Below are 72,089 nucleotides of genomic sequence, written 5' to 3'. Positions count from 1 at the left end.
CAGGTGCGCCGCTCGACTCTGGGGCACCTGGGAGTTGGAGTTCCTCACTACGAGGGGGAGAGCTGCGCTGTCCCTGCCGTTGCCCTCACGGCGTGTGTGCCTCGAGAAGATGTGGCCCCCAGTGAGTGCTCGCCGCTCCGTTGTTTATGAGCGCCTCCGGGCGCAGCCAGTGCCGTCCCAGGTGCGCCGCTCGACTCTGGGGCACCTGGGAGTTGGAGTTCCTCACTACGAGGGGGAGAGCTGCGCTGTCCCTGCCGTTGCCCTCACGGCGCTCTGTGGTCTGCTGGTGGTCTCTGCTACCGCTGTGCACTGCCATTGCCCTCACGGCGTGTGTGCTTAGAGAAGATTGAATTTACAAAGAATGGACTACCCTCATTTATTCCATTACAGGGACCTAGTGGCAAGGAGAGTTAGGAGACTGCAATGGAGGCTACCAGCTCAACAACATCTTCTTCAGAGGTCTACATCACCAAGTAGTCCTTAGTGGTGGCAGACCCTACAGGAACTGTACCAACTGCATCCTTGTCCACCACCCAGAGAACCATTTCCACCAGTGGCGTAACGCAAAATGGTGGGGCCCCCTGAGTCTCCCATATTGCACAGACATTAATTGGCCTCGGAGTGGAAGAGGGGTCTCCTGAAGGATATGCTTGCGGCACACCCTTGCCTTTGCTTCCACGTTCTGCATAATGTACATTTGCGGGATGTCTGTCTTCCCTATGTGTTTGTACTTCTAGCTGTGCTCTGTCTCTGGACAGTCCTCAGAAGTTTAGACTCTGATAGATAATAACACACACGACCTTTACTATTTTCTTCTACTTCGGGGTCTATTTCCAGGTCTTGTCCTGAATGAGGCTGGCAGTAGACTTCATCGTGAGAAGTATGCCAGTGTAAACCCACAGTTTCCACCTCAAACATGCTCAGATATAGCAAACCTTGCAGGATGATGGAGATGTTCATACTCTGATCCTCCACACGAGTCACTCCCAGTTTACTACAGGGTTCTCACTTATAGCTAAAGCTCTGTAAAGTGAGCGTTCAGTTCGAAGCTTTTAAAATGTTGCAAATGTTAACAGAGAAAATGTGATAATCCTTGTGAAGCTAATTTATATTCTACCCCCCCAATAGAAACAATGCTGGTCGCACCCAAAATGGTTTGGTGGCCCATTATCCTAAGTCCAGAAAGAAAGAAAAAAGGCCTGAACCATATTTCTCGTCTTGGTCTTTAAAGCTTCACTGTGTGTAGCCCACCACACATATTTAATTAGGAAAGTGATGTTGACCTCTTCCTTGAACTTCAGGCTACAGGCCTCTGAGGGTTCCTCCAGAGAGAATCAGACCTGGATTTTCTGCAGCTCCATAATACAGAGCAATGGGGGTGGGGTCGCACACTACTCACACACCAGCGGGATCGCCCCTAAGGACTGTGGTAAGTGTTGTTCGTGTTCCGCGATGCATCTTCTTTCGATTCTCTGCTATCTTCGCTATCTTCGCCATCCCTGGACATGTGTTTCGGGGTATTTACCCCTCATCAGCAGGGATTAGGCCATGTTCTGGGGTTGCCGGTGGCTGCCAAATATTGCCAGGTTTAGTACCACTCAGGCGCGCAGGTGCGGGGTCCCAGGCTCGTCAGCCAACTGCTCGAGGGAGCTTTAACATTACAATGGGGGTGGGGTCGCACACTACTCACACACCAGCGGGATCGCCCCTAAGGACTGTGGTAAGTGTAGGTCGTGTTCCGCGTTGCATCTTCTTTCGATTCTCTGCTATCTTCGCTATCTTCGCCATCCCTGGACACGTGTTTCGGGGTATTTACCCCATATCAGCAGGGATTAGGCCATGTTCTGGGGTTGCCGGTGGCTGCCAAATATTGCCAGGTTTAGTACCACTCAGGCACGCAGGTGCGGGGTCCCAGGCTCGTCAGCCAACTGCTTGAGGGAGCTTTAACATTACAATGGGGGCGGGGTCGCACACTACTCACACACCAGCGGGATCGCCCCTAAGGACTGTGGTAAGTGTAGTTCGTGTTCCGCGATCCATCTTCTTTCGATTCTCTGCTATCTTCGCTATCTTCGATATCCCTGGACACGTGTTTTGGGGTATTTACCCCTCATCAGCAGGGATTAAGCCATGTTCTGGGGTTGCCGGTGGCTGCCAAATATTGCCAGGTTTAGTACCACTCAGGCGTGCAGGTGCGGGGTCCCAGGCTCGTCAGCCAACTGCTCGAGGGAGCTTTAACATTACAATGGGGGTGGGGTCGCACACTACTCACACACCAGCGGGATCGCCACTAAGGACTGTGGTAAGTGTAGTTTGTGTTCCGCGATGCATCTTCTTTCGATTCTCTGCTATCTTTGCTCTCTTCGCCATCCCTGGACACGTGTTTCGGGGTATTTACCCCTCATCAGCAGGGATTAGGCCATGTTCTGGGGTTGCCGGTGGCTGCCAAATATTGCCAGGTTTAGTACCACTCAGGCGCGCAGGTGCGGGGTCCCAGGCTCGTCAGCCAACTGTTGGAGGGAGCTTTAACATTACAATGGGGGTGGGGTCGCACACTACTCACACACCAGCGGGATCACCCCTAAGGACTGTGGTAAGTGTAGTTCGTGTTCCGCGATGCATCTTCTTTCAATTCTCTGCTATCTTCGCTATCTTCGCCATCCCTGGACACGTGTTTCGGGGTATTTACCCCTCATCAGCAGGGATTAGGCCATGTTTGGGGTTGCCGGTGGCTGCCAAATATTGCCAGGTTTAGTACCACTCAGGCACACAGGTGCGGGGTCCCAGGGTCGTCAACCAACTGCTCGAGGGAGCTTTAACATTACAATGGGGGTGGGGTCGCATACTACTCACACACCAGCGGGATCGCCCCTAAGGACTGTGGTAAGTGTAGTTCGTGTTCCGCGATGCATCTTCTTTTGATTCTCTGCTATCTTCGCCATCCCTGGACACGTGTTTCGGGGTATTTACCCCTTATCGGCCTATCCCTGCTGACGAGGGGTGATACCCCGAAAAACGTGTCCAGGGATGGCGAAGACAGCGAAGATAGCAGAAGATCGAAAGATGATGCATCGCGAACACTTTACTACATTGACCAGAGTCCTTAGGGGCGACACCGCCGGTGTGTGAGTAGTGTGCGACCCCACCCCCATTTGTAACTTTAAAGCTCCCGTGAGCAGTAGGCTGACGATCCTGGGATCCCGCACCTACGCGCCTGAGTGGTACTATACCTGGCAGATGTTGGCAGCCATCGGCAACCCCAGTACATGGCCTATCCCTGCTGACGAGGGGTGATACCCCGAAACACGTGTCCAGGGATGGCGAAGACAGAGAAGATAGCAGAAGATCGAAAGATGATGCATCGCGAACACTTTACTACATTGACCAGAGTCCTTAGGGGGGACACCGCCGGTGTGTGAGTAGTGTGCGACCCCACCCCCATTTGCATCCATAATACAGAGAACAGACAAAATGCATGCCTGTGGGTGCTAAACTCAATACAGTGATTTACATGCAATTACACACACAAACAAATGCACTGAGCAACCACTTGTGACTTTTCAGTGTGTAGAGTCACAGTACGAGCAGTCCAGTCTGAAGAGACAAGCAGGATAGAACTCCAAAAAGGGGTGTGAATTCGCCCACCAGGATTTGCAAGAGTTTGGAAGGTGGCCATCTTCCAGTCAGGTCATCATGCCCAGTTAGTGCCATTAAGTCATTATCCTATTGCATCTCTCCTGTCTACGGTGTGGTGCCAGCAGCTCCTCTGAACTGCTGCTGGGGAGCTGCTCACACAGTGAATGCACCCAGCAGCTCCCCTCCAAGGCTGTAGCTCTCCCCTTCTGCTGCACAAAGTGAGCATGCTCAGTGGCTGCTGTCCCTGGTCTCCTTGGTGCTGCTTGCACAGTGAGTATACTTTGTAGTTCCTCACCAAGTAGCCTGGGGCGTAGCTACCATTTGTGTAGCAGGTGCGGTGGCACCAGGCGCAGTGCCTTTAGGGGGTCATTGAACCCTGATAATTGCTGTATTTACTACCAAAACAGCAGCCAAAGGTGACATTTTCCTTACTTGCAACAGGTCCCCAGGCATCCTTGCTATGCTAATGCAAGTAGTTGTTTACCTGGATGACAGTAGACATTTTCAGTACTATTTTACGTCATATTTTCCGAGTACAGAGGCCAAAGTCTGGTGCATTAGCCAAAGAAAACTTCCAATAGAGTAGCAACCTAGTAGGTGATCAGGGTACTATCCCACTAGTGACACTGGCATGACCTACAAACTATGAATTCAAACCCCAGCAGGGCCAACTCTGCCCTTCATTCTTCTGAAGTCAATACACTGGTTAACATTACATTTAGTAACTATAGCTAACATTCCCAGTTTTCCTCTTTTACTAATGTTTACATAGAAATACAAATGGGAAACAACGTGTTTCCTTGCCTAGATTTTCTTTTATGGACTAAAAATAGCCCAAAACGTTGACTTCTTTTGAGTGACCTTTTCATTTGTGAAAAAAGACTATCAGAGAAATATCTAGGCAGACTGGAAGCAATGGTAACTTAAAAAGGGATGAGATTTCTTTAAATAAATGTTTATTTATGCATGTGTCTATGCAATAATCTGAATGTTTTTATTTTAGAGTATTGCAACAGCCCAATAGTCACCCACATGCACACATGTGTGTGCAAGTTTACAAGCATGTGGTAATATGGAAGTTGCAACTTTAACTTTGTCAGAGCACAAAATAAATGGATCACTGACTTAATATCGACGGCCAAAATATAGACTACCAAAAATATAGTTGGTACAAACATCGAAAAATTAAAAATATCGACTTTATAAAAATGTTTCAAAATATATATTGTTTATATATATATATATATATAAAAATATACACTACACAATAAATATCTCACTTATAAAACCAACTACATGACTAACAAACAATTAAAAGTACACTGTAAAACCAATGAATCCAAAATACACATACATTAAATAAATAACACCTAATATTATTACAACAAACAATTTTAACATAAATAAAAACACTCTAAGTATATTTTGACAATATTTAGTAACTTACTAACTCTTACTCGACCAAAAATATCCCAATTAACGAAAAAAAATTCAAACCTGCCAATGAAAAGCTCCCATTCTTCATTAAACCAATCAAACACTACAACTAATCAAGAACACAATATAAAAAGAAACACCTTCAACCGTTACTTCCTACTTCTAATTTTTAAGAAGAAGGTGACACGCTGGCCAACTTTCGCCCGAAAAAAGCTACTCTTCCTATGAAAAATATTACAGACATACACAAAGTAAGTTTACCTATTTTTAATTTTTACCAAGCTAAAAAGCTAAAAACTAATTTATTTAATCAAACACTGTATTCTACATGTGTTTTACACCACTTAGATCTCCTATACAGACAGCTCCAATATACAGCACTAAAACTATCATATCTGATTAATAAAAGTAAACATTTTGTTGATTTTGCAAAGGAAAAAACGACAATTATATTAAAACAAATTGATAATGCTAATGTTATTTATATTCTACCTCCTTGACAGAACATTTATACACACCCAAAAACGAGAGCTTCCTAATAAAGAACAACACAACTTAACAATGTAAGTATATATTTTACTGATTAGTAAAACATGCCAAGTACCTTTTTTATATGCTAAATTGTAATGCCTATTTTATATCTTTTCAATCTCCTTAACAGAAAATTATTACAAAGCTAAAACATAATACTTTAGCTTACAGAACTCTACAAATTGCTAAAGTAAGTATAGCTGCTGATTATTAGCAAACACACCAAATGCATTTTAATAACTAAATTATAATGCACATTTTATTTTTGTTCTATCTCCTTAACAGAAAATCTATACACAGCCAAAACCTACTCGTTAAAAGTAAAGCAATCTACAAATTACCCACGTAAGTATATATTTAAAATATTACTAAACAACACAAACTCCTTTCTTAATGCTAAATTGTAATATATATTTTATTTCTCCACTTTTTCCTGAACAGAAAATTTATAAATACCATATACCTACTGCCTTCTAATAATTTACTCAACTAATTTAGTAAGTATAATTTTAGAATAATAAACAAGAAACCTACTACATTTTTTAACACAAATTGTTAATCACATTTTATTGTTCTTCTATATCCTAAACAGAAATTGGATACACACCCCAAAACATACTCCTTTGAATTAAAGACCTCTACAAAATATCTAAGTAAGTATATATTTAAATTAATGTAAAAACCAGAACTAATGTATTTTTTATAACAAATGTTCATTCTTATATATTTTTTTAATATCTCCTTAACAGATAATTTATACATACTCATAACCAGCTCCTTAAAAATAAAGACATTCACAAATTGTCAAAGTAAGTATATATTTTCAGCAATGTAACTAATTTAAATGGTAACTGCAAATGATTTTGTCTTCTAAAACGATCTAAAAATTACAAAAAAGAATACAAAAAGTTAAAATAATTTTTCTCCCACCAACAGAAAATACATCATCAAAATACAAGTCAAAGCTGTTGAAAATATATAGAACCTTTCACATTGCACCAAACAGAAATAGTAAGTATAATAATTGAAAAATAAATACTATTACAAATTTATTAACAACATTTATACTTAAAATATGTTTTATTCTACTCTCTCATAGCACATCCAATACAAACATGACTGAAGGTGCAGAGTTTGTCATGTCTCAAAAAAACAAACTTTTACTATGTTATATGGGTATGTCTATAATCAAGAAAGACAATCAGGATTAAAAGTATTTTGGAAATGCACTAAATACTATTCCAATAAATGCTATGGCAGAGCTATAACAGATGAAGCCAGAGTACTAAGTACAAGAGAACATAATCACCCCCCCCAATATAACAGAAATCGAAATAATAGATGCCCTAGAAAGCATAAAAGAGGCAAGTACAAGCACTGAAAAACCTACAACACAAATATTAAAAGAGAAACTCTTAAAAGTTCCTCAGCACGCCTCAAGCCAACAACCCTCTATTGACTCCCTTAAAAAAGTAATTCAAAGACAAAAAAGAGTAACTCGTACAACTGTACCTAATCCTAAAACCCTACAAGAAGTTGTCATACCCCCTGAATTGAGTATAACTCACAATAAAGACCAATTCTTGCTTTATGACAAGAAAGACCCTACAAACAGAATTATAATGTTTGCTACTAGGAACAATATTAGAAAATTACAAGACTGCCACCACTGGATGATGGATGGGACTTTTAAAACAAGCCCAAAACCATTTTACCAACTATACACCATACATGGATTATACTGATAGAGCGCGCGAGGTCACCCAACCAATAATATCGCCGCTTCCGGCTTCGGGCCCATATATTTCAATTCACCATATACATTGACCGGGTGACTTCACGGGCTGCTACCAATTTGTGTGAATTCCCTACTGTTATTCCTCAGCGTACCCGACTTACCATCCACCGACACGGGTACCTATGACCACAATGGATCAGGGAGCTAGCTGTAAAAGGAAAGGCAGCAAAATACAACTCAAAATGACATTCAATACCTTTGTAAAATGACCACGGGCAACTGGAAGTTTTTAAAGTCTTTATCTAAAGTTCGTTCTCAGTAAGCATTAGATTTACAAGGATAAGACAATCGATAATCAAGATAATGAAAAGTACATAACTATAGAGAAATAAAGTCAGGGTAATCATGGAAATGCTAATATGGGATGCAACAGGAAACGCTATGCATTTAGGGCAAAAGTTCTTTGGACAGTTTAAGAAAGGCCGTTCTAGACCATATCAGAAAATGACAAACTGCAATGCAAAATATGATTTCTAACAGGTAGGGTAACATGGGAAACGTTATGGAAATATGCAATGACTTTACGTTTCAATAATTTGCGGCAAAAGCATGGAAAAATCAACATATGCAAAGGTGTGTCTTTATTCAAGCAGAAGACAGAAAATAGAAAGGTGCAAGTTTAAAAGATTTCAGAGCAATATTTACCTAGACTGGTGTGAAAACCAAACCCTGGCCACGGGTCAGTTTAAGGACAGGAAACCCTCAAGGAAGGGTACCCCTCAATGGACAGCAGGTGCAGAATGGACACCTCAGGACAGGACAGGAAACCCTCAGATTAGGAATCAGGACAGGACCTCAGGACAGGACAGGAAACCCTCAGGACAGGACCAGCACCCGCAGTTCGGAAGCAACGCCTGCGCTCCACCCTCTCTGCAGCTATCGATCAAGACCCCGATTGGGTCAGCGAACTCCCAGCAAAGTGCTTCGCCAGCACTTTAAGGTTCAGTAGAACCTTAGTCTATGGTCAATTTTGGACAGAGTACTCCGCAGTGCTCTGTATCTTCAGTCACCTATTGAGTGCGTTGGGTCAGTGACAGGTCAGCTAAACAAGACAAGTCGGAAAATTTCCCTAGGTGAACCCAGGATAGATATACAGTTTGGGGACGGTGTACCACCCCCCAATGTTGCAAAGTGTCAGAATCCCTCAATTTGGATTGGTCTTAAGATAGGATTTGGGTAACACACCAATCAGAACACACTATTTCGATGCCTACTTTGCATCTCTGGGTACCGCCTAGCGAGATTGGGGTTCTCATGAGAAAGTCCAGGGAAATACAATGACAAATTAACATTGTTTCAGAATAGGGACACATGACTCCGTCCTGCTGAGTTCGCAGGTCAGTTTCTCAGGAGCATCTTGCCCATCCCTGCCAGCTGGCTGAGTTCCACCAGCCAAGGTTGACTTCTCCCCAGGCGGACGGTCCTGCGCAGAAAGGACCTCCAAGATGGCTTTCGGCTCAGTCAGACCCCCATTTCCCGCGGTACATAAAAGTAAGCGAGAACAAATTAATACATAGAAATAACGTTATGAAAACACATCATTGGTTTTGTACTTTCAACTTATCACCAAAAATTATACTTATGCAGTCTAAATGTTAGCTACATATACACAGGCACAAGAGCAATGGCACGAGCAGTACCACGTTATTGCCAAAACTATGTATTACGCATGCGCAACTATTTCCCTCCAAACCTGCAAACACGTCAGGACACGTGAGTGTGACTGACGCATGCGCAGAAGCTATTTCAAAGCAGCGGCCATTTTATTGACTCGAATTAATCGTATTAGAAATACACATGTGCAAGCTTCATTTACCTCGTTTAAACATGAAATAAAGGTTAGTAAGACGTACAAATTATTACTTGGTTACACATGAGCGAGGATCATGACTACAGCAAGTCGCAAATGCGAAGCTTTGCTTCATCAATCCCCTCTTTGATGATATTTACTATCATCACAAAATAAATGGAACCAGATGCCAACCTCTCACACCTTATACAGCTCTATCTCTTCCAGCAAGCTATTCAGCTTTTCTCTCTCATTTTTGGTAGGGTGAGAATTCTTCACCCTTTTGTATATCTGATTATTAATTTCCTCTAATTCAAGTTCATCCACACTTCGTTTCACTCCTCTCGCATTCACTTGATGCTTTCGGGTGTGCTTACGACATTTGCAACAGACAAATATGAAGAATAGGATAAGACCTATAATTCCAATTGGCATCAGTACCTTAAACAATAAGCTTTTACCTAAGCTAGCAAACCAATGACCTACATTTGAGAGACCATCTACCAGTCTCTTCCAGGCACTGTCAACCTCGAGTGGTTTGAGTTCCCTTTCCAAATTAGTAATGTTTTTCACGTATCTTTTGAGCTGCACACTTTTGTCCGGAATATAAGTGCAACAATGTTGCGCCTTCAACATCCGGCAGACTCCGCCCTCTTTTGCTAATAAGGTGTCAAGAGCAAGTCTGTTCTGCAAAACCATTGATCTGATCGCAACCATTTCAGTATTGACCAGCAGGAATCCATGAGCTGTGTCAGTAGACAGCACATCCACTATAGTGGACAATTTGCAAATTCTGTGAGTGTTCAGAACCACTCCCACTCCAGGTATCAGTGCACTGAAAATACTACTCATTATTTCACCTATGCTTTCTCTTTTACTACGCACTAAGCCATTAGTATTTTCACTGCTTCCAGCAACTTTGTTCACATGGTATATTTTCGGGAAGACAATGCCAAAGTAGCAGCTTCCATACCAGTGATCCGGCAATTTGAAATAAGCCTTGTCCCCACAAATATAATAAATTCCAGGAAACACAGGCTCTGACCCATTTTTGAAACCCCAACCTCCAATTACCTTGTAATTATGTTCACATTCACTGGAACCAATGAAAATGTTATTATAATAGCTAGTCTTCTCGCGGTGAAGACATAGCTTTCCTTTCTTTTCAAAATCCAGCAACAGAGCAGGACCCGCTCCACCATTTGAGGTGCCTTCCATGTTCTCAGCCCATTTTGGCCTTTTCTGTGTTTCGTCATCTGCCTTTCTTTTTATTTTTATTCTCCTTTTCTCTGCCATGTTCAGGAACATCTTTTCCTGCTCACGCAGAGAACAGGTCAAGTTATCTCTGTGTGCGTCACCTATGTCTATATTACCTATAGTCAGAAAGTATTCGCCCATATAGCGAGTAACGTCACTTTTAGTATGTACAGGATTCAAGTTCCCACGTATAGGGAGTTCAGAAAAGATCACGTCATTGTTTGAGTAATAGTACTGTAACGGTCCTCTTTTGTAAAATAAGCTAGCTAAAATGCTACAGGAGATTCCATATGTCAGGGGCAGGTGATGGTATGTCACGCCTTCAGCTACAGAGGTAGGTAGCTTCATGCAGACATAGCAATCTTCAATTTCCATAGTCTCTACATAGTGTATTAACAAGTTTGCGAAAACATTTAAATGCGTTTTATTCTTAACTCCATGATAATGTAGTCCTCCCTCATCTGATGCTTCTAGGTCTCGTTTTGTTTGTCTGAGTGTTCTTTCATGTATTGCTATACTTTGTGTTGTTAGTTCTTCAGTCTCAGTATTTACAATCTCAGTAGGGCCAATATTAGTATTTTTGCTCACCGCAAAAGGAATGAAAACTGTTAGTCCTATCCAGAGTAATATCAGTATAACTATACTACATACACATACCTTGCAGCATGTTTTGCAACGACTGCAACTAGGTCTACCATTCACGTTTGAATCAGACATTTTGGCTCAGAAGAAGTTTCTCGACCCCTCTTTGTGTCTTTACACCAGTAGCTTACTTTGTGCAAATTCACGGTGGCTCGTCTTCTTCTTCGGCAGAGTACTCAGCGACTTGTTCTCCGTCGCTCTCGTCAGTTATATCAAGATCTTCAAATTCTTCTAAAACAAGCGTCCATTCAGGAGACTTGTACTTTTTGTTTTGTCTTTTTATTCGATCACTCCTTCTCTTGGAAGTATCTTCTGGTTGTTCTGCTATGCGAGCACTTCTTCTTTCTTCTGCACGTTTTTCTTCTACTGTTTTTATTCTCAGTCTCAGTTTCTTTATGTATCCCGGCTCAATGTGCTTTCTTTTCTTAAGTCTTTTAGTTGGTACCGAGACTTCGTTTTCTTCTCTTGCCCTGTTGTTTTCATTAGTTTGTGGCAATTCTGTTTCAGTTTCTTCCCCTTCTATCTGACTAGTTCCAGGGCTAGCATCTATTTCTTCTGCCTGGTTACTAATCTGGCCTTGTTCAGGAGAATTTTGTTTTTGCTTTTCAAATGTCTCTGTTTCTGTTTCCTGAACACGTTCTTCTAATCCTATCTGATCCTGTTCAAGCACTTCGATCTCTTGATTTTCTTCTGCTCGAACTATTACGCTATGTCTAGTCTGTCCCTTCTCGACATCAGGAGTCAGTGGAGGAGTATCAATCACTTGTTCTGTCCCTGTCTGACCTTCTCCTTCCTCAGTTTTGATGTGAATCTCAAGATCCTGAGGTTCTTCGCCTGTGCCTTGCTTTTCCTCTCTAGTCCACTCTCTACCTTCACAAAGTGGCTCTCTTGTTCGAATGGGGTCTTCGGTGAGATCAATCAATGGTATCCACTCCTCTGGCCATATGCTCGGCAGCTCGTCTTCAGCTACTTCTCGCTCAGTTTCTTGGACCCCTTCAGCAGGCTGGACTCTGGGTAGTTCGTCATCAACTATTCCTGGGCCAACGTCTGCTGATCCTGCAGCTTGACTGGTACTGGGCTGTACGTCGTCAGCTACTTCTGGTCTGGCTCCTGCAGAGTCCTCTGCTGGACGCCCTTCTTCTTCAGGCTCTTCGTCTGGTAATACCTTCTGGGTGTGGCTGGCGTGTATCCAATATGGAACCCCTGCACACTTTACTGCTGTGGTTGTTACCAGGATCACCTGACGCTTCTCTCCCCACCTTGGCTCCAGGCAGCTCTTCCGAGTATGCTTCTTTATCTTGACCCAGTCCCCCGGGACCAGTTTGTGGAGAGGAGTCGTTGGATTGAGGATGGCGTCTTCTCCGATCTGGCGAGAGATAGAACGCACTTGGTCACCTAATCTCTTGCAGTATTCAAGCACCAAATCATCAGTAATACTCAACAGTTTGCTTCCTGGTACCCATGCTTGTCTCATCACTCTTCCCATCAGGATTTCATGGGGACTTAGGCCTGTCTTGCGGTCAGGAACACTTCGGAGTCCCATCAGGACCAGGGGCAGGGCCTTCACCCAGGTCATGCCAGATGCATCACACAGTTTTGCTAGTCTGTTTTTGATAGTTCCATTTATTTGTTCCACTATTCCAGAAGCCTCTGGACGGTACGCACAGTGAAGCTTTTGTGTGATTCCAAAGGCCTTACAGAGTTCGTCGATTACATCTGAAAATGTCGGCCTCTATCTGATTCAATAGTGACTGGAACCCCGAACCTAGGTATCAGTTCTTTCAGTAAACACTTAGCTACTGTCAGTGCGTCATTTTGGGGAATAGGGAAAGCTTCCACCCACTTCGAAAATAGGCAGACCATGACAAGGACATATCGCTTCCCTTCACAACGTGGCATGGTGATGAAATCAACTTGTATTTTCACAAAGGGACCCCCTGACCTCCCAATTTTTCCCAGTTCCACCGCAGTTCTTTTGCCTACATTCATCCTTTGACATGGCAGGCACCTCTGGCAGAGGCTACTTTCCTGAACTTTTTACTGTACCAAGTCTGTTGGAACACTAGAATCATGGCGTCCCTACCAATGTGTGATCCTTCATGTATCAATCTCGCCATTGTGCCAAGTAAGTGTCTAGGTAACACAGGCATACCAGTTTGGCCCAAGATGACACCATCCACACGTCTTGGTCTACACCCGTCTTCCTTCCACTTATCTCTCTCTTGCCAAGGTGCCGCCTGCTGCCACTCTTTCACTTCATCCCATGTAGGCACTTCTTCAAACACTTGAAGTTGGCAGCTGGTTCCGGGCCCCCCTCGTTTTGGATTTATGATATATCGATCTCTGGCGCACCATTGGGCCACTCGATCAGCAAAATCATTTCCCAGTGATACAGTGTCCATGCCCTTCTTATGAGCAACACATTTTACCACTGCCAGTTCCTTTGGTAACTGGATTGCCTCTAAAAGGTCCTGGACAACTTTTCCATTTCGAATAGGGGTACCTGATGAAGTCAGGAACTCCCTCTGTAGCCACAACTGGCCAAAGTCATGCACAACTCCATAACAGTACTGACTGTCAGTATACACTGTTATGCATAGGTTTTTCCCAATTTTGCAAGCTTTTATCATAGCAATCAATTCGGCTACTTGTGCAGACTTTACGTCAAATAGATAACCTGCTTCTTCAATTTTGGTTAAGGAGACTACCGCATAGGCGGCACTCAGGCCTCCATGCTCATGTCTCAGACATGAACCATCCACAAATAATTCCAAGTCATGTTTAGGCAAAGGTGTTTCTTTAATGTCTGGGCGTGGTTTGGTGCTGAATTCTGTTAAATCAATACAATTATGCTCATCATCCACCCCATCTTTCATATCCATTGGATCGGGGAGCAAAGTGGCGGGGTTCAGAATACTGCACCTGACAATGTTTACATTTGCAGCACCCACAAGAATCCTCTCGTATTTAGTCAGCCGACTAGGGGTGAGGTACTGAGTTTTCGTTCTGGTCAGTACAATTACCACTCCATGTGGAACATACACAGTTACAGGATGTCCCATGACAATGGACTCACTCTGCTCTAAACTTGCGCAGGTAGCAGCTACTGCTTTCAGACATCCTGGTAATCCAGCAGCCACTGGATCCAGGGTGGCAGAGAAATATGCCACAGGCCTTCTGGTTGTGCCATGTTCTTGTGTTAGGACTGACAATGCGCAATTATCGCGAGTGTCACAGAATAGGGCAAATTCCTTAGAATAGTCTGGCATTCCCAACGCAGGGGCTGTACACAGACAATCCCGTAGTTTTGTGAAGGCTGTTAAGCTTTCATCATCCCATTGTACTACATCCGGTGTTCCTCTCTTGGTCATTTTTATCAAGGGCCTAGCTAGGACTGCAAATCCCAGATTCCATTGCCTGCAGTATCCTATCACTCCCAGGAACATTCTGATCTCTTTCTGAGTACGGGGTAACTGCATCTTTTGAATTATTCTCACTCTTTCTGACGTTACCTTTCTGACGCCTTTCTCTATCTGGTGCCCCAGATATTTCACTGAATTTGTACAGAACTGTAATTTCTCAGGGGCCACTTTATGTCCCTTCTCACTCAGGTGATTCAGTAGGGCAATGGTGTCAATCACACAATCCCTATGACTTTTAGACGCCACAAGAGGTCGTCAATGTATTGCACTAGGACAGAGTTTCCAGGTAAGACCAAAGTTTCCAAACATTTTTTCAAGATCTGATTAAAGATAGAGGGGCTCTCTGTGTACCCATGGGGGACCCTGTTCCAGACATACACGTGACCATTGAAGGCAAATGAGAAAATAAATTTGCTATCTGGATGCAAGGGAATGGAAAAGAATGCATGACACAGGTCTATCACAGTGAACCACTCAGCATCCCAGGGAATCTGATATAGAATCACTGCTGGGTTCGGGACAATAGGGCAGCAGGGGACCACTATCTTGTTTACTTTTCGTAGGTCCTGCACTACTCTGTACTTGCCACTAGGCTTCTTGATGCCCATAATCGGTGAGTTACATGGGCTACTCAATACTTCCTGTATGATGTTTCCTTCTAGCAATTTTTGTATTTCCAGGGTAACACCTGCTCTCACTTCTGCATTCATTCTGTAGGGTTTAGTATTGGGGTATACTGCATTGTCCTTGATTGCTATCTGTATGGGGTCCACGTTTTTCATTAACCCTACATCCTTCCCAGTAAAGTCCCATACTTCTGGCTTCACTGCTTCTTGGAGTTCTTTGGGCAAATCCTGCATAGTCATTCGTTTAATTTCTGAGTCAGGTCTGATTAACATTAATTTATAGATGCCATCTTCATCTGGGGTCTGAATTTCAACTCCCTTTGGTGTGCAAAAGATGGTACAGTTCATTTTGCACAGCAAATCACGTCCCAGTAAGTTCACTGGACTGGTGTCACAAACGACAAATCTATGCATTTCCTTAAAGTTTCCAATTGATATCTCCATTGGTTTGGTAACAGGAGTACTAATCAATTGATTAGATACACCCACTACTTGGATGGCTTCTCCCGAGAGGGGTAGGTTTGGAACGTCCACTGTTCTCACAGTAGAACGGGTAGCACCAGTGTCCAACAGAAAAGTGACATCATTTCCGTCAACCTTTCCTTCAATGTATGGTCCGGACTGGTCTACCGGCAAGGAGGCGCCAAGTACGCACTCCTCATCCTCCCCTCTCAGGCCCCGTCAGTACTGGTCATCACAAAGGAAGGTATCATTTAACAAATACTGCGAAGTTGCTGCATTTCTGTTCTCATTGCTTTCCCAGACTTCTACCTCATCCCCCTCTGTGGATTTTCCCTTATATACTTGCTTTGGAGCTCCGGGCACCTGAATCGTTTTTACCTGTGGTTGAGTCTTTCTTGGTCTTTCTTTCTGCGTCTGTGGAGTTAAATCAGGGGTTTTGGGGTTATCGTCAGGCAAATAAGGACACTCGTTTCGCCAGTGTCCAATTTCTCCGCACTGGTGACAGGGACATTTCTTCATAGCCTCTTCTCTGCTCATTTTGGGCCGGGGCTTACCTCCTCCCCCACCCCCAGGACCTTGGTTCTGAGTGTTTTTGGCCATGTTACTCAATTGTTTTTCCTGCTGTTCTGCGAGCTTCACTTGAGCCCACATAACCTTCTCCTTGAGAGCCTTTTTCTTTTCTGCCATCTCGTCCTCACAGTATTTTGCATACCGTAGGACCTCGTCTACCTTTTTGGTATGCCAACAGATTTTATTATCCTTTATCCACTGACAAATTTCGGGTCTTAAACCGTTTACAAACCTGTAAATGAAATGCGTCATATCCTTCATCTCGATGTTATCTATACCACTGTAGGTTTTAAACACCTGCAACAGCCTTTCATAATAGGAGTGTACTGTCTCGTCTCTTTCCTGCGTCGTTCTATCTATCCTGGTCCAATCAGTTTCCTTTGCGGGCACCTTATTTTTCAAATGCTGAATTACTTGTTCATATATTTTCATCACTTCAATCAACGGCTCCCCTGTGTTAGAGTCCCTCGGGTACTCCTCACTAGGCCAGGCTATGGCTATTTTACACTCGGTCCATAGATCTACCGGGACCACAATATCGAAAAATCCATCCAGGTCTTTCCACAGGCATTTTTGCACCTTTACGAACCTTTCCACCTGCCGGTACCAGTCAACTGGCTTTTCGCGCAATTTCGGGAAATCGTTAGTAAAGGACACAATATCCTGTCTGGACCATGGAACGTGCACATACCTCCCACCTGGTACTTCACGCATGGGGCATAACTGTTCGGGCTTGTCTACTTCTCTCAAAGCGAACTCAGGGGTCGCTTGTCTGGATCGAGCCTCATCTTTCTTTCGTGCCCACCTGCTTTTCCATTTTTCCACGTCTCCCCATTTTTGCAAAATTGCTAGCAACTCTTTAATCTGCAACTTTTTCCCTGACACATTCAAGTTCTCTATATCTTTGTCTGAGAATTCAGCTCTGTAGGGTTTTTGCAAGGGCTTGGACCTTGAAATATCTACCCCCATACTAGCTGCAGTGTCTGTCAGCTTTTCGTGGAGCACTCTGGTACTTCTGGTAAGGCTTTTACACATAAACAGCAACTCTTCTTCAGAGTAGGTATTTAATCTGTCTAATCCCACATTTCCTGCCATTAATTCCTCTATTTCTACCCTCAGTTTGTAGAGGTCTAAAGGTTTCGTTTGCGGAGTCTGTTTTTCTAATTCACGACTCCAATTTTCAATTTCCTCCGGAGTTACCAGAGAGACACTCCTAGTACCTGACGTTGATTCTAATTTAATTTCTTTCGCATTAAAAGGATTATGCCTCTTCTGCATTCCCTTCCCGGTCTGTTTGTTTGGCAGGTCCAAGAACACAACTTCGGACTCGCACTCACTGGACTGATCGTCTATCAGTAGGGGCTCCTGCCTTGGTGGGGCCATGATTGGGTTAATAACTGGAGGGTTTGGACTTCCCTGATTATTCCCATATAACGGAACCACTGGTCCAATTGTTACCGGAATAGTCAAAGCCTCAGGACTGTTATTTAACTGGGAGATTTTCTGAATTATTTCTGTTCTCTGTCTAGCTAGGACCTCTTGCTCCCTTTCATCTAGTAATCTTCCTAATGTTCGGTCAGGTATTATCTGTGGGGTCAGGTGAGGGGTAAAACTCGGGGCAGTAGGATGCGTTTCACTTGGTCCCCCACCATAATTTGGCTTTGGGAACAAAGTTCCGGTGTTAAATGACCTACGCTCTTCCTCATATGGAGGCTGTAAAAAGGGCATTCCTGAACATAATGGTTTTTCTTCGTTTTCATAAAGAGGTCTGGGGAAAAAGACTCTCTTGCTGGAATATTTTTCCTCCGGGCTCACGGGCACTCTAGGATATATATCTCTTACCTCCGCGGGTCCGGGATTCTCAAAATAGGGCGGTATCTGACAACCTCCCCCCCTACTTAGGGATCTGTCCTCCTCCTTAATAGATGGACGCTGGGGATTTTCTCCTGCACTGGAAGGTCGGGCTCCCTCATTATAAGGGGGCGGACTTCTCGTAAAGATGTCATCTAATAATTCATCGTCTGACTCCCCAAGAGCTCCCCAATGCTTACACTTTTCTGTCTTTTTCTCTTCCCCCGAAGGGGTACATGCTGGCATCATGGGAAACAGACCCTCAACAATCATGCTCTGTCTCCACTGTTTCATCTTTTTATCCCTGGTCTCTTGTTTCAGCCTTGGGTACCACTTGGTCAGACCTTTGTCCATTCGGGGTTTCTCTCTTACGAAAGCCTCAATCTCCCATTCCTCTAATGCCTCATACTGCGTTAGTCTCGGTCTGGGATGCAATTCATTCATTCGGGTTCTCAAATTAAATAAAATCCTACCATTGAAGGTACCGTCTAACGGAAAAGCCAATATTCCGTCATCTTTTGTGTACTTTACCCAATTTTCCAACCACAGACAGGTATTGTACCCTCGATCAAACATCATGAAAGAGGCGGGAGTATTGGGTGGTGGGACAATAATGCCCTCTCTTGATTTAATCGGTTTGTCCGTTTTGAAGTAATTCTTTACCTTATTTACAAGAGACATTTTTCTCTTAGTTCCGTACATAATATCGTATCTATTGGCTTTCCACTGATCCCTTTCAAACCCTTGGTTTCTTGGATCGGGTCTAGTCTCTGGACAATACGAGTGCCACATACAATTTCTACGCTTAACTTTGTTTACAAAGTTACCTCCAATCAGAATGCGCCTTGCAATTCCGTGCGACCAATGGGGTGCACGCGTTCAAATAGTTTCGACCAATGGGTGCGCGGCCCCTTCGTGAGACAGTTCGCACTCTTCGGCGCTCACCCCTCCTTCACAATTCCAGCCCCGCTACCCGCCCGCTGTTTCTACCAATCCCAGCGCGGCACGGAGTGACGTCAGAGACGCTTCGCGACTGACTCCCTCCCTTCACAAGGTAACGGAAACTTTCTTTCTTTCTAAAGTGCTCAGTGCTTGGTTATTTTACAACGAATACACATTCGCCACAGTGCTCAAGTGTCTAGACAGAAAAAGAGTTTTGTTTTACTGCAAGTAAACTACTTCCATTTACTTTTCACACGCTGCGGGTAGATCTCTTCCGCCTACCCTTCACTCTAGCATCAGTGAACCTGTTACTTCCCTAAACTCATCCACTTCTCTGGGATATATCCGAGTCTAAGGTTTCCCAGCGGACCCCTCTGCTTTCACCCAAGCTCCGATGAACCTGCTACTCTTCCGATGTGACCCTTACTAGGTTACGCCACTATTGGAATTTTGCCAATGAACCTCGTTACTGACATTTATTCACACACGTATTCAGAAAAAACCCTAGTTAGTGCTTCCCGGTTATACCTAACCTGCACCTAACTTTCTTTGAGCCTGCGACCTCAAGGCAAATGGATTCTATTCACCACTTTGCCATTCAATTCCCCGGGGAGTTCGGACAACATTGAACGAGACGGTTTACAAATGCATGGATTAATACATATAATAATATAAGAACAAGAATAACAATGATAAAACAATTCATAAATTTCAAAACAGCGTATTCTCAAGAGAATGATCAGGTCCCTCGGAACGGTCGCTCTTGTAGCAGCATTAATATACTAGCAGCTACCGACTTGACTAGACTAACTAGTCCTACCTAAATTTTAACTAGTCCCTAACCATACCTCTGCTACCAGAAAAACTGATAGAGCGCGCGAGGTCACCCAACCAATAATATCGCCGCTTCCGGCTTCGGGCCCATATATTTCAATTCACCATATACATTGACCGGGTGACTTCACGGGCTGCTACCAATTTGTGTGAATTCCCTACTGTTATTCCTCAGCGTACCCGACTTACCATCCACCGACACGGGTACCTATGACCACAATGGATCAGGGAGCTAGCTGTAAAAGGAAAGGCAGCAAAATACAACTCAAAATGACATTCAATACCTTTGTAAAATGACCACGGGCAACTGGAAGTTTTTAAAGTCTTTATCTAAAGTTCGTTCTCAGTAAGCATTAGATTTACAAGGATAAGACAATCGATAATCAAGATAATGAAAAGTACATAACTATAGAGAAATAAAGTCAGGGTAATCATGGAAATGCTAATATGGGATGCAACAGGAAACGCTATGCATTTAGGGCAAAAGTTCTTTGGACAGTTTAAGAAAGGCCGTTCTAGACCATATCAGAAAATGACAAATTGCAATGCAAAATATGATTTCTAACAGGTAGGGTAACATGGGAAACGTTATGGAAATATGCAATGACTTTACGTTTCAATAATTTGCGGCAAAAGCATGGAAAAATCAACATATGCAAAGGTGTGTCTTTATTGAAGCAGAAGACAGAAAATAGAAAGGTGCAAGTTTAAAAGATTTCAGAGCAATATTTACCTAGACTGGTGTGAAAACCAAACCCTGGCCACGGGTCAGTTTAAGGACAGGAAACCCTCAAGGAAGGATACCCCTCAATGGACAGCAGGTGCAGAATGGACACCTCAGGACAGGACAGGAAACCCTCAGATTAGGAATCAGGACAGGACCTCAGGACAGGACAGGAAACCCTCAGGACAGGACCAGCACCCGCAGTTCGGAAGCAACGCCTGAGCTCCACCCTCTCTGCAGCTATCGATCAAGACCCCGATTGGGTCAGCGAACTCCCAGCAAAGTGCTTCGCCAGCACTTTAAGGTTCAGTAGAACCTTAGTCTATGGTCAATTTTGGACAGAGTACTCCGCAGTGCTCTGTATCTTCAGTCACCTATTGAGTGCGTTGGGTCAGTGACAGGTCAGCTAAACAAGACAAGTCGGACAATTTCCCTAGGTGAACCCAGGGAAGATATACAGTTTGGGGACGGTGTACCACCCCCCAATGTTGCAAAGTGTCAGAATCCCTCAATTTGGATTGGTCCTAAGATAGGATTTGGGTAACACACCAATCAGAACACACTATTTCGATGCCTACTTTGCATCTCTGGGTACCGCCTAGCGAGATTGGGGTTCTCATGAGAAAGTCCAGGGAAATACAATGACAAATTAACATTGTTTCAGAATAGGGACACATGACTCCGTCCTGCTGAGTTCGCAGGTCAGTTTCTCAGGAGCATCTTGCCCATCCCTGCCAGCTGGCTGAGTTCCACCAGCCAAGGTTGACTTCTCCCCAGGCGGACGGTCCTGCGCAGAAAGGACCTCCAAGATGGCTTTCGGCTCAGTCAGACCCCCATTTCCCGCGGTACATAAAAGTAAGCGAGAACAAATTAATACATAGAAATAACGTTATGAAAACACATCATTGGTTTTGTACTTTCAACTTATCACCAAAAATTATACTTATGCAGTCTAAATGTTAGCTACATATACACAGGCACAAGAGCAATGGCACGAGCAGTACCACGTTATTGCCAAAACTATGTATTACGCATGCGCAACTATTTCCCTCCAAACCTGCAAACACGTCAGGACACGTGAGTGTGACTGACGCATGCGCAGAAGCTATTTCAAAGCAGCGGCCATTTTATTGACTCGAATTAATCGTATTAGAAATACACATGTGCAAGCTTCATTTACCTCGTTTAAACATGAAATAAAGGTTAGTAAGACGTACAAATTATTACTTGGTTACACATGAGCGAGGATCATGACTACAGCAAGTCGCAAATGCGAAGCTTTGCTTCATCAATACCATCATTCCAATATACCTTTCATATATTGCCTTTTACCAAACAAACAACAGAATACCTACATAGAGGTACTAAATACAATTAAACAGGAAACTAATTATTATTTTCCCCAGAAAATAATTATTGATTTCGAATTAGCCATGATTAATTCCATTCTAAAAACTTATCCACACACAGCAATACAAGGTTGTTACTATAATTTCAACCAAAGTATTTGGAGACACCTCCAAAAATCTACATTAAGCATCCAATATGCTACAGATAGCACATTTGCTTACCAAGTGAAAAAAATAATTGCTCTAGCATATGTCCCTGTCACCGATGTAGCGGAACATTATAATACATTGATAGATAGCCATACTACAAAAAAAATGAGGATAAACTATCACCTATTCTCGACTACTTTGCAGATACATGGGTGGGACGGTTACACCGCTCAGGACATAGACGCCAACCCAAATTTCACATTGCTTGGTGGAATGTATATCTAAGCACACTTAACCAAGAAGCAAGAACTAACATTAGCGTAGAAGGATAGCACAATGCCTTCCAGGCAACCAGTAGCAGAGGAAAACCAACAGTCCAAAAACTACTAGAAGCTTTACAAAAAGAACAGAGCTACCAAGAACTACGCATACACCAATCAATAACTCAATTAGGACCTAAAGTAACAAAACAAAGTAAACAAATGTATAGACAACTTCAAAGTCAGGTTACTTTACATCCTTCTACAAAAGGTCTAGACTATCTTTCTCTCATAGCAAAAACCCTCCTGTAAATGTCATCTACACACACAAAAATACTCAATATGATACAATAAAATAAATAAATAGACATTAATATATTTTAAAATATTATATAATTGTCATACATATTTATTTCTATCCAGAAAATACATAGACAATTAAATAATATTTTTAAAATTACATAAAAAATACAATACAATTACTGAAACATTTCCCACCCAAAAAAATGTAAAAAATAAAAACGTACAATTCATGTAGCAGTCCAAGATCTAATCCATGAACTGGTAATCCACGAACTCCAGTGTTAATCAACTATTAATCCAAAGTATAGAAACCCTCAAAATCCCGAAAAAGGGTCATAAATCTAAAAAACGCTCCAGGAAATGCCGAAAAAAAAAATGTGGTAACTTTATTAACTAAAGAATAAAACACACACTTTTAATTAAAAAAAAACGCTCCTCTCCAACATCAAATAGAAACCCTTCAAAACCCGAAAATTAATTAAAAAAAGTAACAATCGCTCCAGGAAAACACGAGAAAACAAAGGGTGTACACCAAAAAAACTAATATAACATATACACACTTTTAGTAAAAAAAAAAAACGCATGTCCATCTTCACCATCAATCGGAAACTCTTAAAACCCGAATTTAAATTTCAAAAATAAAGAAAAGATCCAGGAAACCCTGATAAAAGGAAACAGAGTGTAAAAATATGAGTTTAATAAACTACTAGACTCTTCACTCTAAAAAAAAAAAACGCATCCTTCCCCGAAACGGAACAGCGAAAACCAGGAACCTGTAAATAAATATCAGAAACAAAACCACCCACACAAAACACCCAAAACATTTCAGAAAACATATTAACATTAATATATCATCTACAAAAGAACATAGCTTTAATGAAACTAAAGCACACTAGGCCTAAAACACACCGTCACGACACTTCCGTTAAAAACAAGTAACACCTTCAACAAACCGAAACCACACCGAAATCATTAAACTAATACTAAACACCTAACAAATACAATCAAACATTAGTAATCTCTAACAAATAGTACTTTTAAATAATATTACCTTTCCCAACGCGACGCAGCATCCAACCGCGAGCTTCTAAACCCCTGAATAAAGCACAGTAACATTACGCGGTTAGACAGTAGTCCCTCCAAAACTAAAACATTAACTTAAACATATTAAACACAATATTATACTAAATATAAAACATAATACTATACTCTAAAAATAATACATATTTTTGTGAGCCTTTACAAATTACTCTAAATGTAATTATCCTTTGATTATTAATAATAATAAATATTAATGTATTATAAATTATTATTAATACTTAGTTTAATCAGTAAAAATACCCATTAAAATTATAAAAAGTTACATATCAGTATATGTATAATGTACAATTTCATTTAACATTAAAAATCACTATATAATATTTGAAAATGTGTAAATTAATAATAGTTATTAATCAAAACATTAATACATATTATTAATAATATATTTGATATGTATAACTTAGAAAACAATACATATAAAAATTAGACTTCAATAAGTATATAATTGGAAATTTTTTGATACTTAAAAAATTACTATACTACTAATGTACCTTGGTATATTAATAATAATAATTAATACCAAATATTAATTATGATTATTAATAATGTATATTTTGTATATAAATACTTGAAAAATACATATCACGCATTATACCTGATTGTATACATACAATTGGTTTTTTATACAACTGTGAACATTTCTTTAAAATTAACTAACATTTGTAAATTAATAATAATAATTAAAAATGTATTAATTATTATTAATACACATTTCTATATATGTTAATGTTTATAATATATGAAAACACAAAAATATTATAAATATACTTACTTCTTTTTTATTGTTGTTAATATAATAATAAAAATATATAATTAATAACATTAATATATAATCTATATTAATATTATTAATTAAATATTTAAATAAAAACATCAAGAAATATATGTAACACTGTGAATAATTTTGTTGCTACATTGAAAATGTTATAAAATCTGTTAAAGCAAAATAAACTGTATGTAATAATACAAAATGCAATTTATTTAAAAATATTTTTTTGAAATGTCAAACATTTATGAATAAAAATAAATGTAATGTAAAAACTTGGTTTGATCAAAAACTTTAACATAAAAACATTTTTTCTTTAGCCTATTTACTTTCACAATTATAAATAAATTATGTAAATAAAAAAATACATTTTTTTTATATCAAACAATAAATAAAAATTAAAAATTGTGATTTCTCTTTTCATACATATATATTTAAATGTTACATTGTATTCACCAACTTTGATAAACGATTGTTGCTTAATGAACACAAATGTTTGTTAAATATTTTGCACATTTAAACATAAAAAACATATATTTTATAATTCCCACTAAAAAAAACTGAAAATATGCTGGACAGTGACCCGATTTAATTTACTATTCCAACTCCAATCAGGTAAAAGTCATAGAAGGTGCTGGACACTGACCCAACATAATTTTATATTCCAACTCCAGTCAGGTGAAAATCAGGAAATGTGCTGGACAGTGACCCAATATAATTTACTATTACAACTCCAGCCAGGTGAAAGTCATGGAAGGTGCTGGACACTGACCACAAACAATTGACTATTCAAACTCCAGTCAAGTGAAAATCAGAAAAGATGCTGGACACTGACTCAATACAATTTAGTATTCCAACTCCAGTCCGGTGAAAGTCAGGGAAGGTGCTGGACAGTGACCCAATAAAATTTTATATTCCAACTCCAGTCAGGTGAAAATCAGAGAAGGTGTTGGACAGTGACCCAATATAATTTACTATTACAACTCCAGCCAGGTGAAAGTCAGGGAAGATGCTGGACACTGACCACATACAATTTACTATTCCAACTCCAGTCAAGTGAAAATCACAAAAGTTATTGGACACTAACCCAATATAATTTACTATTCCAACTCCAGTCAGCTCAAAGTCAGGAAATGTGCTGGACACTGACCAAATACAATTTACTATTCCAACTCCAGTCAACTAAAAATCAGAGAAGGTTCTGGACAATGACACAATATAATTTACTATTCCAACTCCAGCCATTTGAAAGTCAGAGAAAATGCTGGACAGTGACCCAATATAATTTACTATTCCAACTCCAGTCAGGTGAAAATCATAAAAAGTGCTGGACACTGACACAATACAATTTACTATTCCAACTCCAGTCAGGTGAAAGTCAAGGAAGGTGCTGGACAGTGACAAAATACAATTTACTATTCCAACTCCAGTCAAGTGAAAGTCAGGGAAGGTGCTGGACAGTGACCCTATATAATTTTATATTCCAACTCCAGTCAGGTGAAAATCAGGGAAGGTGCTGGACAGTGACCCAATATAATTTAGTATTACAACTCCAGCCAGGTGAAAGTCAGGGAAGGTGCTGGACACTGACCACATACAAATTACTATTCCAACTCCAGTCAAATGAAAATCACAAGAGGTGCTGGACACTGACCCAATACAATTTACTATTCCAACTCCAGTCAGGTGAAAGTCAGGGAAGGTGCTGGACACTGACCAAATTCAATTTAATATTCAAACTCCAGTCAACTAAAAATCAGGGAAGGTGCTGGACAGTGACACAATATAATTTACTATTCCAACTCCAGCCAGGTGAAAGTCAGGGAAAGTGCTGGACAGTGACCCAATATAATTTACTATTCCAACTCCAGTCAGGTGAAAATCACAAAAAGTGCTAGACATTGACACAATACAATTTACTATTCCAACTCCAGTCAGGTAAAAGTCAAGGAAGGTGCTGGACAGTGACAAAATACAATTTACTATTCCAACTCCAGTCCAGTGAAAGTCAGGGAAGGTGCTGGACAGTGACACTATATAATTTTATATTCCAACTCCAGTCAGGTGAAAATCAGGGAAGGTGCTGGACAGTGACCCAATATAATTTAGTATTACAACTCCAGCCAGGGGAAAGTCAGGGAAGGTGCTGGACACTGACCACATACAATTTACTATTCCAACTCCAGTCAAATGAAAATCACAAAAGGTGCTGGACACTGACCCAATACAATTTAATATTCCAACTCCAGTCAGGTGAAAGTCAGGGAAGGTGCTGGACACTGACCAAATACAATTTACTATTCAAACTCCAGTCAACTAAAAACAGGGATGGTGCTGGACAGTGACACAATATAATTTACTATTCCAACTCCAGCCAGGTGAAAGTCAGGGAAAGTCCTGGACAGTGACCCAATATAATTTACTATTCCAACTCTAGTCAGATAAAATCACAAAAGGTGCAAGACACTGACCCAATACAATTTACTATTCCAACTCCAATCAGGTGAAAGTCAGGGAAGGTGCTGGACAGTGACAAAATACAATTTACTATTCCAACTCCAGTAAGGTGAAAGTCAGGGAAGATGCTGGACAGTGACCCAATATAATTTTATATTCCAATTCCAGTCAGGTGAAAATCAGGGAAGGTGCTGGACAGTGACCCAATATAATTTACTATTACAACTCCAGCTAGGTGAAAGTCAAGGAAGGTGCTGGACACTGACCACATACTATTTACTAATCCAACTCCAGTCTGGTAAAAATAAAGGAAGGTGTTGGACACTGACCCAATATAATTTACTATTCCAACTCCAGCCAGGCGAAAATTAAAAAAGGTTCAGGACAGTCAACCAATATAATTTACTATTACAACTCCACTCAAGTGATAATAAAGGAAGGTGCTGGACACTCATCACATAATATTTAATCTTACATATCCAATCTAATGAAAGTCAGGAAAGGTGCTACACTGTAAATAAATAAAAATAACTCTGAGAATTTTCTAGACATTTACAAGAATACATCCTAATTGCAATTTGACATTGAAATTATAAAGTTTGAATGTAATCAATAACTATTATTTATAAATTATGACTCATTATTGTAAAACAATCCCCACCCTTATCCCCTATTAACACAACATGCAACTCCTAAGCCAAATTTAATGACACATTTAAAAAAAAATTCTATTTATTTAAAATGTTTTTATTTACTATTTAATTTCAAATTTGATATTTTATTTTGTCAAATTAATTTTTTTAATACACTCACCACACTTATGCCCTATTCCCCCTACATCCCACTCCTAAACATAACGTAATTAAAATCAATTGTTTAATTTATATTTATAAATATGATTTTTTTAAATAAAATTAAAATTTCATACATAAAAATTATTTACAATATCATTTTAATACACTCTCCACCCTTATCACCTATTAACCCAAAATCCCGCTCCTAAATTGTTTTTAAAAACAATTCAAAATTTTAATTTCAATTTAGATTTTTACATTTTTTAAATGTAACATTTTTTTTCTTCATATTTTAAAATTTTATTACATTTAATTGTAAAACACTCCCCACCCTTATCCCCTATTAACCCAACATCCCAATCCTAAACCAAATTTAAAAACAAATCACATTTTTAATTTCAATTTCAAAATGTAAAATTTTAAAATGTTAAAAAAATTATTTTTCATATTGTAAAATATTAATACAAATTATTCTAATACACTCCCCACCCTTATACCCTATTAACCCAACATCCCGCTCCTAAACTAAATTTAATGAAATTCTAAATTTTTATTTCAATTTCGAAATTTAAAATGTATTCTTTTATTAAAATTAAATTTCTAAAATTATAAAATTTAAAATATTTATTTTAATACACTCCCCACCCTTATCCCCTATTAACACAACATCCCACTCCTTAACTAAATTTTATGAAATTCGAAATTTTAATGTCAATTTCTAAATTTAAATTTTTTCAGTTATACAATTCAAATTTCATAATTTAAAAATGTTTAAATATTTATTTTAATACACTCCCCACCCTTATCCCCTATTAACCCAACATCCTGCTCCTAAACTTAATTTAATAAAATTCAAAATTTTAATTTCAATTTCGAAATGTACAATTTTTTCATTTATAAAAATAAAATTTCAATTTTTTAAAAATTTAAAATATTTATTTTAATACACTCCGCACCCTTATTCCCTATTAACCCAACATGCCGCTTCTAAACTAAATTTAATAAAATTAAAATTTTTAATTTCAATTTCGAAATTTACAATTTTTTCATTTATAAAATTCAAATTTCAATATTTAAAATATTTAAATTATTTATTTTAGTACACTCCCCACCCTTATCCCCTATTAACCCAACATCTCGCTCCTAAACTAAATGTAATGAAATTCTAAATTTTAATTTCAATTTCGAAATTTAAAATTGTTTGTTTTTTAAAATTACAATTTCATATTTTAAAAATGTTAATAAAATTATTTTAATACACTTCCCACCCTTATCCCCTATTAAACCAACATCCCGCTCCTAAAACACAGTATTAATTACTAAAAATATAACATACAAATTATTTAATTTAGTTTTAATAACTATACCAATATTACTAATAATTTAAAATATTACATATTATAAAATTTATATATATTTACGATATTTTGTACTTTCAATATTATGTCTTTCGATATTTTTAACAGTCTATATATTCCAATTCGATATTTTTTACAACAGTAACTCAACGATATTTTGATACAACGATATTTTAAACTCGATATTATGTCCAACGATATTTTTTACTTGATCTCATAAACGATATTTCTATTGTCGATATACTCACAGTTGATATTGTGGAAGTCTCGATATTCTTTCTTTGATATTACGTCCAGTCGATGTTCCAGATTCGATATTTTGTCCATTTACCAAAATAAATATGCATAAATCCTGAAAAGAGAGAGTAAACATAAATTTGAATGAATACGGATGGAATGTTACAGCACTAATATTATATTTTACATTTATAGATTTCAAATTCTCTCCTTTCGTTTATAAGCTCTGTTCAAAACAAGGATTAGTATTAATCAACCGACCAACCTTAGAATGATGGTCACCAAATTGGCCTAGTTAAGATTTCAATTGGTGCCTTGCAGATTATTGTGGACATCATGTGCAAGCGTTTAACTCTCCAGAAGCATTGGTTTTTATCTGGTTTGGCATTTACTTCAATACCAAATACAGTGGCCCAGTGTGAACTTTTAACAAGGGAACTCTAGCTGGAAGGATGCACTCATTTGACAAGCACTCCCTTGTGACTTTATTCACGAGGAATGCTCGGTACTGAGGAAGACCTTGGAGGCTCCTCTGTCTTGGATCTATGTAATACAGCGAGATAGGAGGGGCTCGAGAACCAATGCAGCTAATTGGGTTTCCCCCTGTCCAAGAAGGGTGTCACTCACCATCGCTCAGCACTAGGTACCAGGATTAGATGCCAGAGGGTCCGCTCGCTGTCCCCTGAAGAGCATGCTCGCAACGTAGAAACTGACTCTTCTCAGAAGTACAAAATCAGACAGTTACCAATACACATAGCTAGCACATGCATACCCATACAGTGTAATAATAAACCGCCCTCTTCAAAGTACACTTGCATATACCTGCACATTCAGTGGGTGTAGCATTGCACACAGGGTGATAAATGCAGTGCCTTTTCAACTGGATGTAGCAGAACTCACCCAACCTTGTAGTTTCGGTGGCAGGCACAGACCACTGGTGCCATTGCACGTGAGGTTTACACTGCGCATGACTAATGCACCCTTCCCCCATCCTGAAGACCACGCAGTCAGCGTTGCAGCAAGCACCAAATGTGAACATATGCAGAGGCTGTGGCCGTGCGAACCAAGCCTCAGAGTGCATAGTGCCATCACTGTGTGCACGGTGTATGACTGCATCAAACTAACTGGTCCCAGAGTCAGGCCCAGAAAGTGTACTGGGCTGGGGGCCCCACCCCTGGAGCTTTGGGCCTCCTCGCGCTGAGGGGGCTGTGGGGGGCCTTTGTTATGCCAGTGACCTCCCCTCTATCTCTCACCATCGTGTTGCACATGTCTCTTCTCTGTCTATCTACCTTGTCCCTTTCTCACCTGCCTGCTTCTTTATCAACTCTCTACTCTAATTCTATGGCAGCTGTCTCTTGCCTATTCCTGTCTCACATCTGTCTCCTCTCTCATCTGTCTTTCGCTCACCTCTCCCACGTATCCATCTCTCTCTGTAACCTGTTCTTTATTATCTCACACTATTTCTTACCCTTCTCTCTCTTTCTCCCTCTCACCTGTGCCTGTTAAGTGTTTGCTATTTCTCGTTGCCTTTCTCCTTCCCTGTGTGTCTTTCCTCTCTTTCACCCTGGGCTCTGCAGGTGGTTCCTTCTACACTGATATAAAGAGACATGGAGGCGCGTTTTACCTGGGGCCTCCTCTGCCAACAATTAATTTTGAAAGTTTGTCAAGGTGCTGGGATATCCCCTCCTGTTCAGCAGGCTTCAGCCATGCCACAGCTGCAGTGTTTTTTTTTACAGCCTTTGTGACAAGGCTTCGGAAGTGGATGGGGGACCCCCTCCAGAATAAGGGTACTTGGGTGCCCCCACACTGCGGGGGCCAGTGTTAGGCCCCTGATCTCCACCCTCCATCTTGCTCCTTCCCCAGTTGGCCAAACTTGCCCCCTAAAAGGTCTGAGGTCTCTTTCGCCACGAATACCTCTCTGCCCTGACCCTGTACCTCCGGCTGCGCTTTTGACCTATTACGCAGCATCTCTGTAGGCTAGACTGCTCTACTGAATGCCATCCAGGGCTTTGGTTGCCGTATGCAGCAAATGTTAGCATACCTGAAAGGCATTCATAGTGCTCTGTCTGGTCTAAGGAGATGATTTGAAGGACTAGCTTCCTCACTGACTGCAGCCTTCCAACCAGCCCAACCTTGTGCCCCAACTCAGGTCCCTTACCGATCCTAATTCCCAAGTCCCAGCCCTGTCTCAAGCATACTTACATCTGTGCACTTACCCACTACAACAAACACAAGCAGCACACCCACACATAAATGCAGACACAGCAAGAAACAGAAGTATACCCCAAACAACATACAGACACTACACCCAAAACCACCAGCACATCCACATGCACTACACCCATCACCACACCCACAACCATCACCACACCCACAACTATCACCAAAACCACCACCACCAGCACACTCACAAGCACCACACCCACCACCACACCATCAGGTACCATAACCACCAGCACACCCACAACCACCACAACCACCACCACACCCAAAAACGCCAGCTCACCCACATGCACCACAACCACACCCTCAACCACCACCACACCCACAAAAACCAGCACACCCACATGCACCACAACCACAACCACCATCACCAGCACACCCACAAGTACCACACCCACTACTGCACCCACAAACATTACCGCATCCACAAGAACCGCAACCACACAAACCACCTCAACAGCACACTCATCGAAATGCACACCTACATGCACAACAACACCAACCAATTGCAGACTCATTCACCTGAATACAAAACACCTGAGAAACCATTCATATCGAATCATACACCAGATTCACAAGTAACTTTAAAACATACACCCACATGCACCACAACCACACCACGTACCTCAGCAGCACAGTCATCCAAACCAACACCCTCACACACAAGCACATATCAAGACAAAACAACATCCATCAAACAGAAACAAACACACTCACCTAAACAATATACACCTGATAAGAAAAACACACCCAAACATACGTAACATATACCAGACCGACATGCACATGCAAAAGCAACAGACACACGCACATCGCCCACTGCAGCTCCCTCTATCTCCCAAACCCAAACATCTCCCACCCAACCTGCCCTTTCTCTTCAATCAGATGTGTTATCAGGTCTGTCCTTGACCCCTTCCAAACCCATTCCCACCCCTCCCAAGCACACCCGACCAACCCCTCCCAAACTCACCCGTCCCACCCCACCCAAACCCACCCCTCCCTGCCTGCTCTGTGGCCACTAGATGCCCCTTCCTGATGTGATTCCCCTTTGACAGTCTATTTAGGAGGCAAGTTATGGGCAACTGTAAGCCTGTGCTGATGACAGCTTTTTTTATGTTCTATGAATGGTAACAAAATGTATTCTTTGAAAGAAATATCTCATTTTTAAATAAAAAATATTTTAATTTCACCAAGTTTGTCCTGACATTATTTTTTTTTACAAATCTTTGATTCCCAAAACTGTTTTATTTCAATTATGACAGGAAATACAACAGTTAAAAAAAATACTAATTTGTAAAGTCCATACACTAGTAAATAAATTCAATAAAAAATAAAGAAGGGCATTTACATTTTGGTGTAAGCAGTCCTCATGATAATGGACACTTACAGCTACAAATGGTTTTATTATTATTTTTAATGTGTTAATACAGGTGTGTTGATAGGAACTGTATTAGTTATAAAAAATAAACACATATGCATTACACCACAATTTTGTTTTATACAAATACCATCTAATAAAATACAGGAAATGCACTAGACAAAGGGAAATGTTACATGATAAATATATTGAGTGAATCACATTTGAAACTAACATTGATTTCCCAGCTTCTTAAAATAAACCTTTCACTTTGTCCAGTATAATTTGTACATTATATAAAATTTCACTTATCCCAATAATGTCTCATGCATATGTTTCTGATTTGATAGTTTACCAAAATTCATTAAACAGACATGTATGGCCACTTTTTGTTTTTTGAATTGATGTTAATTTTTGTGTGAGTGTCCATTGCCAGGTATGATCTTTAGTTTTCTTAGATGGCAATATTACACAGATATCCATTACACATCCACAAGTTATTGCTTGTAAGAGAGAAGTAAATTTGCACGCGTCCAGATCAAATGTAATCAGACAAGTCAAAAGGTAACAAGTGACATGTAGCAGTTTACCTTCGATTCTGGCGACGCCTGGGTTGATTAGTGTTGTGGTCACTTATCAGCAGAAGTGGTAGGACTTGTACGATTGGGTCCATGATGGAACAGGAACCGTGAAACAGAGAGAAGGTAAGTTTCTGCCTTATATCCGTTCCAGTCTGACAACTCAGATGTGGAAGTTTCTTATCACAGTTGCGCTGCAGGGAAGCCACATAGTGATTAGCCTGGCGGACAAACTGGCTGTACCCCCTCCAATAGCCGCTTTTGCATATGGCACTGCTGATGCAGGTGAACAATCTGGCAGAGTTGGTGGCACTCCAACGGCCTTTTGTCCATCGACCCACCAGCATCTAAATAGAGCAGGCTAGTAGGTGGGCAGGGAATTTGACAGAAAAACAACAGCGGTCTAAGATCTAAATCAGGACATTAGTGCGTAAGTAGTGCTAAATTAGGTACCCTATGATGACTCAGTGCCTGCCACACTGCAACTTCATCCCAACACAAATGTGTGCTCTACTCCGCAGGAGCACATATATGCCCCTTAACTGTGGCTGGACATCGTTGAGATTAAGCCAGTTGCCTCCCATACTTGAGGGACACCAGTCCCTTAGCCACCCCTACTATCCACTTAGCAAACAGCACATTTTAAAATCACTTTGAAGCAGATTGGGAATTTGTGCTACTCTCTGCACTCTAAAAACTAAAAGTTTTAGATTGTTTTTGCACCCTTGAATGTGAAATTAGGGCATAGCGTTGTTAACATTGTTAATTTATTCATACACAAAGAAAGATAGGCACGTGCAAGAGCAATTTCAACGGTTTTGTGGTTTACATAAACCTATTATTTTGCCTTGGTATGTCAGACATTGGACAGACAACTGACAGTGGACAGACATTGCACTACAAAACATTTATCAGGAGGCTCTTTGAATTGTCTATACAAGCATCAGACATATTTACATTGCTGAGTGGTAGGGAAGCTTATTAAGTTTGATGGCGCACAGAGGGACCTTGTAGTGTGCACTGTGATATCTGATATCTGTCTTGTGTGTTTGTAGAGAAGGGGAACCCTTGTAAGTCAGTTTTGAGTCAAATAACATTCAAGACTTCTAGCCAGTGCTTAATTTCTATAAGAATGTGTGCCGGTGCTTAAAGCTCTGCTCAGAAACTCACAGCTGGCACAATCACATGTTGCACACTTAGTACCAATGCGGCGCAGTCTTAAATCCACTTCATGCCTCCGTAATCCACTACCAGGCACACCCTGTGCCTTTATCTAACTCTTGCTGGTTCCTGCTTTCTCCCTTTGCAATGGTTTTTCCGTCCTTCTCCTACGTCTTTAAGCTTTGCCTGTTTTTCCCTCCCTTGATCTTCGGAAATGCAAAATGTAGAAAAATAAGTGGCAATCCCTTACAAGCATTGGCATAGCCCATAGGTCTCACCTACACAAGAGCTATTTGCTTTGGCAATGTGTTTTAGCTCTGTTGTACACTAGTGTGGCTGCTGTTCAGCATGGCTAAAAGTTTGTGGGGTAGAGTGTCCTAGAGTGAAGTGAAGGGAGTAGAGTGTCGTAGACTGGATTTGTTGGAAAAGATCTTCCTATAGTGGGATAGGGAGAGTAGAGTGTTGTAGAGGGGAGTGGAGTTCAGTGGTTCAGTGCGGTAGAGTGCAGTGTAATAGAGTGCAGTGGCCTAGCGTGGGTTGGCTTAGAGTGGTGTGGCTTAGAGTGGTGTGGCATAGAGTGGAGTGGTGTAGAGTAGAGTGGCGTGGGGTGGAATAGGGTGAAGTGGGTTGGATTAGATTGGGTGAATTGGATTGGGCTACAGTGGTGGGTTGGAATGAGTGGAATCAGGTGGATTGGAGTGGGTGGACTGCTAGGTGTGGATTGGATTGGGAGTGGGTTGGATTGAAATGTGGTGCAGTGGATTGGATTGGGGTAGATTGAAGTAGGGTAGATTAGATTGGCTTGGGGTGGGGTGGATTGGATTAGAGTAGGGTGGATTGGACTGGGGTGAATATGAGTAGAGTGGAAGGGGTGGAGTGACTGGACTGGAGAAGGGTGGATAGGAGTGGGGTGTGGTGGGCTTGAGTGGGGTGAACTAAACTGGGGTGGGGTGATTAGATTGGGGTAGAGTGGGGTGGGTTGGAGTAGAGTGTGGTTGGTTGGAGTAGAGTTGCGTGGATTGGAGTGGGGTAGACTGGGTGGGGTTAATTAGAATGGGGTGGTTTTTAATGGGGTGGGGTGGATTGGATTGGGGTTAGGGTGGACTGGAGTCAGGTGGATTGTAGTGAGGTGGGGTGTGGTGGGGTGGGGAGGACTAGACTGGAGTGGGGTTGGGTGGACTGGAGCAGGGTGGAATGGAGTGAGGTGGAATTAAGTCAAATGGAATGGAGAGGGGTGAATTGGAGTGGGGTGAATTGGATTTGCATGGAGTGGGGTAGATTGGAGTGGAGTAGATTGGACTGCAGTGGGGTAGATTGGATTGGAGTGAGAAGGATTGGATTGGAGTGAGGAGGACTGGATTGGGGTTGGGTGGATTGGCGTGGGGTGGATTGTGGTGGGGTGGATTGGATTGGAGTGGGGAACTGGATTGGGTGGGGTGGGGGAATTGGATTGGGGTGGGTGGGTTGCTGTGGGGGAGATTGGATTTGGCTGGATTAGGTTGGATTGGTTTGGGGTGGGGTGGGTGGATTGGATTGGGGTGAGGTGGATTGGACTGGGTGGACTGGAGTGGGGTGAATTGTTTTGGATTGCAGTGGGGCCGATTGGAGGTGGGTAGATTGGAGTTGGGCAGAATGGTTTGGATTGGAGTGGGGCAGATTGTCTTGGATTGGAGTGGGGCAGATTGTTTTGGATTGGGGTGGGGTGGATTGGAATGGAGTGGGTGGATTGGGGTAATGGGGTGGGTTGGGGAGGGAGTAGGGTGGATTCAGATGAAGTGGGTGGATTGGAGTGAGGTGGGTTGGACTGGAGTGGAGAAAATGAAATGGAGCAGATTGGAGTGAGGCAGATTGGAGTGGCATGGATTGGAGTGAGGCGAATTGGAGTGGGGTGGATTGGAGTGTGGTGGATGCAGCGTTCAAATAATCTCACGGAGTTATTATCCAAGAGGCAAGAGTCGGTGACACAAGTTCATAAAGGCATGCACAAATATATGAATTGTGTACACTGCAACAACGTCATGGTTGGAAATTTGTTCGTGCACCCCACTTAAGGTACCACGATAAAACTTCAACATTCCAGTACATGTGACACCTCCAATGTAATTTACGCTTTGAAATGCCCATGTGGCAAAATCTATATAGATAAGACTGAAAGGAAAGTTAAAGTGCGTGTGGGTGAACACAAGAGTAACATCAGAAATCAAGATGTGGAATCCACTGTAGCGACACATTGGATTGAAGCAAAACATAACATCTCACAACTTTGCTTTACTACACTGGAGGCGCTTAGCAAAGCAGGGTAATGATCCCCCAAAAATGTTAGCAAGATCTGAATTCTTTTGGACAAAAAAATTACAAGCCATGCAACCACATGGGATGAATGACAGTCTTGAATATAATTGCTTTCTATAGCGTGGAATCTCGGCTCTTTATTAATATTTATTTTGTCTCTTTACCGTAGAGTGTTGATTTTGTCTAATCCATCTTATTCTAGCTTTATTGAGTAACATTGCTGATTTATTGTTTGCTTTTTCAATAATGACTTTATTATTCAAGTTTTTTTCACAATGAGCACTGATCCTATAAGATGTCTTTAATTGTGGCGTCTATTTAACCTTTCACCCGACCCACGTCGGGTACTAAATTCCCTGGCAATGCTGGCAGGCTTTCTGTGCTATTCCGGAAAGCATTGCTCTTTCTATTATTGGAGTTTTTAAGTTTGTAATTCGGTTCCTCCACTCTCGATGTTGTATGGGTTCACGACCTGTGTGAATGGATAGTTTCGCGTTATACGCGATAATTTCTCTAATTTCCTCGCGCTGAACGCTAGTTTTTTCTGGATGAATGTTTAAACGCAAACACAACTTGGTCACGATTTAAGAAGCACTACCGGTTTTGTACGGCTGTACCAGTTTAAGTTCTATTGTGGTATTTTAAGAAACCTTCTATTAAGCACAGATGTATTCACGAGCTGCATATACTTGCTCGTTTGTCACATCAGCTGATTTCTTATTTTTTCAGTTATGCACCGTTCCTGCACCTAAAGTCTCCACCCGTTACGCACACACGGATTCACGGTATTTCCCATAATGGTTTGTTCGGCATGTTATTTATTTTACATCTTGACGAGCATGGTCCTCTTTCGCCTCCCCATTAGATACACTTTTGCATGGTTTCCAACATTTGGAGGAAATTATCTTATGTTAAACAGTGAATAATAACCCGTGGACTGTATTTTCAAAAGGCTCCTGTTTCATTTCATTTTTAGAACCCTTGTTAAGTGACCCCTGATGAAGGGTTACGTTCTGACCCAAAATGCATTGTGATACATGAATGTGCCATTGAATTGATTGCGGTAATAATTTACAAGGAACTATGGATTTAATTTCATGTCCTCAGTGACTACAACGCAAATTAAAAAGAAGCCTAATCAACTGCACTCAAAGTGTATGAACTTATTGAAGCTCAGTTAAAACAGTTTATAACAACTTTTTTGCTATTTGATACCTGCTCCTGCCAGCAGGAAGGGTTGCCCTTCCACCATATTTGTTTGGGCATATTGGAGTGGGGCAGATTGTTTTGAATTGGAGTGGGGAATATTGGAGTTGGATGGATTGGAGCGGGCCAAAGGTTTTGGATTGGAGTGAGGCAGATTAGAGTGGGCAAATTGGAGTGGACAGATTGGACTGGAGTTGGACAGATTAGAGTGGGGGAGATTAGAGTGGGCCAGACTGTTTTGGTTTAGAGTGGGGCAGACAGGAGTGGTGAAGATTGGAGCGGGACAGATTGGATTGGGGCAGATTGAGGTGGGCAGATTGTTTTAGATTCAAGTTGGGCAGATTGGAGTGAGGCAGATTGTTTTGGATTCAAATTGGGCAGATTGGAGTGAGGCAGATTGTTTTGTATTCAAGTTGGGCAGATTGGAGTGAGGCAGATTATTTTGGATTGGAGTTGGGACAGACTATTTTGGAGTGAAGTGGGACAGATTCGAGTTGGACAAATTGTTTTAGATTGGAGTGGGGCAGATTGTTGGAGTTGGGACAGAGTAGAGTGGGATGGATTGGAGTGTGGCCGATTGTTTTGGATTGGAATGAGGCAGATTGGAGTAGGGAAGATTGGAGTGGGACAGATTGGAGTGGGTATATTTTTTGGCATTGAAGGGGGGCAGATTGTTTTGGATTGCAATGGGGGCTGTAGTGGATTGGAGGTGAGCAGATTGGAGTGGGGCAGATTGTTTTGGATCTGAGTAGGGCAGATTGTTGTGGGACAGACTTTTGGATTAGAGTGGGGAAGATTGTTTCAGTTTAGAGAGGGGCAGTTTTTTGGCATGGTTTAGATTGTTGGAGTGGGGCAGATTGGAGTGGGCGTATTGTTTTGGATTGGAATGAGGCAGATTGGAGTGGGACAGATTAGAATGGGACAGATTGGAGTGGGGGAGATTGTTTTGGATTGGAGTTGGGCAGACTGGAGTGGGGCAAATTTGAGTGGGGCAGATTAGAATGGGACAGATTGGAGTGGAGCACATTGTTTTGGATTGGAGTGAGGCAAATTATTTTGGATTGAGTGGGGCAGATTGTTTTGGATTGGAGTGGGGGAGATTGGAGTGGGGCAGATTGTTTTGGATTGAGTGACATTGATTGTTTTGGATTGGACTGGGGCAGATCGGAGTGGGGCAGACTGATTTGGATTGAAGTGGGGCAGATTGAAGTGGGGTATATTGCTTTAGATTGGAGTGGGGCAGATTGTGTTGTATTGGAAGGGGGCTGATTGGAGTGTGGACGTTTAATGAGAGGTAGATTGGAGTGGGGTGGGTTGGGAGGACTGAAGTTTGGTGGATTGGAGTGGATTGGATTGGGGCGAGTTGTCTGGATTGAAATGGGATGAATTGGATTGTCTGGGGTGGACTGGAGAGTGGGGCAGGTTTGTGTGGGGTGAGGTAGGGTGGTTTGGAGTGTGGTGGATTTGAGTGGGGTAGATTTGATTGAGTGGGACAGATTGGTGTGGGGTGAGGTCGGGTGGATTTGCGTGGATTGGAGTGGGACCGATTGGAGGGCGGTGGATTGGGGTGTACTGTACGATTATGTGTTAAAGCATAATTTAGGAAATTACACATAATAAAGAAACAATGTGGCTTTGCAATAAAATAATCCTCAACTTTTGAGAACAGTGCCCACAAGCAAAAACAAAAAGAAGCATGAGTGCAAAGTGAGAAAAGAAGACTTGGCAAAGTTAAGCAAATAATAAATCTTTGCAATTTTGTTTGTCCTGCTGGTCACGTATTTGCCAGTCACATGCCTTCTGCTTGCAAGGCACTAAAAGTTAAACAGAACAAAACAGTACTTCAATCACATTGGGAGCAGTGAGCGGGCACTGGTTAAGTTGTAGCAATCAGTGCTTTGGTCCCTGCTCCACAGAGAGGAGTGGAAATTATTTTAGGCCTGCCTTGAAGAATTATGAGGCTGTAAATAAGAGTTCCACGCAAGCCAACAAATGGTAAGCACTTGGAGGGCTCCAAGCCCTTTTTGTTAACAAAAGGGTCTTGCAAGCGAGATGCATTCGCTAGAGCATGGCCTTGCTTGCGAGACCCTAAAAATGAGCACCGGGTGACTCCTCCTGCCCCACCCCAAGTAACAACTGGCTCAAATTAAGCGCTGATTCTAGCAGACAGGAAAGCGTAATGAAAGTTGGTGGGGTGAAAGATTAGTGCAATCCAGAGATGAGTTTGAAAAGAGACTATGAAGTAGACAAATTCTGTTGTTGAGGAGTTGAGCATAAGGAGTCGTAAAGCCATCCACGAAGAGAGCAAGCATTGTTTCTTTCAGAAGTGATTTAAGGAATTGGGGCCAGTAATTAATGATAACTTGAACAGTTGGGTGAGGGAAGTGAGGATGTGCGAGGCCTATGGATATAACAAGTTGAAGGCATGAAGAATCTGATGGGCCACGTTTGCTGGTTGGAGGATTTGAATACAGAATTGATCTAATTAGGGGATATGACAGTTGAGCAGGTGAATGCGGTAGCCTGGGCAATTTGAGGTGGGACGTATTTAGGGTAAGATGGAACCAGAATGAGCATAGTCAAACCAGTCCTGATATTTTGGGTATGGAGGCCACCAGACACTCTCTCTAGAAGTTCAATATCTGTATGCAGAATTGTAGGAAAGAGCCCAATTTTTGCATGGTTATCCCTAACTTTTTGCCAGATGCCTGATGCCGACTTGACTATGTGTGTGGTGGGATCCTGCTAACCAAGCCCCAGCATCTGTGTTTTTCCCCAAAACTGTACCTTTCTTACCCACAAATGGCACACCACTGGACCACCTGTAACACCCTTGTAAAAGATAGCCCTAGTACCAAGGGCCTTGTGACCATAAAGGGCCACTGAGGGTGACAGCATGCAATATGGCAGTCTCAGAGGCCCTTCACCTTAACACCCACACTCTGCCAGAGCAGGCTGCGTGTTTTGGTGCAGACCAAACTAAGGAGTCAAAATGGCCCACATCCCTGTGTGCCATGCCTGTAAACACTGCCTGTGGCATGGGTAAGTCACCCCTACAGCAGGCCTCACAGCCCTAAAGGCAGGGTGCATCATACTGTTGTATAGCGTTTTAGGACCCTAGTGTAATTTTACTGATTCATGCCCTAATATAGGTATAACGTACTGTATCCTTATATAGGCATAGAAATCATAACCATATTAAGACATAGCTCAAGTAGTCCTAATACGGCTTGGCTACTTCCACTAGTTCTGAAAATCTACAACGATTTCTTGGAAAAACCCGCCTTCAGCAGTCAGGGACCTCCCACTGCATGAATATTGATTTATCCAAGAACTCATGGAGTTTTCAGAGAATTAAGTCTCTAATGACGTTATTATGTCCAATCTTACGTCAAACTCGGCACCTTCAAGGTATAAATATGCCCACACTTGTCCAAACAAACACACTGTGGTTTGGAGCAGTTCGACTATCTACTTGCCTGACGTGCCCTGCTGCAGCAAGTGCCAAAAGAAGCCGACCCTCCAGCTGACGCACTTAGAGACGCTGTACTTTCTCCAGCCGAGAAATCCAGCTCCGGTGTTTCCAGGCTACCCTTGCGGGTTGCTGTGAAATCGAGTCCTGAGAGAGAGATACCAGACCTCCTACATTCTAAAACCAAGGTACAGAGCTGATTAGACCCTAAGAGAATTCTTGGATTAGATTCTTGGCAAAGAACACTGAAACTAAGCTACACATCACTTACTTCTACCCTTGTACTAGACCTAGGTTAGGTACAACGGGGTAGGCGTATTTTAGAAGCACCAGTTGAGTACTTTTAGTCATTATTTATCAATGTATGTATTTTATGTACCATATGGCTTAGAAACCATATCATGCTTTTACAGTATTATTTTATAATACTCTTCATACTGTACACATTGTACTTTACAACAAGTATTACGATTGTAGCAGTTCATTTCTTATGCTAGAGAAAGAAGACTGTTCAATAAATACCTTTTATTGAAAACGTCCATCTCTCTATTTCTCTGTACCTCTGGTGAAACGAAGCATGCACGATTGACTGAGTGAAATAACTATCTATTGTTTCCGCGACTCTAGAGATATATTTCTTATTCTTGGGGAACAAAGATGTCATGTTTTAAGCGGTTGTCAGAAACGAATCCCTTCATGTTCATTCGAGAAAGTTTCTAGTGACCTCTGAGCTAGCTGGCACATACACAATTAAGTCAGGTATATTCGGTAGAGACCTAGTCGACCTCAGCCCTACGTCTAAACTACAGGATATACTATACCAATGCGCAGAGCCTATTGGTAATATAGGAACTACACTACACGGCGCCCAACGTTTGGTAAGGCGATAATTTAACGCTAGATACTAGAGTGACTCAGTCGTGCTTTTCACACAGACCCCTTTTTCCCATAAAATACTCCAATAGACGTCTGGAGTGGGTTAAAGGATAAAAATATCCGCCATAACTGAGTAGGACGAAAATCCGATGCATTCGTTTTTGGTTTATTCAACATTGAAGGATACAGTGTTCCAAAATATTGTGCACCTAATCTTTGTTTCCTTGAAACTTGCTCTGTAAACTTTCGGTCAACACAATGAGTGACAACGAAAGGGATAGAGCTGCAGCAGCAGCTCAGGCAGTTTTAGACAACACAAATCTCCAACAAAATAACCCGGATGCTATACTCATCCCGGTAAATATAAGGAAAACCATCACTATAAAACTTATAGAAAATGGTGTATCATTGAGAGATGGTAAAGTAATATTTGTTATAGAGGCACATGAGTATCGGCAGACAGAGGTATTCTATTCATGGATTCCGTTTCCTGCAGCAAATCCAGTAACACATGAGTTCCACTACTACAAAGTAGAGGAACCTCCAGCGTAATACGTTCCCTTCGAGGACATTGAAATTCCACTAACTTACCAAGAGCATCAGCTCTGGTTTAATGGCGCCCTACAACATCAAAATCACATTACAGGCTCAGTCCACTAGGTAGACCATGAGCCAAATGGCCGGTACTAGCCAGCTATACACCACATCCTGACATTGATAGAATGACAGGTCCAGAACTATTAGCTCAGCTAAAACAGCTAATTAAAATACATAGACAATTGGTTCAATATGCCATGCAGACTTTAACAGTACAACCGACTATAAGAATTCCCCCCTTTGTGTTCCCCCTCAACAGTGGAACACAAACAAAATTACACCACAGACTATACAGTCAGTAATCTGTAAATTTCCCGCAAAACGGGGACAAATTCCGTTCTGGTTAGCTCAAAAAATAACTCAAATAGAGGCAGTATTCCCTGATAGTACACCTCATGAGAAACACAGGATTCTAACAATCTGTTTACCAATGGGGATTGCACCACACGTAGCGGGCTGTGACACTTGGAGTACAGTCTTTGCTTCAATCTACACAAAAACACAGGGTGTCCCGTCTATGGCGGTAATACCAGACGTTCTGAGACAGATTCAAAATGAATACGGTCCAGAAATGGCCTTAAATCTGGGTATGAAATTACTGAAAGATTTCAAACAAGTCTAGGCTATACTATTAGCCAACATCAAAGGAGAAGTGTCAATCCACCAAAAACTAAAGGAAACAGATATAACAGAGCAACCTTTTGAACTTGCCAGAATTATTGAAAAATCATATGAAGATCTAGAGAGAGATAGTTTGGGTGGGAAACCAGTAAAACCCCAACTAACTGACAATCCTGAAAAAGTTTTTATTAAAAATAATCTCACCACTACTAAAAAGAAGTGGGAAAATAGCAAACAGACACTTCCTAGAGAGAAGCGTTCTCAGTCCAGAGGAAGGTCTCCTCAACAGGAGCCCTCTGAAAAGAGGTACAACCTCAGAAATAGGGATAATTTGAGAAAATCTGATAGATATCAAGATAATGATACACGTTCCTCTCTTTCAGACTTCCTGACAGAAATCCGAAAGAAGAGGACGATCAGAACAAAAAGAAGAACGAGCAAAGTCCAAAGACGAACAACACGTTCCAAAAAATAAGAAAACTCAATTCACCAAAAAGAAGGTAGCAAGTCTAAAGATCAGACATGCCGAGGATCTTGAGGACACAACTCAAGAACGGGGAGTGGGCCCAGACAATGCTAGACAGCGCAGCAGAAGTAACCATAGCTCGCAAGATCCTGAAGGATCATCTGGAGACAGTGGACTTGAATGAAAGCATCCAAGTTGAAACTGCACATACCAGGGTTAGTGTGCCACATACATTATATGAAGTAACACTCTGGATGGAGGGGGACAAACCAAGAAAAATTAGAGCACTCTTTTGGGAGAAGCTCTCTAAGGGTTATGACATCCTTCTAGCTGAACAAGATTGGCCACCTGAATTTGTCAGGGAGTGCCCACATGGCGAAGAGATAATTATGCCAGCCTTCTCAAATCACATTCCAATTCATAAAAAATACACCTATGCCAGGAAATGTGCTGTAGCCCAGGCCCCAGCACTATACAAAAATCATGTAGGATCTGATGAGGATTCCCCTCACCATAAAACTCAACCAACAATGCAAAGGCAATATCCTGTAAAACAGGAAGCTAAAAAACAGGTCAGGGAGATCTTAAATCAACTTGAATGCCAAGGGGTGATTGAAATATGCACCTCATCAATGAACAATCCTTTGTTTCCTGTCTCCAAACCGGACAATTCATATCATCTAGTTTTGGATTACAGACATCTAAACTTTTGTTGCAAAACGTTTGCAGTACAAAGCGCACATAGTGCAGCACTGATGAATAACATCGTGCGCAAAAAATATAAAACTACATTAGATATCTCAAATGGTTTCTTTTGTCAAAACATTGCACCGGAAAGCAGGTATTTGACCGCTTTCTCGATTATGGGGACACAGCGACAAATTTGCCATCTCCCCCAGGGATTCAAGAATAGTCCAGGGTTATTTTCAGCCAGAGTAACAGAGTTACTACAAACGTATGATGATGAGGCATTATCCTATGTCGTTGACATCTATCTTACAGATGATGATTTGGATATACACTTGAAGAGGGTGAACACCATCATACTGGGGTTCGCTTCTGAAGGGTATAAATTCAATTTTAAGAAATTACTAATTGCCCACCTCAACGTCCCATTTTTGGGATATGAGTTATCAATTGAAGGCAAAAGCCTGGCAGCAAACTTTTTAGAGAAATGTGCGCTGCTCCAACCTCCAAAAATGCTGAAAAACGTACAGTCAATTCTATGTTTCCTGAATTTTGGAAGAACTTATGTTCTAAATTATGCAGAAAGAGTTAAACTTCTCTACGAACTAATAAAACCTGATTTCAAACCTACTAATTGGACACAAAAACACACAGAAATTTTGCATTCAGTGCAAACAGACATGTTAGCAAAAACACAGCTACAAACACGCGACAACGTGCGTAACCTAGTGATCCGAATCATCCCAGGGAGATGCGGATTCACATACCTAACCTTTAACGAAGGTAAAAAGGTACCAATAGCTTACAAATCACACTTGTACACACAAGCTGAAATGAAATTCACTTCAACAGAAAAGATTCTGACAGCGGTTCAGACTGCTGTAGCAAAAGAAAGACCCTTGCACAGCGTAAACGCATTAAAATCGTTACACCTGTACCTGCCTTAGAGGCAGGGACAAAGGCAAGCATTCCAAATGCTAAAGCTCTACATCTAAGATGGAAACAATGGGTTAATTCTCTTGCCGCAACAAACGTTGAATACGTTTTTGACCCATACTTAAAAACACAAGAATTCCTACAATACGAATTAGAATGTCCTCTGTCGACTGAAATTCTGCCACTTGAACATTACGACCCTATAATATAAAACAAAATGTGGTAAAGTCGCACTCCTCGTGGTGGAATGTAATCAAAGTTAATAACGTGGTTGGTGCTATCGAAGTGCAGCCCTCTGTGCTCAGGGCAGGTACATATCAAAGAAGCGGCATATCCCTTAGGAATGGCGTCCCTTCGATGCACTCGGAAAACAAATTTTCATCTCTTTCATTCAATAAAATTCAATAAAGTTTTTCATAGATTGGTGAATTCTTGTTCTTTATTTTATTTCGTGATCATTCTTTTCTTGTATCGTTATTAATGCATAACATTATTCAAGACTTTCTTCATAATTGTGCCCAATGCATTTCGGGCTGAACCCTTCGTCAGGGGACTTCATTAAATGCTGTGAATTCATAAACAAGGTAACGTGAGTTCAGTAAGCTAGCCTTCTACTTAAAGTCTAATCACATATTTACATTTTTTAGAATTTACATTTAGAAAAACATTTAGAAAAACATGCCTAAAGGAGAATGGGAAGGGCAGAGTTGCAAAAAATTCATGCGTGCTGTATATTTGTATAAATCAAGGTGACTGTGTCCGTGTCGACGAGTATATGTTCAAAAGTGCTTAAAACATGTGTACATGCAGAACGGTGGTACTGTTAAGGTTCATATCGTGGGAGACAATATATATTAGATACATTACTGCATATACATAGCATGTATACGCTGACCTGTGCTGTCGCTGCGATGTGCACGCTTTAAATCACGATGAAGTTTAATCTGAAATGACAGGAGTACGGACGGCTTAGATTAGATAAAGTCGAGCACGAAACTTGTGCGTGCTCTTTGATTGCATCACGCTGTAGCCAGCGGCTTACCGTGTACGGTGCGATTCGAGAACAGTCCCTGTTCCGCGGTCTCGTTCGTGAACATTTTCAGACGGTTCGTAAGTTGGAATGGGATTAGTGAACCCGGCTTCAATCGAACGAGGATGAAAGCCTCGTTCTAATAGGTGTTTCATATGTCACGTGATCACGAGTTTCTAACTTTATTGTTTTACCACGTAAACACTCGAGCAGGAGTGCTACTCAGAGTTCTAATAGGTGTTTCATATATCACGTGGTCGCAAGTTTCTAACTTTATAGTTTTACCGCGTAAACACTCGAGCAGGAGTGCTATTTAGAATCTAGGTAAAAGAACATAGTACCTAATTAGTGAAACCTTCTAAGCGTGTGTACGTCGACAAACGTGTATACATTAAACACAATATTGTAACCAAAAATTAAAACATAAGTGCATTTGTATGTGTTCATTATTTGCATTACTCAAATAATTATACATGATCTGTACGTATGTGGTGATTTTATAAATAGCAACTGTACCCTAGCCGTTCATTGAGTCCTTTCGGTTGAATTGTAGACAACCGATGTATCCAGTATGTTTCGCGTTTCAATAAATGTTGTGTGTTATCTCTCCCTGGAAGCAATGGTACCATTTCCAGAATGCAAAATTTGAGTTGACTTGGATTATGATTGAAATCATTAAAGTGGACTGCCACAGTAGATTTACCAAGTTTCAAACGTATATTGCTCTTGTGTTCGACTAGTCGTGTTTTAATTTTTCTGGATGTTTGTCCCACATATGATAGTCCGCACGGGCATTTCAGCATGTATATCAAATTTGAGCTGTCACAAGTTCCATTAACTCTGAGTTTGATTTTAGTGCCTTGTGATGGGTGATTTATTTCATTGCCCTTGATGATGGAATTGCAGTTCCCACAATTGTGGCATGGGAGAGTGCCTTTGTATTCTCTTAATTCTGTGGGAGTTTTTTGATTCAACAGTTCTTTGATGTTTCTAGTTCTTTCATACGCGAAGATTGGATAGTTAGTAAAGAGTCCTTTGAAATCCTCTTCTGTGGAGAATAACAGCCAGTGTTTCAGGATTGCTCTTTTAATTTGATGGCTACGTGTAAGAATATTTTGATACAAATACTGTCCTTCTTTCTTGCTCCTTCCTACACGACTAGGAAACAAAGTCCAAAGGGTGAATATCGATACCCATTTCTTTGTTTCTCTACAGAGTTGCCCCCATCCAGTGGTCCCCAGCAATACAATACATGCGAAATTCTACCGCTGTCTCAAATAAGCAGATATTCGAGGTAGGCTCTAACACTTTGCCCGCTCGTAGTAGTAGTAATTTGAATACAGCAGACATTATAAGTGATCTGAGCAATTGTTTCCTATAGGCTGTCCTCCACTCTTTCGAAAGTCCATAAATATCCACAACTTAAGAATCTTCGAGAAGGTATGTGATGTTACCTTGAGTACAATACTGGCTGCTAGGAAGGTTAGAAGCACTTTTGCTGATTGGTTATTGTGATTTTTACTTGCTTCATTGATTATCCATCTTGCCAATAGTAAGAAGCCCTGATGAAAGCCCGTGAAGAATGTATACGGGGCTGGAAACACGTCGGCATGTTCTGACATTTTGAAGTGCAGGAATCAACTAAATCACTTTTATTGATTCTAAGAGATTTGTATTGATAACAAACTTGTTCGTTGTTTGGTACTCTACAAATAGGCAAAATTCAGTTAAGCTGCTCGTTGTGATGAAATATGTTGAGTAGCTTTATTCTTTTAACTGAAAATTGGAGCAACTGTTGTATATTTGGTTTGTTTTTTTATGTCAAATTATTTTTGGTTCAAAATGTTTGTATATATGTTTAATTAATGTCTATCACTGTATAAACTGTATGTGGTTCTGAGCATTGAGGAGATTTCCTATTCCAAGAAAATATCAAAAATAAAAAATGAGAGGCTAATTAAAATAGCCTAACCACTAAAAGAATATAGTGTGGTTTTCGATAAATTGAAAAGTGGGAATCCAGGTACTTTTTGTATATATATTGTATTTTTGGCCCTACCTGGTTCCTGTCAATGGGCTAAACCCCTGTGCGGTTCTTCTTTCAAAATATGGCGTTTTAAGCAAAATAACCTACTAAATCGTTTTCCCCTGACTAGCGGCTGCCATTTTGTTTTCCGTTTTTTGTTCCATGCAGCGTTTTTTCCCTCGCTGCTTCTTTTGCTCATATTTCATGGCTTCTTTCTTCGCTACTACTCATGTTGGACCTTTTCCTCTCCTCTTGACTTACTATATTAAACTGTGAAGTGCCAAACGTTTCTCCTTTGTGCTTTTCGTAATTTACCTCAGTTTTGCACCTGCCACATGGATTCAGACTCTATCTGTGCTGTTCTTTTAAATACTTTTTGCAGTTTCCTGTGGTAATGTGGCTGCTGAATTTTATTCACTTCTGTTGGGCACTTCATTTCATGGATTTTATTCATTAATTTTAACTGGCTTCACTTGGCTCCACAATTCAACGTTTTCTTTTTGCCTCCATCCTCTGCCAGGGTATGTTTTGACTGTTTGCTGCTCTGAATTAACTTCTTCTTCTCATTGTTGCTGGATGCTGCTGGCGATTGGCTCCTCCTTTGCCTTTGTCTTGCTTCTCTGGTATTTTCCGTTATGATGGAACCTTGACATACCACTAAGGCTCATGGCGCCGCTTCCAGTACACGTAAAGACCCCGCAACAACTGGCAAGCGTCTTAAAAAGGATCCTCCATCTCCGTCAAAATCTCCGCCTCCTGTTACGCTCGGGAATATTATGGAGGAACTTCGTCTCATTCGTCCATTTATGACGGAAACCACCACTACTCTTCAGAGATTGCAAGACAAATGGTCCAGTTTGGATATGCAACTGTCAGATGTGGAGCAAAAGATAAGTGATGCTCAAGACATTGCAGCCAGTGTTGCTAGCCTTACCAAGGAGGTTGATCAACTTAAAAAAAACTCAGAAGATTTGGAGAATCTCAATCGATGCAATAACCTGCGTATTTATGGTGTTCCGGTAGGTTCTGAAGGGTCCGACATCATCCAATTTCTGAAGACCTAAGCTCTTCCTATAACTGGTCTCCCTAAACACATGGATGTTAATATTCAAAGGGCTCATCGTCTTGGACCAAGAAATTCTTCTTCTACTTCTAAACCCAGAGGTATCATTCCCTATTTCCTCCTGTACTCAGACCTCATGACTATTCTCCATTCCGCTAAACAACACAAGCAGATGGTCTGGTCTGGTCACAAAATATTCCTTACACAAGATGTTTCCAAACCTACTGCTGCTCGACGAAAAGAATTCCTGGACCTGAGACCTACGCTTCGATCGATGAATGCTAGATATGGCTTAATCCATCCCTGCTTCTTCAAAGTGACTTACAAAGATAGAACTTACAGTTTCGATGACCCTGCGGATCTTCGGAAGTTTATCCACATCCACATGGATGAACTCATGGACCTTGGCAAACCTTAGTATTTCTGTTTTATGTTTGATGTTCTGTAAACGTTCAGTATTTTGCCTACTGTTATAAAGTTCTCTGTTCTCCCCTTTTTGTTTTACAGGTACCATCCTCGCAGCTTCTGTCGTATATATCTTTTCTCGTGCTGCCAAGATGTCTGTAATGTGCACCCCTTTTTGCTGCCATCCCTTCCTAACTGTTTGGTAAGTCCCTTTCACTTGTCTTACCTGGTTACCGTTCGTCTTTTGACTTCTTTTTTTTTTCTTGTTATAATTATCGTTTATGTAACCTAATTTTTCTTTCCGTCTCCTGCTCGTGCGGTTGTCTGGTTCTTCGCTGCTCCCCCTCCCATCCCAATGTCTTTCGTTCAAGTATCCTCCATGACTAAAGCCACCTGGCTTTTTGTCATCTTTCTTCTGATTTCCCTCCTTGGGGGATTTTGTCTCCCTATTTCTCCTCTTTTCTACTCATCACCTCTTCTCCCTCTTCTCTTATTCCTCCTCTTCCTCTTTTCCTGATTTCCCTCTTCTTATCATTCTCTTCTCTTTCTTTAAGGCAATGTTCATCTGATTCTGCTCCTCTCATATCCTTTTCCTTTTGCTATTCATTTCCTGATTCTTCTTTGTCTTCTCAACTTATCTACAATCTACTCACTCTTATTCCTTTCTCCATGGTGGTTATGGGTTTCAGTGTCTCATTTGTTACTTTCTTTCCAATAGCCTTTTTTCCTTCCTCTCTATTTTTTACCTCTTGCTTACTCCTACTACTCTACATTACTTCTCTCCTATTATCTCGCCTACTCTTCTGTGATTCCCAGAGATGAACGGTCTTCGTGTCATATCTTGGAATGTGAAAGGACTCCGCAACCCTGTCAAGAAGCAGCGGGTCTTATCTCATTTAGCAAGATTGAAATGTCAAGTTGCTTTGTTGCAAGAAACCCACCTTTCACTTAAAGACTTGCCTTCACTAAGCAAACAATGGGTGGGCGAAATCTTCTGTTCGCCGTCAGTGAACAACAAAAATGGTGTTATCATTTTGTTTCATAAATCGTTATCTGTCCAGTTAAAAAATTAGTTTTTAGATACCAATGGTAGATGGTTGTTTTTGGATGTAGTGGGTAATAATACGAATTTATCCTTTTGTAATGTTTATGGTCCCACTGGTGTAGATTTAACTTTCTTCAATGATTTCTCTATGCTTCTCTCCTCGCATGCTACAGCTGATTTAATTGTTGGTGGCGACTGCAATCAACTTATGGATCCTTTTCCGGATCGCAAGTCTCAAACTAGATATATTCCCAACTAGATGCAAAAGTCCTTTTATAAAGCTATATCTTCCAGAGGCCTAATCGCTTCCTGGAGGATATCCCACCCAGATACCTTAGAATTCTCAGTTTTTTCTCCCGTACATGCATCACACTCCCGCATAGATTACATTTTTCTCACTCAGTACACTTTCCAATTTATGACTAACTCTGAAATTGGCTCTATCCTTATTTCAGATCATGCCCATGTTGTGCTTGATATTGACTTCCCATCACCTATTCCCAGTTCCCGGCGTTGGCCCTTCAACAATTCCCTTCTTCTAGATTCCCAATTCAATGAGCAATTCACTCTTTTCATGGAGGAATTTTTTCAAAATTACCTCAATTCGGCCTCTCAATTTCATTTAATTTGGGATGCTTTCAAAGGAGCGGCTAGAGGTTATATTATAGATTTTGTCTCTCGCAAGAAGAAAAAAGCCCTCTCTCAATCTTCCCTTATCCTTAAACAAATAAAGGAATTAGAGCATCTTTTTTTCACCTCTAATTCTGCAGATACACTTTCTTCCCTTGTCAAAGCAAAAATTCAATATAATAAACACTCTTGGGATGCGGCATGTAATAATCTTCTTAAATTAAATAAAAAAATGTACGGTGGGCATAACAAAGCCAGTAAATCTCTTGCGAATTATCTCAAAATTAAGAAGCAAAAATCCAAAATAGCTGTCATTACTGACGTTAATGGGAATCGTCATTCTACTGATGATAAGACCCTCAAATGCTTTGTTCAATATTATTCCTCTTTATATACACCTGAATCAACACCATCCTCTGCTCAAATTGATTCCTTTTTCCAAACTATTCCCAAATCTCCAAATGCCCTTGTTGATTTCTCCTCCCTTGATGCACCCATTTCCGAAAAAGAGATTCTTCATGCCATTACTCTCTTACCTAAAGATAAATCACCTGGCCCCGATGGCTTTACGGTTCGTTTCTATCTTCACTTTAAGAATATCTTATTACCACATCTATTCTCATTAATTACTAATTTTCTTTCCATGGGGGAATCCAAAGGTTCTTTTACACAAGCAATGTTATGCTTACTCCCTAAGAAAGATAAAGATCCATTTTTTTATAAAAATTACCGGCCCATTTTATTAATTAACACTGATTATAAAATATATGCAAAAATGTTAGCTTCCCGATTAAATGTTGTTATTCCTGATCTCATCAACATTTATCAATCTGGTTTTGTTAAGGGCAGATCCATCACGGATAATTCGAGAACTCTCCTTAATATTATTCACCTAGCTTAAAAAATGAATTCTCCACTTGCCTCTATTACCCTTGATGCCGAAAAAGCATTTGACAGAGTTAGCTGGGACTTTATGTTCGGCGCTCTCCGGTGGCATGGTTTTAGTCCTCATATTATTAAATGTATTAATTTATTATATTCAGCTCCCTCTACCTCTATTTGGGTTAATGGTGTTCAATCTTCTTATTTTCCGTTGCATAGAGGCACTAGACAAGGCTGTCCCCTATCCCCTCTTCTTTTTATTTTGGCTTTAGAACCCTTTCTTGAAAAAATGTGATGCTCCACATTCTAGACTTGTTTTGTACATAAGAATATTGATATTAAATTCACTGCATACGCAGACGATATCTTACTCTATATCTCTAACCCTGATACCTCCCTACCTGCTCTCTTTTCCTTATTACACGAATACTCCTCAGTTTCCGGATATAAGTTGAATATTGACAAATCTGAAATGTTACCCCTCAATAAATTTTGTCTCCCTCATATGTTTCAAGGTTCTGGTTTCGAATGGAACCCTAAGAATATTAAATGTTTGGACATCCTTTATGCTAATAATATCAAAGAAACTATTAAAATTAATCACAAAGACATTCTCACTAAGCTTTCATCACTTATAGACCGCTGGTCTCCATTATTCTTATCTTGGTGGGGAAGATTAGCAACTATTAAAATTATGCTTCTCCCCATTGTTAATTTCTATCTCTCAATGCTTCCCATTTCTCTTCCCATTTACTTTTTCACACTCATCCATCAAATTCTCATTCGGTTCTTATGGACTAATCGCAAGCCTAAGATCTCTCTCTCTCGCCTTCAGCAACCAAAGACTTTGGGTGGGGTCAACTTTCCCAACCTTATCTGTTTTCACTCCTCCTTTACTTTAAAACAAATATGGCCCTTTTTAGCAGATTCATCCACTGTTCCTGTGACAGCTTGGAGTGCAATAGAACTGGCTCAGCTTTCACCTTTCTCTTTTCTCACAGCCACCCGTTTGTTTCAACCCCCTAAACGATACCTCACACCCATTTTCAAGCATTCAAGGGCGCTTGCCCTATCAATATTTCGCTCTTTTTTCTCTCAAGTACGTCTCCATTCTCTTATCCCGTTATGGTATAATCAATCCCTAAAGGTCAACAATAAAGCAATCTTTTGGAAAGAATGGGTTGACAAAGGCATTATCTTTTATGATAAACTTCTCACTGATGATTCTTTGATGGATTTTTCTGATATTCGTACATCCTATAATTTATCTAACACATACTCTTCCCAATACCCCTCGCTTAAACCAGCTCTAACCACCTTCATATCTCAACGTAGCTCCCTACCCGATACTGATCCGTCAGACTCCCTTCCACCAGATTTCACTATTCCTCTCAAAGCTGTTGTTATTTACAAGATTATTTCCCGTTCTGCCCCAGACCGTCCCAAATCTAAACTTGAGCATGCATGGGAAAGAGACTTGTCGCAGGAAATTTCCTTCCCTGTCTGGGATTCCATCTGGTCTAAAATTCACACTGTATCTCATTCAGCGAGTACCACACAGACTTTATATTTCTTTTATAATCGACTTTTCCTTACCCCTTCGGATTTATTTAAATTTAAAACTTCAGAATCTAGTCACTGTTGGTCCTGTTCTTACGTCGATAGTGATTTTTTCCACATGTTTTTTCACTGTCCATTGGTCAAATCCCTCTGGTATCAAATATGATCTAAGTTAAATGATATTTTAGGCTCAAACCACACTTTTGATATTGTTCATATTTTTCTAGGTGGCTCTTCCCCCATTTGGAATGTTTCATACAATGTACGTAAATTTATAGATTTGTTTATAGCTATTTCTTTGCAGGTAATTACAACGAACTGGAAGGATACCTCAAAAATTTCTTACAATGCATGGTTGAATTTGCTATGTCACCATCATAGACTTGATCGTGCCTATGCTACTACTACCCCCCTTTTGATCAAAAAGGATTTGTTATGGCTACCTTTAACTGAATTACTTTCTAGACATGTGCCTTAACCTGTATTCACAGTTTATGAATTGTTTGCCTTCTTACCTTCTTCCCCCCTCTTTCTCTCTCTCCCCATCCTTCTTTTTCTCCCCCCCTTACAATTTTTTTAAAAAAAAAAGCATTTTCCCTTAGTATAATTTCTTATAACTCAGTTTTTGGGATTTCTTCTTGATTCCACCTCTATATTGTGTATCCTCATTGACCTATTTTCATTGCTCGTTATATTGTAATGTGTTTTACATGGTACATTTGAATTCAATAAAGCTTTCTAAACTGTGTGTTTGCACTGTGCTACATGCAATTTGCGTAGTGTGAAGTAGTGTAAACTTCGCAAACTACGCGAGCATAGCGTAGTACTTCGCCCAGGGTTAATTTCTACGCACACTAAGGGGCCGATTCCGATCTCGCTCAGAAGGGCTCCGAACGCTATCCGGCCAGAAAAAGTATGAGCCGTACCCATGTGTACTGACCGCCTCATACAGCTGTACGAGCGAGCAAGTATGATGCGAGAAACACGAAATCGCCGACCGAATCGTTTTCAGGTCTGAACCGCTCCGTAGGTCTCGTCCATAAGCAAACTGTGCTGTGCAATGGAGGCGATTTCCGACCAAGCCAGTACGATGCACGATTCGGACAGCTGGATTGAGTTGGAGCCACCGACACGTAAAAGCTCCGGAAAGCAGATTTTGGGGGTCTGATCCGGACCACCATTGACCCGTAGTCATACGAGTTGATCACAGGGGGGAGCCAGAGGTCCACCCTACACATGCATGTATGGTGCGGGTGGCACAGACGCGTCCCCACTACAGGGTGCGCTCTTGTGCGCAATGTGCCTTTTTCATCAATGGGAGCCTATGTACGCATCGTACAACAGGCTCCCATTGACTTAAATGGGGCTCTGAGTGACCCATGTCCATCAGCGCTTGTTCCCATCGTACTCGGACGCTTGGAGCCTCGGAGCACCAGTCGGTCGGAAAGCCCACCGGATCCGAGTCGGACGGAGCCTTCTCCCAGCGAGATCAGAATCAGCCCCTAAATGGGCATACTGTTCCCGGCTTGGCGCTTCTCTCACACTGCACCTGCCCATCTCCTGGTTATCACATATGCATACGTGTGTCCTATGCAGTGTTCTCTACACATACTTTTGAATAAAGCTTTAACTGGGAAACAGTATTTGAGGCAAAAAAGCTAACAAAACATATTACAAGAAGAAAAATGGATGCTCCTGCTCAAATGAATATTGACTTATGTTGTTCAACACACATCTTGTCCCATTGATGGGCAAGGCCAAATACCTCTCTATGAGAGGCCACTTTCCATTGATTACGGAGTAATGGAGGGGCTCTTTCTACAACAGCTTAGCAGCTCTCAATGTTTTGAAGTGTTTCCAAGCTAACGCTCAGTGCACCAACCTCTTCAAACATTTCCCCTTCACCTAAATGTGCAGTTCGCGTTCAGGGGTCAAGGGTGAGAAGCACTATAGTACAAGTGCAGGTGTTAGGACAGCAGCATGCTGCTATAGCTCCCTGCGCAGTTACAGTGCAAGCATGAGGTAAGTAAAAGTTTACCTTTCCATACTGCCTGCAGCACATTCTTGATGTTCCTGGTGCCAGACTCCTCAAAGCGCAAAGTCCATCCAATACAGACGCATCTCTCATGCTATTAACAATGTTAAGTAGCATGAGTGAAGCGTCTGGATTGGCTGGAGCAGGCTGACTCAGCGCTCCGAAAGGCACTGGAGTCCTGCGTCTGCTCTCAACTCAGCTGTCTAAGACAGTTGGGTTGGAGAGGTTTGAATTGCACATGTCAGACTGGCCGTATCAAGATAGCCGGCGAAACTGACATGCACACTTCAAACTGAAGTGGCCACTCCTTGTTGCTGTCAATCAGCAGCAATGATGCACTGGCCCGCCCTACACTCACACTCCGTTCAGCAGAGAGTAAAAAATGAAAGGGTAATAAAATAAACTTATCATTTTACTTTTCATGCTTTCTGCACAGCAGTGGGGTCGGGGCGACGCTCCTCCGCTCCTATGGAGGAACCGTCACTGTACATGGCCACATTTTTGTCAATCTTCTGCAAGCTGAAAGTGTGTGTCAAATATAGTTAGGTATCTAGAAATCGTGAACTTGTGGATCCAACTTGGAGAAAGACAAGGTGAATGATGAATTGCCAGTGGGTAGATTAGTGGTCGGAGAGGATGTGGTCTCACGGCTAGAGCTGCCGACTTTGGAGCTGGGAAACCAAGGTTCGAGCCTCGGGTCGACTCCACATCCTGTCATTCTGGGCAAATCACTTAACTCCTCGTGCCTACGACAAAAAAAATTAATGTGTCCTTGTGTAATGTAACTAGTGCCCATGTAAAGCGCTCCAATACCTTCGGTCTAGTTTGCGCTATATAAATCTGCACAAAAAAATAAGAAATGAAGAAAGCTAGCGTCACACGGTAAATGCTGTCCGTTATTGACATGAAAGTGAAAATGTAAAAAAAAAAGGTGATGGAATTTTTGAGGTTCAAAGGTAAGTAGTTGTTAATGTGTAAGGTAATCAGAGACAAAGATAATCAGGTGTCTAGTACTTAGTTGCTGAGGAGGTAAAGAGGGCAGCTTCCTGGGAGTGGTTTAACCCGAGTTTCCAAGAGGGTAAGTGGACGTCTCCATGAAAAGAGGAGGAGTTTTGAGAGAGGATGAGTGCCAGGCCGTCATGTTATGAAACTCCATGGCCATCATCATCATCCTCAAGGCCATTGGTAAAGTAACTAGGAGGTTTAAAGTCTCCTCTGCCCCAGGATCAAATGGCCTCTTAATGAGGCTGTGAATAGCCGTCCCTCCGATGTGGCTCCCTATTGCACAAAAATTGCACCTGTAAAAATAGCAGAGCAATCCCTATTTACTCTACTTCAAAACGAATGGGAAAAAGATTTTCCTTGAAACCATATCACACTTTAAAAAATCTGAAAACTTAAATATGTTTGCTTCGATTGTTATTAAGTAGAAAAAAACAAGTAGTTCTACAACAGTATTTTCCAGTTCTTTCCCCCGTCCCAAACCTTAGTTTTGAGCAAATAAGCATTGCTAAATTCCTTATAAGGGCAGCAACAACATAGGTACAAAGTGCATTTACTTCATTTTTACACGTATACATCCTTCCATAACATGGCAAATGTATAAACGTCATAATTTCTGAATTAATGGTTTCTTTGTCAGAATCAATGCACTCTAAAAATGAACCAAGCAAGCCACATTTGCTGCAAATTCAATCTAGGGGCAGAATGGAGTGAATGGGGGTGTCCTTTGTTTTGCTTTAACCAATTATTAATTTTTCCATTTCAGTGTGAACAACACCTTTGCTTGTTTGGCCATTTGAAAGTGTGCAAAAGGTGGGGAAACCATAGAGTGAAACATTGAACTTGTGATCTGTTATCGTAAATGCGTTTGGAAAAGGCCCCCTTCACTAACAATAAATGGAAATATACACACTGGGATTCAGGATACAAACACACCTCTACCCTGGATGTTGTATTCCTGAAATAACAGGATCTGGCAATTGTTCCAAGCCACCAACTGGAGCAAAGTTAAATAGAAAAAATACAAATAGAAAAAAAGTAGAAGAGGGGGTGGAAGTTTGGAAGGGGGAGTGATTCGCCAGTATCTAAAATGCATTCTAACCTTTGTGCAGTGTTATCAAGAGCTTTAAATAAACCAAAATAACGCTTTTTAAAAGTTAGTTAATGGCTTTATGACACCGACACTTTCATGCAAAATGTTTTCATTCTCTCAAAGTTTGGAGGCCGAGAAGTAGGAACAGGTGGATGCATTAAGGCAATACCGTCCCACATGTACTGGGGTCCCCTACAGGACATTTTCCAGTCTTTCGAATTTTATACCCCTTTTGTATTATATTATTTTGCTATCACTTGTTAAAATAAACAACAGTGGTTTTCCAGGATTGGTTTTGAATAACAGATGTTTTGAGGCCATCAAAAACTTATAGCCCAAATTTGCACAGAAAAGATTTTAACTATGGCTGTAACAACTATACATTAATAGCTTATCGCAATAAATTTAGTAGGTCTTCTCAAACAAAAGTTCATATATCTTATAATGTAGTCAATTCAAAAACATATGAGACTTATATCTCATCAATGCTTTATATCAAGGAAACACCAACAGAAATATCACAATGTATATGTTAGTGTAGAGAGTGCAGTGTTTATATTCATTATATACATGGGTACAATGATAGAAAAATCTAGCCATAAATATGCTAATATGCAAAGCAAAAATCTCAGACGTAGTGTAGAACCAAGTCTAGAATATCACTCCAATTGTGGTAAGTCAACATTTCCACCTTCTGGGAAGAGTCAGAGGGTCATTAATTATAGGCCATGGTAAATACAATGATTAGAGAAAAATATATCACCCCATGAAAAGTATCACCGGCTTGAAATGTACAGGGGAATGAATAATTGTATGTTTACTAATGAATTATAGCAATAACGATATAAATATATTAAGTAAACGGGGCATGGCCAAATCGCCCAAGATGACAGATGCACATTAGCAGAGCTCCGGAACGGAGGCCTTAACTCCACCGTTATTTTATTTTATTTATTTAATTTTATTTAATGCGATTTTATATAGCGCGAACATTACCCGAAGGTGTCAGAACGCTTTACAAAAGAACCAGTTGCGATACATAATGACTTAGAATTACATGAGTTACATAAAAGATACAAACAGAAAAAATTGCAAATGTACAAGTTGTAAAGTCACTCAAGGAAGAGAAACAAACTGAGAAAATTGCAAATGTACAAGTTGTAAAGTCACTCATGCATGGGTGTCTGCAGCCATCCAGTATCAGCGGGCTCTCGACGGGAGGCCTGTGTCACTCTGGAGCAGGAACCCCCAGTGGTGTTGCTGGCGTGGCAGCTGGAGCATTGTGGGTGAGACTGCCCTCCCTCGCCTCCTCCTACGTCACCAGCGCCCTGTTCATCTGCTGGGCGGGTTGCTCCTCCCACCCTGGGACATTTACCTTCATGATTTTCTTGCAGAGTGTCTGGAGCGACTGGGCTGGTTGTCCTGCTCCGGCAGGTATCCGTGGCCATGTTTTACCCTGGATTGGGTGATTGGCCTACACTGCCCTGCAGGGCATGCTGCCTGCTCTGTCACCATCTTAGGGGCAGCGGCATAAACCTCCCTCCCTTTGAGCACATCAGCACTCCCACCAGATTAGACCTCAGCAGCTCCCACTTCTCCCCCTGCAGTTTGGCCTACTGCTGCTTCTTCGACCTTTGGTATGCCTGGTTCTCCAGCCTACTTAGGATGGCTTGCCTGGTTAGCTCTGACTGCCCATCTTCAGGTGCCGCACTGAAGACACACAGAGACCCTCCTAGCAGGAGCCCTAGCACCTGCTGGCCCCTCCGGCCTGCTTAGCTTATATATATTTTTCATACACTGCAAGGGATGGTAAGTCCTTATCTTTTAGGCTGCAGCACTTCTGAGCTGTTCTACTTAGCAGGTGGTGTGCCTCCCAGGACACCACTCAATTGTCCTGTCATAACGGGCCCATCACCACTGCATTCCCACTCCTCATAACCGTCCTGACTCCTTGCCTTAGCTGTTCCATCTGACTTTTCCTGTTCTCCAAGTCTTTGACCACTCAGCAGGCTGCACTGGACTGCACTCACACATCTCCCCACCCTGCTCTGGACCGGGTGGACCCTGCCCAGTAGGCCCAGAGCTGGACCTGAGGCTAATACGCCTGCACCAGTGCCCCTGCTTACTGCTCAGCAGGACCAGATCGAAGTTGCCTGCTGTCCCTCGTTCCTCCATGCCCTTGACACTCTGCTTCTGCTTGAAGATTAAACAGGCAATCAGCGTGCTCCCACTGTACCATGCCTCAATGGGAGTTTGCCTTCGGTGGTTAGTTCTTGAGCACTTGAACATTACCACTCTGCCACCAACACTTTGCCATCCTAACAATGGGTCATCACAGAACCGCCAAGACCTCAATACATTCATCTATACCCCCACCAGAAATAGACCCAGCTGAATGCTCAGCAAAACACCTCCTCAGAGGTCAACTGTCCCCGAGAACATACTATATGTGATCCTGCAGATCATTGAGATCTCATACTCGCCTGTGGAAGGTGGAAGTGAAGATCAACCTGGTGGAGACGGATCTTGGTCTCCTAAAGGGTGACCAGAAGAAACTCGCCGGCAGGGTGACCGAGGTGGAGTGTACCTTGCAGGAGCTATGACAGCAGGCAACACAGCAACCAGTGCAACTCAATGATGGCCTGGACCAACTGCACTTCCTGGATGGCAAGGCAGAGGACACCGAGGGGAGAGCTCACCGAAAGAACATCAGGGTTGTGGACTTACCTGACGGCGTAGAAAGAACAGTTATGGTAGACTTCCTGAAAAGATGGCTCATAACTTTTGTGCCTGTCCATCACTCTCTGGAAAAAGCCCATCGGTGCTTGCCTCGAGGATCACAGTGTATGTGGTGGTTAGAATACTTCACTATAGGAACAGAGATGCTATTCTTCAGGCGGCTCAGGAGGCAGCCACACTTGAGCTTGACAATCAGAAAGTACTGGTATTCCTGTATTACACCCTGCCAGTGCAGCACCAACAGAACTCTTTCCTAGGGGTCAAACGTCAGCTTCGTGAGTTGGGCCTGCAATACTCATTAGTATTTTCCGCACAGCTACAAATTATTCACAGCCAGAAGACCCACTTCTTCTCTGACCAATCTTTGGCCTGGTACTGGATAGAAGGTTAGGATGACCCTAGAACGTCAGGACAGTCTTGATGGCTCCGGTCGTTCTGACCTGCCAGTGTCTCGAGATGGATGATGTAGTTGGTGGCACACCAGGTGGTGGTTTGGCCTTGTGGTTGGCCCTAGCATAGTTCCATCATTAAGCCAGGAATGCAATGAACACCAGTCTGCCTTGGCAGTCGCTGCTTCATTTTCATTGCCCAGCATGCAAACACAGACACACACAACACTTCAAGCATTGATTAGGATGCCTCCCTGCAGTCATCTTCGACCAGATCCAGAATGGGGCCTTGAACGACTCCAGAGACTGGAGCCGAGCTCCTGTGATTCTGGACATGCTGTCCTCTCAGTGGCGTTCTTCGAAACACTTGCACAACTCCTTCCTTCTCTCTGGAGTTGGTCTCGCTGCCAATGCCCCGAGCTTCGGCAGTATATATGCCTCACATACCAAACAAGCTTATTCTCTACTTTCTCTGACACACTGGTGCAATGGGTTGGTTTACCCTGGATTCTTGATGGGCTCCATCTTGAATACTATAAACATTTGCTACTCACCTGATTACCCGAACCTCCGTGAGTTTCTCCTGGTATCAATGCCTAAACTCGATTGAGAAACAACTCAACGGTCTTCTTTTAGACCAATAATGATTTTGCGCTCAATGTACAGAATCTTAAGCAAAAGCTTAGTGGACAGACACCTACAAAAACTCACCCAAGCACAATACTTCCCTGAATATCTGCAGGCTTCCCTATATTTTGGACAGAGTTCCTCCTCGTTTGATACACTAGATTGGGATTACTTCTTCTGGGTCCTCATCGGCATAGGGTTTAGCAAGTGATTACTTGTCCTATTCAGCTATTGTACACCGCTTCCTCTTTGCAAGTTTGGGGGGGCAAACTAATATTGATTTCCTTTCCTGTCCACAGGGTAACAAGGCAGGATGCCCCCTTTCTCCCTTCTTTTTTACAGTTGCAATGGAACCCCTTCCAGTATTAATCTGGGCTGAAGTCACATCATGGGGTATCCCTTTAGACAGCATAACGCATGAAATTTCATTGTATGCGGACGACATGCTGCTTTATCCCAAAGATGCTCATTCTGGACTTCCAACCATTGGTTAGACCTTGCAGGAATTCAGCAATGCCACTGGTCTCCAGGTTAGTAGGAAGCAATTGTGCATTTTTCTGTTCAGGAGAGACCCCCTCCTGTCAACCCATGGATCTTGGAGGGGGCTTGGTCCACTGGAAGGAACACAAATTGAAGTACTTGGGGATCAGAATCTACCATATAGAGACCGACTTATATGAGAGCAATCTCGTTCATGCCCAATCAGTGCTGCGTGCTCAGATCACATTTTGGAAGGGCCTGCTCTTGGTTACCATGGGCAAATTAGCACTATCTAAAATGGTAATGCTTCCACGCTTACTATATCACTCCACAAACGTGTCAGTCACTCCTCAAAGGAAGTTCTTCCGAGAGTTCAACAGCATGCTCAGTGATTTAATTTGGGGTTTCAGGTGGACTAGGGGCTTTCTCCTTCAATCAGTAATATCTTTCAGCCCATTTCCAATACCTGTCTCGCTGTCTAGGCCACTCCCCTGGAGACACCGGATTGGGTTAGGACCTGTTGAAATTGAAGGACTCACTCTTACTCCTCCTTCCCAAAACTAAAGCACAAAAGGCATCCCCTATATCACTGACAGTTATCTGATGATGTGTCAACCGAGTTTTTAAACTCACATCATTCCGTGTGCCCCAGAGATACTGGTACAGGGTTTTCCCAGATGCTCGTATTCTTTGCACCTAAGCACTTAAGCCTTTGGCGCACCCTTAGAAGGCCTGTTTTCTTTTTTTGAGCAACACATTGCAGCAATGGCATCCCTCCGGGCCACTTTTTAGTGCATTGGCAGCTTCAGCAGATCTGCTGCTCGCTGTGGGAAATCACGCACGATGAGCCACAAACCCACGTAATTGACCAAAAATGTATCGTAATGAGTGCAGATCGGCGCTGAGTCACCTTGCTCTACAACGCGTTATGGAAACACACTCTTACACAGCTCCGCAAGTGCTGGGAAACTGACTTTGGAAAGGGGCTTCATGATTCAGAGAGGGCGCTTGCATGAGAAGACCCTCATCTAATATCCAGAATGCCCAGTTTAAGAATATTCAGTTCTCCATTCTACACAGAGTATACCTTACCCCTACTAAACTAAACAAGATCTTCCCAAGCACTCAACTCCACTGCCTCATTGCCAGTCTGATAATGCAGACCTCTGCCAACTCCTACGGCAGGGCCGGACTGGGAACTGAAAGCAGCCCTGGCAAATTTAGCAAGACCGGCCCCCGTTCGGCCACGAAAACTTTGGAAAAAGACAGACCAAAATGGTGAGTTTTACAGCATATTTTTCAATACATATTCAATTGTATCAACTTTTAAAGCACAGTAAATAGTAGGTGATGACCTTAAAGAGCACCAGGTTACCAATCCAGTCATATGTGCCCATATAGATTCTTTCACAGAGCACCAAAAATAGACACAAGCAGTGAATCAGAGAGAACACAGTAAAAGTGAGACCAGCCCCCATGTGTAGCGAGCAAGTGCAGTGAGCAACCAATACTAGGGGGAGTTTGGGGGATTGTCCCCCCCAAGAAAATTTGGGAGACAGAAAGGCCAAAATAAAGCATTTTTCAACACATTTTTCATTACATATTATATTGTATTAACTTTTAAATCATAGTAAATGATTACACTATTGAGCACCAGGATACACAGTCATAAATCACAGACATTCCTACAGAGAACACTAAAAAATGAAATGTCCAGCACGAAACATGAATTTAAATATATCCAATTTATTCTCATATAAAATAGTATGAAGACATTTAAAAACGCACTTAACTTCAAACAATTGTGCACAGGTTCAGAGGAAAAAATGTACAAGACAATATGCAAACATAAAATGATTTTTATATCCTGAGTTTTGTAAACAGTGCTAAAATAAAGCATCTTATGTAAAGTGCAACAGTGCACATTATAATTGTGGGCATTTTGACATTTTAAACACTTAACACGGCCTGCCTGTAGCAAATCTTAATATGAAATACTGTAAAAACATAATAACGTACTTCTTCAAAAACAAGTGTTATATTCAATCGCACTGTGCATTAATTTGTGTCAAAAGGGTGTTTCACGGATGAGATGTGGGAGCAAGTCCCCAAGCAACTACCCATGGGTATTGATGTAAAGCCCTACCTACTAACAAAGGTAGACCTAGATTTAAGACATAAGCTGACACCTTCTTGAGGTTTTTCAAGAATGCATGTAATCTCTAGAGTACAGCATAAATACAGTACAGCACACATTTTAAAGTTTGCCTAAGCATAGGATTTTGTAGTGGATGGATATTACCTGTTGTTTCAGTGCAGAACCTATGCTAGACATAATGCTCACATGCTTTCATTATGGTACAAAGGTGTGTGCGAAGAAGAGACCACTCCCTAGGACATGCTCAGAGATAGCACAGTACAGAGGGAAATCACAACCTACTGATTACTCCCTGAGTAGGTATAAAAGTAAAATTGCATACATTGCTGCCCTTCGGGCCACTCTTGACTTTTCAACAAAAAGTGCTAAGCGTTTTAGGCTTATTTTTTTAAGACTGTTTCAACGTCATAACTTTACAGCATAAAAACTACATTCTGATATTATTTTTTGTATTTTCAATATATTGTCACTCAGGTTGTCACCCATTAAGCACTGACATGTGATGTCACACATGAGCACACAGGCCACTGAGGCCTGAAACTGTGCACATAAGCACCTGGGTACTGACCCAGGCCTGGTCACACCAGGCCAGAAAGCATGGAAACATCACATATAAGCACCCAGACCAGTAAGCATGGATATGTCACACATGAGCCTCCAGGTCACTGAGGCCAGAAACTATGGAAATAGCACACATAAGTACCCAGGACAGAAAGCATGGAAACGTCACACATTAGCACCCAGGCCAGGCCAGAAAGCATGGAAAACGACACACATAAGCACCCAGGCTGCCAGAAGGCATGGACATGTCTCACATGACACCCTAGCCAGAAAGCATGACAATTTCACACAAAGGCACCCAGGCTGGTGGCACTGGAACACTTTTCAGAGTGTGGGTGCTGCCATCATGTTGCCTGTACATCACTGAAGTCATGGGATTGTGAAAAATTCAGGAATCACACAAAGAACAAGGGTAGCAATTCAGCCTCGCCTATTCCGGGACATATAAAACTTAAAAGTATATGCCAAACCGTTTAAATAAACTGCATTCTGCATACTGCACCCTGCCTTATGGAAAGGACTTGCACTAGTGGTGGCATCCTGGTGACATATGTAGTAAAAGGGAATATTTTTGGGCCTGGCAAAAGGTTCCTTTTGCCAAGTCAAAATGGCAGTTTTACAACTGCACAGGCAGACTGCAATGACAGGCCCTGGCCTTGACATATGTTTAAATAGGCTACTTACATGGGTGGCACAATAAGTGTTACAGGCCCACTAGCAGCATTTAATTTACAGTCCCTGGGTACATGTAGAACCACATTTCTAAGGACTTACAAGTAAATTAAATTTGTCAATACAGTGTAAGCTAATTTTACCATGTTTAAAGGAAAGAGCGCAAACACTACTTTAGCACTGGTGAGCCGTGGTAAAGTGCACTGAGCCCAAAGAGCCAACAAAAATTGCCTTTTTTGATGTAATAAAGCAGATCAAACCTGAATGTAATTTTGAAGATTCTGAGGTCGACAAGGACTTATCTAACTATGTCTCAGCAGTCATTATGAACAATATGTATCTAAAAAACACTTCACAAGGGAGACCTGTGGAAGACTAGTGCTACAGCTCACCATCCTTGAAGAGCATGTCCCCATGAAGTCCCGGTATCATTTTGAATGTTTAACACAGGAGAGAGTTTACAGATGCATATACTTTAAAGAAGTTCTTTTAAAAGTATTCTGAGTGTTATGTGAAGCAGATTAGCAGATACATATGTCCATTTACTTTGAGGAGTTAATAATTGGCATATCCCACTGCCATTGTATTAGCAGCAAATAGTTACAGACCCTACCACCAACCATTTAGCCCAACCGTGAACATGAAGCATAGGTTGTCCTCAAGGGCACTTCTGTGATATTTCACTTGTGTGACAACTTGTAGGATACTTTATGACAGGCATGTGCTTTACATGTGCATCGCATGTGCGCAGCCTTTTGAATCTCAAAAGAACTTGGAGGGGACTACGGAGAGTAATCCCATTTAAATGAATGGATGGATGGATGGATGGATGGATGAATAAATGGATAGATGGATAGATGGATGGATGGATGAGCTTTGATGAGAGGACACAGATGTATGCAAAGGACATTGTAAGAGTTTGGCCCAACAGCTTTATCACAGTATTTCTAAGATAAAGTCCTCCCAGGTTCAAAATATAAACAGTGCACCATCATATATTATAATCACACAGCCTATGCACACATTGTGTTAAGGCATTCAATTAAAAACTCTGGGTTTAAAATCCAGCAGATCTGTTGATCTGTTCCATCTCCCACCCGTACAAAGCCAAATAAACTATCTCCACTTCTTGTTAGGACGGACATAATGCCTGAGCACACCAAATCAATTTTTTTAATTATGATGATTGTCACATTCCCAAGGTATTTAAAATGATCATTTGCCCTTAGAAGGGAAGACACTTCCTCTACGTCTATATGGTCACCTGCTATCAGCATGTACATCGTTTTCTGCGGCGCTGCTTGCGGCATGGAGGTGCTGGTGCAGGTGGATTTTAATAGATTATAATCAGAGTAGCCTGCCTGCCTAAACGAAATTGAAATTGGGTCACTGAGTCACAGACTCGGACGGTGATTGCGGTGCAGCACCAGCATTATGCAGAGAGATAGTTGTGCTTGTTTAATATTTGGTCAGAAATACTATTGAACTGGCTAAGACTCTGTCTCTGACTCAAGGTCGGTCACGGTCCAAATTGGCCCCAGCAACAAAACCGGCCGCCTGTCAAAAAAATCGGCCCTACCCTATCCAGCCTACTGGGGGATTGCCCGGTGCCCGGAATTACCAGTCCGTCCCTGGTGTGCATATCCTGTCTACTCGCATATACCTACACCGTGTGTACATGCTCACAGCTTCAACATGCCAGTTAAAGTGAGCACAGGTTAGCACTGTTAGCGCCCTGTGTGACATTGTTTGTTGCCCCCCCTCCAATAAACACATCTAACACAGATTCCCTCACTACCCCAATTTAACAGTGCTCCTCAAGTCTTTATAACCACTCTCTCTCAGGCTAATTTAGTTTTATAGTGCCACTTATACCAGTAGAGGGTGTCAGAGCACTTTAACTCACACCCACATTGGCACAGAGACAATCATTCTTGTGTAAATTGCACCCCACTCATTTTAAACTGCAAGTTTAAGTTAAAGTTTTATCATTTTTTTATTTAACATATATCAAATAGCTTAATGCCTCACTAATGAATGTGCTTCAAAATATACACATACATGACACACTGCACCATCTGAGGTTTCTCAAAAATATGGCGTGTTTATACATAAGTTCCGGTGATTGGCACCGGAAAACAGTTGCACAAATTAAGCACTGTGTGGTGTGTATACACAGTGTTATGGGCAGTGAGTTTGTGTCAGGCTGATGTGTGTTGCCCGGGTCGCTCCAACAAAGGAGTGAACAAAACAAACCATGTCCAATTCACTAATGTCAGGGCGTGCGCAGCTTGCTTTGGCATATACAACGTCTGTGTGTTTAATTCAGATAAACAACAGGCTTTCACTTTGCTGTTCCATTTTGGAATAGTGAAAGGGCCACTCTTCCTCGAGTCATTGATGGGGACGACAGACAAAGCAGGCCAAAGGTTATAGATTCCAATGCAGGGACAGTAAGCAGCAATAGACGCGTAGAAGCAATGTGGCAGTCCCAGGGGGCCTCCCAGGATTTGTGAGACCACTTACCTTACCAGTCGGCAGAAGGGTGCGGGCCGTGCGAGGCACAGAAAACCACTAGGCCTATTCCGGCCCGGTCTCGACGCACCCAGACAGATCAAGTCAGGTCATAGTATCAGAACTGCATGCACTTTATACGACTGGTCGCACAATAAGACTCAACTGTGGCGGCACATAGGGGGACTAGAAATATTTTAGTTATGGGGTCAGGGTGCCTCTCTTTCTCAGTTACCTCTCTGACCTCTGAGATGCCTGCCTCCTCGACCTTCTCCTCGCCCTCACCCTCAGTCACGCGCACATTTTACTGCGCAAGCCCCCCTGGAAAACAGCAATGCGCATGATCATCACCAGACAGAACCAGGCCTGGGCAGAACCCACCCTAAGGTTAAATTGTAAAACGCGGCGCGCAGACTCGGCGACGGAAATATATGCGCGCTGCGCGCAGCATGGAGGTGCAGGTGCAGGTGGATTTTTTAAAATAAATTATAATCGTAGTAGCCTCACTAGCCTGCCTGCCTAAATGCAATTGAAATCGGGTCACTGTGAGTCACAAACATAGACGGTGCGTGTGGTGCAGCACCAGCATTATGCATGGTCAGGGTCCAACCCGGCAACCAGTCACAAAACCGTCCCCCGTCACAAAATCGGCACTCATATTATCCAGCCTACCGGGGGATTGCCTGGGGCCCGGACTTGCAAGTCCGGCCTGTCCTATGGTCCTGCCCATTCCTAGCAAGCTATTGGTTAGTGGTTCTGTCCACTATAACTGGCGTTCCCCACTGTGAAGGACTGGATTCCTAGGAGGCCCGCGCCCTCTGCATATACAAGCGCTCTAAATGTAACAAGGTGGCAGCTAGGTTTGCGGATTTCACGCTTCTATATCTTGCCAGGCTGTTCACCCCTGCTTACTTCTCTTCCTACTTTCTCAGAGACATCCCACATAGCATCATAACATCCATGCCATATGACTTTAGTGCAATGGCTAGTGACATTTTTCTACAACCCACAGTTATTCAGCCTGCAAGTTGCGCAAACTGGTATACAGATATAAATATATTCCCCAAACACTCTCCTTAGAAAAGGAAAGTCGTAGCCGCACACCACAACGGAGTTTGCATCTCTTTATTTGGAGATAATCGGCTGTCCTAACATGTTTCGTTCGATTGTCCTGAACTTTTTCAAAGGGTTGCGCCGCTCTCATCCAGTTAGGCATGACAGGAACTGCACTTTTTTATTTGGTTGTCAGTTGTCCAATGGGCGTCACACTCCATCGCAAGGTTTTATGGTCTGTGTAGTTCCTCATTTTATATGCAATTGTTTTACCCTCCAGTGGGTTATGTTTCATGCCTATCCCATGATGTGAAGTCCGTTGTGTTTAAATATATGTACACACTTATAACTATATATAAATGTATATACTGCGGGTTTATAAATTAATAAACCCCCCTTTTTGATGAAACTTGGATTTGGTGATTTGATTTGCTCTGAGAGTGCGAATGGGACTTGGTTCGTTTGTGTTTATGTGTGTGTGTATATATATATATATATATATTCACTGAAAAAACCCTAGGTTTCACACCAGTTATAGTTAGCTGGAAGTTTTACTCGCATAAAACCATTGAAATTCCCACGTTATAGTTAGTTGGACTCACTATCACTCATGACATGGTCAGTGACATCACTCATGACATCACTGATGACACCATTCAGTGAATGTGTGACTTTCCGAAAAATAAATATGTGTTATATATGTAAAAGTTGATGGAAGAATAAATGTTTAAATAAGTGTATACATGGATGGTTTTTTTTTTTAATTGATTGGTTAACTGGCTTATTAAGTGTATCTTAGTGAATACATATATTAGTGAATAATGTTTAAATATTTAAATATATGGATTAGTGTTTCACTTTGTGTATAAGTGGCTGCATGGGTTGGTGAGTAGCTACATGTGTATGTATATGGGTTATTAGATGTTTTTTTAATATCAGTATGAGTGTCTATATGGTTTGGTGGGGGTAATACTTAGCACATAGATGCATGAGTGACTGACTCTCTGTTTGTATGTGTTTTGAAGACAGCATGTGTGCAGGACTGTATGGGTGGATGAGTGTGTATATGTGTATGTTAGTGAGAGAATGACTGTCTCACTAGTGTGTTTATCAGTAACTACATATGTTTTAATCTAGTATATGTGAATATTGATGTATATAAGTGAGTATATGCGAGAGTAAGAGATTGTAAGAGTTCCTGTTTAAATAAGTATGTGTTTCTATAAGTGATTGCTTAAGAGAGTAAATATGTGTAAGTTTCCTTAGAAGTAAGGTGGTAGTGTGTGTATATTTGTATATGCAAATAAATGGATGTTCAATAGTTTATTTGCATGTGTGAGTATGTGTGTGAGTAACTTTTGGATGACTGTCGGTGTGTAACAGGATGTATAGGTGTATCACTACATATGATGAGTGAGTATATGTATGAGTGACTATATAGAACTGTTTGTGAATGAGTGGATGTGTATATAGATGGTGGAAATACTGAATTGGTTGTTGTAACTGATATGAGTATCTCCATTTTTTTGAAAATTTTAGTTTCTATTTTTGAATATGTGTTTCAAGGGTTACATTACCGTGAAAGGAGGTCTGTCACTCTGTCACAAGGATGGTGTCATCAGTGATGTCATGAGTGATGTCACTGACCATGTCATAAGTGATGTAATATGTGACGTCATCAGCAGTGCATTGCACGCGCAAGTTATAGTGAGTCCAACTAACTATAACGTGGGAATTTCAATGGTTTTATGCGAGTAAAACTTCCAGCTAACTATAACTGGTGTGAAACCTATGGTTTTTTCAGTGCATTTAATAGGTTTTTTAAATGCTAATTCCTAACTATAACTGGTGTGAAACCTATGGTTTTTTCAGTGAATTTCAATGGTTTTTTTAATAGCAAATCTCTATAGGTACGAAAAGTAATATTTTTTATAACAAATTTTATATTGTATAATTATGTTATAGTTTTTTCATTTTTTTTTTTTTTGCCCGGAGCGCTCCCGGGGCGCGTACCGATGCGCTCACCGGTAAGCGCAGTGTTACGGCGTGCCCCGGGCCGCGTACCGGTGAGCGTCCCGTTAGCGCTATTGCCGCGAACGAAAACAACATCGTGACGTATCGCGTAGCCGCGTGATGTGTCATATGACGCACTGCGTAAGCGCACCCGGAAGCACGCGAGCGCATACGATCGCGCAACGTCTCGACGCGCTTACTTTGCGCGCCCCGCGGCTTGACTACGGGCGCGCCCGTAAGCGTGTCGGGTCATGTGATCTGAAAATAACACTTTTTATTGGTGCAGATCAGTTTTGGTTTCCAAATGATGAAAACCTGGATCATGTGACTTGAAAATAACACTT

This window comes from Lissotriton helveticus, chromosome 4_1, assembly GCF_964261635.1.
Source record: "Lissotriton helveticus chromosome 4_1, aLisHel1.1, whole genome shotgun sequence".
Taxonomy (NCBI): Eukaryota; Metazoa; Chordata; class Amphibia; order Caudata; family Salamandridae; genus Lissotriton; species Lissotriton helveticus.
The sequence above is the reverse complement of the archived record's forward strand: the minus strand, read 5'-3'. Positions refer to the sequence as shown.